The 70,060-nt window shown below is 52.7% G+C and overlaps 2 protein-coding genes across 2 annotated transcripts; both read right to left on the bottom strand.

Moving 5' to 3' along the window:
- Positions 1–18,623: 18,623 nt before the first annotated feature.
- Positions 18,624–44,791, bottom strand: XKR5 (XK related 5). Its single transcript, XM_044387481.3, has 7 exons — positions 44,727–44,791; positions 42,870–43,053; positions 35,150–35,334; positions 33,971–34,180; positions 31,643–31,812; positions 26,436–26,547; positions 18,624–24,268 (listed from the first exon to the last, which is right to left on the bottom strand). Exons 1-7 carry the CDS (start codon positions 44,782–44,784, stop codon positions 23,184–23,186), a joined length of 2,004 nt encoding a protein of 667 aa, XP_044243416.3. The 5' UTR covers positions 44,785–44,791; the 3' UTR covers positions 18,624–23,183.
- A 14,064-nt stretch (positions 44,792–58,855) lies between these two features.
- Positions 58,856–68,802, bottom strand: DEFB1 (defensin beta 1). Its single transcript, XM_026508491.4, has 2 exons — positions 68,615–68,802; positions 58,856–59,102 (listed from the first exon to the last, which is right to left on the bottom strand). Exons 1-2 carry the CDS (start codon positions 68,670–68,672, stop codon positions 58,954–58,956), a joined length of 207 nt encoding a protein of 68 aa, XP_026364276.1. The 5' UTR covers positions 68,673–68,802; the 3' UTR covers positions 58,856–58,953.
- Positions 68,803–70,060: the final 1,258 nt, after the last annotated feature.

The raw sequence follows: 70,060 nt of genomic DNA, 5'->3' as shown, positions 1-70,060 counted from the left end.
CCGAAGTCCTTCGTCTTTTAACACAGTGTAAGGGGAGGGAATAGGAAAATAATCCCCCAGTTTGTATCCCAGCTTCCATCCTATCCAGCCATGCATGTAAAAGCATTTGTGTGCAAATTTGCATGTAAAAAAAGCATGTGTTAGTAGGACGGGCTAGGAAAGACCACACAGATGCCGGGCAGGGTTGGACTGGAGCTGGCATCCGCTGTGGAGAGCTGAAAGCTGCCTGTGCACGTTTCTTCCCAATGCCTTGGTCGGTGACGCCGTGGTGGAAGCTGGGGCGGGTGTGAACACCACGCTAACTGGCAGAGGCTGCAAGTCAGGGCTCCCCACACCCGTGCCTGAGAGCCACGAGCACTCCACTGGACCAGATTTGGATCATCGCCCTGCCACCTGCTGGCTACGTGACTCTTAATCACTGACCATGCCCAGCCTCACCGTTCTCTGCTGTATTCGTTTGCTGGGGCTGTTGTAACAGACTGGGGTTTGCAGCACGGTTCTGGAGGCTGGACGTGTGAAAGCGAGGTGTCAGCGTGGTTGGTTCCTTCTGAGGGCTGGGAGGAAGGCTCTGTCGCAGGCCCCTCTCACTGGCTCATAGAGGGCCGTTTCCTCTCCATAGTTCTTCACAGCCTTCCCTGTCTGTGTGTCGGTCTCCGTGCTCCACGTCCCCCTTTTCATCAGGACAGCGGTGTTAGAGACTAAAGGTCTGTGTCCCTACAAAGTTCACATGGTGAAGCCCCAAGCCCCGGTGTGACTGTATGTGGAGATGGGTCCTCTAAGAAAGCAATTAAAGTTCAATGGCGCCAGAGGGCTGGGTCCTGATCCAATAGGATTAGTGTCCTATTGAGAAGGGACACCAGAGAGCGCACTTCCTCTCTGTGTCTCTCGCACGCACACGCGTGCATGCACACAGAGGAAAGGCCATGTGAGCACACAGCAAGGGGGCAGCCATCTGCAAGCCGGGAAGACAGCCTGACGAGAAACCACATCGGCCAGAACCTTTATCCAATGCTTGCAGCTCCCGGAACTGAGAAACACACTGCTGTGGTTTAAGCCCCAGCCTCGGGCCTGGTATTTTGTCACAGCAGGTCCTGGGAAACAATAGGACACGTCACCCCGGATTCGGGTGGACTCCAATGACCCTGTTTTAACTTGAGCACCTCTGCAAAGACTCTTTCTCCAAATCAGGTCACATTCTGAGGGCCCAGAGGTCGGGACTTCCACATATGAATTTTTGGGGAAACAGTTCAGCCTGTAACCTAATATGGGGGCTAAGCATACTTACCTCCAGGCTTGTTTTGAATATGAAACATGCACTGAGAGCCCCTGACACGCAGTAGGCCCTCAGTGGCACTGGCTTTTATGATGGTAACTGCCCATTGACGTCCAGCGGGTACCGTTCCTAAAGCTCCCGGTACCCTGGTCTTGCGGCATCACCTGGTGGGAGGGTGGGCGCGGAGCATCAGAGGGTCTGCCCGCCCCGGAGGAGGCGCGGCCCCCAGGACATCCAGGGTGTGGTGCGTGTCGAACCCAAGCAGTGGGCACCGTGTTGAGCCTGGCACGGGCTGCTGCCCTTGATAAATGCTCCCGGGATGTTGGCCTCCCCAAAGACCACTTAGAACAGCGCACCTCTCTTTCTTTTCTTATTTACTTTTATAATGATAGTAAAAAAATGCACATCATAAATTTCCCATTTTCACTATTTTTAAGCGTACCATTCAATGGCATTAAGTGCATTCTCATTTTTGGTCAGCCATCACCGCCATCCACCGCCAGAACTTTTTCATTTTCCCAAACGGAAATTCTGTCCCCATTAACCACTAACACTGCGTTCCCCCTCCGCCAGCCCCTGGAAAGCTCCGCTCGGTTTTCCGTCCCTAAAACTTGGCTACTCCAGGGACCTCTTGTAAGTGTCATCACACAGCACATATCCTGACAGAACTGGCTTCTTTCAGCAAGTGTCATGTCCTCGAGGCCCATCCATGCGGCAGGTGTCGGGATCGCTTTCCTTTCCAAGGCTCATTCATATTCCGTTGTATGGTGACCCCACATCCTGTTTATCCCTCCATCCTGGACGCACACTTGGGGTGTTTCTACCTCTTGGCTGTTGTTACCTTTTCAAGACCTCACTGACCCCCAGGCCCGCGTGCCGTCGGGCATTTCCTCCGCATTAATCTTCATGTCTCGTCACTAGAGTTGTCCTTTGTAATCAGTGTTTTTTCCCTAAAATTACTTCAGCTCATGGGACTGGAAAAAGACCAAAAAACAAAGGAAGGATAAGCATGCCATTCGGAAGCAGAGGTATGTGGTGGGGGCGGAAGGATGGGTACAGGTGGGAGGTGAGGACCAGCTCTCGGGGGAAGCACGGTCTCCCTGGGATCCCTGTGTCCTTCTTTATATATCAAATACAAGAGCTTAGATATGGGAAAGTTTCCTCCAGCCCTAGTAGTTTTCCACGTTGGCATTGAGGCAAAAGGCAAGTGGTAGGAATTACTGACTGACTTGGCTGAGGTTTGCCTCGTTTTGTTTCAGGAAATGACCCTGTTTTTTTTCAAGAGGCAAACAGCCACCCACCCCATGCCCGCTGGCAGGCGGGAGGTGAGCCGGGCAGACCATGGGGACTCCCCTTGCAGGCCTCTGTGATCCAGGCTCAGGGTGCGGCCCACAGGTGGGGACCCCAGGGTCATTGTCTAGTCCACCAGTGCTGGCGAAGTGGCCCTGGGGCTCTCGAGTGGCTACTGCCCTGAGCACCTGCTGGGCCCGGGAGCCCCCTCGGTCCCAGCCCTCCCTCGGGCATTCTAGGCCTCCCGGGGAGAAGTGCCCCCTCCAGGCTCCTGGGCCACGTTGTCCAGCGCTTCCCTCCTGGTGCAGCCCAAGGAGGGCAGCTCTGGAGACCAGAGACAGCGCCCCAAGTCTGTGGTGGGATGCGATGGGGAAGTCTTCCGGACGGTGAGGCCGCATTTCCCCTTCCTTAATTACATCCCTTACTCCCACTTGCATCTCCGCGTGCCAGGCAAAATAACTCCCTTTCCTGCTGTTTAGACCTCTCGGATGTTTGCGGGCTTTGATCACGTTCCCTTCCCTCTTGGTCCTGATTTAGGGAAATTCTACTCAGTTCGCTGGCCCTGCATTTCTTCACCAGTCAGTCCCTCCCGCTCCCTCACCACTGGCTGTCTTCTGACCTGTCCCCATGGTCACACTCACAGGTGCACAGCGAACACACACTCAAACACACCCCTCACACCTGAACACATGCACACACGCACGTGAGCTCCCTCTCACACTCAACACCGACAGGGGCCTGCCCGTCCCTTCTCTCTCCCTCGATCACACACACTTCCGTCTGTGATTCTGTCTGTTCGCCTGTGCCTGACTCCACGCAGACCCCACAGGCCAGGGAGTCGGTGCGGTGACCCCCCAGCTGGAGCTCGTCTCGTCAGCCAGAGAGGTGGTTAAAACCAGCTTCCTCCCGGGTGTCTTCACTCCTGAATGCTAACAGAGGCCGTTGTCACCAGGATCGAATAACTGCTCTTCCCACGGGTGTATGGGAGGAGAGCTAACCACGGGGACCCTGGGATTGCCTGGGAAGCCGCTGCCTCCACCCCATCTGACTGGTTTAACCCAACTTCATTCACTCAGTCAACGACCACTTCTGTGCCCCAGAAGCCCTGCTCGTTTACTGTGCATCAGACAGCCGGGTCCCTGCCCTCGGGGAGCTCAGTCTCCTTGAAACCGGGTAAAGGAGCGCGTGCGTGAAGCCTACACTGTCGGCCACCGCAGGGAGTGCTCCTGGGAGAGCATCTCTGGCCGGCCCCTCACTCCTTTCTTCTGGGTGGCGTCCGCCTTCCTACTCGGCCATTCGTGCCCGTCACACCCGTGGCCTTGTTACTCCAACAGGCGCCGCCCGTCCAGATCCCAGCGTCCAGCACTGCACACTTCCCTCCGGCTCGCTCCCTCTCGAGCCCCCTTCAGCCGTCCCCACCCTCCGATCCGGCACTGCAGGGCCTTCCCCCGACCCTCGGCCCCTTGACTTCCCCCCACCACCCAGCGTGGATGCTCCGCTGGTCACCGCGGTGGCGGCCTGGGAGGCACCTCCAGCTCCCCGGCCACTCTCGGCTTTGTCCCTCCCGGCAAAGTCCCCGCCCCGCGTCCATGCAGCTTGGCCTTGGCTCCAGGAAACCGCCTTGCTTGCGACCGTCCTCCTCGGGGTCGTGGTCACGCTCCTCAGACGCCCGAAGGCTGCCCAGCACTGTGTTCTGTGGTGTCCTGCGAAGCGGCTGTCAGGACGCCCCAGTGGCTGCCCTCCGCCCCCGCTCAGAGGTGTGCTAACCACGGGACCACGAGACCAGCCAGGAGACTGGACGCAGAGACAGGTGATGTCAATGGATACGCAGGTGCTGGCCTTTCTTTATGATTGAATCACGTATGGTTCTTACCTGATTTATGTGGACTGGTGTGAAAGCTCCACCGGTGCCTTGACCAAGTCTTCATTTTTATTTATTTATTTATTTATTTATTTATTTATTTAGCATCCTATCCTTGTTGTTTCAATGGGCAGAATTTCTTCTTTTCGATGGCTGAATAGTATTTGGACAAATACGCAGAGGTGGGGTTGCTGGAACACAGAGCACGTGCATCTATGGTTGTTTGTGGAGCCTCCACACTGCTCTCCACGGTGGCTGCACCAGCCGGCATGCCCACCACGGCGCACGAGCTCCCCTGTCTCCGCGGCCTCTCCAACACCTGCTGTGTCTCGTGTGTTTGATCCCAGCCATCTGACAGGTGGGAGGTGACGGCTCCTGTGGTTCGATGTGCATGTCCCAGCTGATAAGGGGCGTGGAGCATCTTTCCATCTACCTCTTGCCCAGCTATCGGTCTTCTTCGGAAAACTGTCCATTCAGATCTTCTGCCCATTTTTAAATCAGGTTTTTCCTTGTGTGGAGTTGTAGGAGCTCCCGTTGAGCCGTGTGTCCGCACAGAGTTCAGTGGCATCAAGCACATTCACATCGTTCTGCATCGACATCACTATCCATTTCCAGAACTTGTCCCCCTTTAAGAGCTGTGTTAGGCTCCCAGCAACATAGAGCAGAGGGTACTAAGATTCCCAGGAACCCCTGCGCTCCCACACGCACGGCCTCCCTCGTTATCAGCAGCTCCGCAGGGTGGGACCTTCGTGAGGACTGATGAGCCTACAGGGACACGCCGTCATCCCCGGAGTCCCCGGTTGCACTGGGGCTCCCTCGCGCTGTTGCAGACTCCGTGGGTTTGAACGAGTGCCTGACGGCAGGGACCCATCACTACGGCATCATACGGAGGGCTCTCCATGGATGAGAACTCCCACCAGCGCATCCCGCCTCATACCCCGGCAACTTCTGATCTTTCTACTATCTCCACGGTTCTGCTTTTTCCAGAAAGTCGAACAGTTGGGATCAGTCAGTACGTAGCCTTTCAGACTGGCTTCTTTCACTTGGTGATATGCATTTAGGGTACCTTGAAAACCCTCTCCAGAAGCTTTTCACCATCTGAAATTGAAAATCTGTAAGGCTTGTATATCTCAGTTGACATAACTCTGATCTTGCTGGCCGGGGCTGCATTGAGACGTACACTACGGTAATGACAACAAACATGAAAGTATGAGGACTTATGACACAAAGTGTTTTTCTTGCTCAGGCTGCCTGTCTGGCAGAGTTGGCAGGTGTCCCTGCGTTTGGGAATCCCACAGGGGTCCGGGCATATGGGAGCCCCACCAGAACACATGCTCCCTTGATCGCTGTGGCAGGAAAGGGGATGCAGCCACAGACCCGGTAACCTAAAATCTCGTCCAGAAGTGACACACACCCTCTGCTCTCAGTTTCGCCGGCCAAAGCCCATACTTGGCCACACTTTACCTCGGAAGGGGCGTCACTCCGAGCGACCTGAAGGAGAGGAGAATGGGAACAGCTGTACAAACCCTGATGACGATCACAATGAGAACGGATTCCATTAAATCCACTTCGCGTATAGACCTTTTTTTGGATGCAGATAATCAAATCTTTGTCTAAAATCTCAGTTCTCCGATTTCCCAAATATTTAACCATCTAACCCAGCCTTTGTCTGAAACGTAGCCTGGCAACATGCTGGGTCTATGTACACTCTTTCCGGGCATGGAGGGGCCGCGTCTCCAGCCAAGGCTCGCAGGTGAGCTGGTGATGTGAGGCGGCCTGGTGGCTCCAGCCCCGGCTGGGGGGATCCCTCAGAGGGTTTTCAAGAATCCGTACAGCACGTATGTAAAGCCGAGGGGAGGTGCAGGTGACCTCGGGCGGAAGACGTGAATGTGCACACCCTCCGCGTTGTGGACGGTGAGTGGGTCCGGGAAGGGTGGGCGACCGTCGGGGGCCGTGAGGAGACGCTGGGGGTTGGTGAGGAAAGAGGCAAATGGTCAGAGAGAGCCGGGCTCTGGTCCTGATTCTGCCAACTGCCAGCTCGGACATTGGGTGAATCCCTTGGTTTCCCTAAACAGCCGTTTCGTTATCTGTAAAATGAGGCTAGTAGGGCCCATTCGAGGATTAAGTTGGGATGACGCGCGTGTGTCCCGAGCATGGTGCCCGGGTCACTAAACTACAGCCACGATTATGACTGAATGGGATAGACGTGACCTGATTCTAGGTGCGTATAGTCGCCTGTGGACGTTAGCAGAGCCCCCGCCCTCCCACCGCCGCCAAAAACCCCATAACTGAGCGAGAAGTTTTGACTGTTCCACTCTCCTCCTCCCCTCCCCCAGGAGCTTCATGGACGCCCCCCTTGAATTCAAGCCAAGAGCCGCCCCCAGCCTGACCTCGTGAGGTTGCTCCTTGCACACCAGTCCCACGCGTGAACAGGGGCCACGTGGTGGGGTTTCACTCCTCCGGTGTTCCACTTTCCAGGCCAAGCTGATTTGCCAGAACTCCCGAGACACTTCGCAGAAGGGGCAGCCGCGCAGTGCTGCACCCGAGAGCTCTGGTGGGCAGAGGACAGGACGGCCGTGGAGGGGCTGAGCAGGGCCGGGGCGGGGGTCTCTGCCCCCGCACTAACACCAGCTCGCGATGCCTCCTGTGTCCGCAGGGTCAGAGGAAGTGTTTCCCGGCCACTCTTGCTGACTGTTTCGGGCAGGCCCTGTGACAGCCCCGTCCAGGTCTCCCAGCTGATGCCGCCCTTCCCAAGATCGGCCCTCGTGCCAGCTCGTGTGTTCCAGCCGACACCCGGACCTCGGCCAGGGGGACGTTTTGGTTAGACTTTGTGAGAATTCCAAGCTCCATTCGTGTGGGTATCTGGAAAAGGGCCCAGGCCCCATGGAGGCTTTGAAATTGGGGGCCCAAGGGAAATGAAGCCCTCCGTGCACAGAGTGAGACCAGCCAATTGGAGGACTGAGTGTACAAATCAGCACGTCCTCGAACCTTCTAGTTTGCGATGAGGCGGGCGCCGGGCACAGCCGTGGGAGGGGTGTTTTGCGGGAGGCAGGCCAGCTGAGGGGACAGGGGGACCTAAGCCAACCCCGATGGCAAAGCCTTTTCTTGACCTGTATGGGGGGGGGGTGAGAGACGGTGGTGGGGGGAACCAGAGGGGCCATGCCGATGAGTGAAGCACAGATGACCCACAGAAGGGAAGGAACCAATGTCCGGCTTGAGGTTTATCACTAACATATTTCAATCGCGTTGTTTTCGTGAATATTTATCGTGATTCTAATACTCCAAACACCATGGTAGGAGCTTTGCTTATGTGATCTCAGCATTGCTGACACCCTCACCGCAGGGCAGGTGTTAGAGGAGGCCCACTTTCTGGGTGGGGAGACGGAGGCCCAAGGCAGGTGTGTGGGCCACAGCCGTCAGCAGCCCTGCTTGACCCCAGAGCTGGGAACTTTCCTATGCATTTGTCTGCTTCCCGCCGCCCCCTCCCCCTCCATGGAGGTCTCTGCTGCTCATTGATGTATTTTATTTTCTGCCCTGCATTTATAAATACTATGCAAATTTTCAAATAAAAATGGATCTTTTTGTGAGATGGCTAAAGTAGAAGAAAGTTGTGTAAATTTTGAAGTGTTAGAAGACGGTATGGCCAAGGACATCATTACACATTATCACAAGGCTTATGGTTTCTGTGATTGGGACGCAGTAAACATGTCCTAGAGCTGGTGTTTTCCTTCTTTTTCTGCATAAGGACTGACTTGGGATAGGACAGAAAGGAGAGGAAGAAAGGCTTTCTCTGACCGGTGGTCCAGACGGAGGCTATCCAAGGTGTATGCAGCAGGCACCCGCCCTCCATCCAGACAGAAGTCAACCGAACTGGAATAGAACTTGCTAAACAAATCAATGAGAAATGAATGACTGAAAAGGTGCAGCTGACCAGAGTAATTGTTTCTGTAAGAATCTTGACGCCCATTGTCAGTTAGACGCTATCGCATCTGTTAACCTTTTCCACGGGAGAAACCTAGAGGACGCCTTCAACTCGAGACTCGGAAGGTGCTAGAAGAATTTGATGAGGATTCCTGAACCTGCCCTCCGCAAGGAGAACTGCATGGGGTTCAAAGGAAATTATGAAAATATTCACATGCAACAAACCCATAACTGGATAGGAAATTATTGTAAAACCTATTTTGCCTCACCCCTTTTCCCCACGGTTTGAGTAACACCCGGGGCCATATGTTTATACCACTTTCCTAATTCCTACAGAAGTGGGACAAGATGGGAAGGACTCCCCTTTCAAGGGCAAAGCCTACAGGAGTGAAAGCAGAGAGCCCGCACCGTGCATCGCGTTGTGGGAGACAAGGGGTAACAGCATCACGTCCCATGCGCAAAGCGTCCGGGTCAGAAGCACCGACCAAGGGCAGCTTCGGGGGAGTGAAAGATTGTCCGTGTGCAGAGGACAGCATCTTGGGCCCGTGGGCAAACCCAGCCCGAGTGGGAGCAGTCCGAATGGCAGGAAGAGGACTGAGTTGTGGGCGAGGGAGTGAGCATGTTGCCTTTGGGGGTCCTGGGATGGGGAAGCCATGTGGGAGTGGGGAACATGGAATGGGAAAGGGGGTCAGGGCTCTGATCCCAAGCCCACCTTAACTCCTGTGACTTTGGGCTGGAGTGTCACCTCCGTTCATTTTTCAGCTTAGAAGGGAGAGTGTTGGATTGGGTCACTTCAGATATTGCGTGTGTGACTCAGGCTGGCCCGCGGTGGCCTGGATAGGGGGCAGGGGTGCTGGGCAGCACATGCTGCACCCCCGAGCCTGGAGCCCCGGGCTGGGCTGCCAGCATACGGGGCCCTTCAGTCAGCGACAGGGACAGGCCTTTCTCCTCGGGCTCTGGAGGCGTTCCTCACGTTGGGCTCATCATCGAAGAGCGGAATAGCTTAGGTCTCTTTGTGATTTCATTGCAGAGTCAAAGGCATTACAAAAACCACTTAAGGGACGCCTGGGTGGCTCAGTTGGTTAAGAATCTTCCTTCAGCTCAGGTCATGATCCTGGAGTCCCAGGGTTGAACCCCATGTCAGGCTCCCTGCTCAGTGGGGATCTGCTTCTCCTCTCCCTCCTCCCGCTCCCTCCCTTCCTCCCTCTCTCTCTCTCAAATAAATAAAATATTTTAAAAACAATCACTTTCTTCAGTAAACTTGTATGGAGTGCCCAGGGTATTCCAGGCATGATTGTAAGCCCTGGGGATGCAGGAGAGCTGGACCGACAAGGTCCCTGGCTGCCAGAAGCTTCTGGGGAGAGGGAATCCCATGATGGTCACCTGTGGAGGAAAACAGCTCATGGGAAGCAGAACCTTCATGGATGCTTCTTTTTTTTTTTTAAGATTTTATTTATTTATTTATGTGACAGAGAGACAGCCAGCGAGAGAGGGAACACAGCAGGGGGAGTGGGAGAGGAAGAAGCAGGCTCCCAGCGGAGGAGCCCAATGTGAGACTCGATCCCAGAATGCCGGGATCACGCCCTGAGCTGAAGGCAGACGCTTAACGACTGCGACTGCGCTACCCAGGCGCCCCCTTCGTGGATGCTTCTTAAACTTGCTGCTCTAAGTGCCCAACCCTGGCTCCTTGTGGGGCAGGAACAGATGGAAGGAGTCAGCTTGATTTCCAGCGGAAGCGCTTCATCCCCAGCTGGGCTCTGGCCAGTGTTTCTGTTCTCAGTGAGGAAGCTGTTTTCTGTTTGATGGGAATCAGTCAGGTGCAATGGCTTTGACCCCTGTCTTACTTTCAGCTCAGCCTTCTGGATGAAAAGGGCAGATACAGGTGGGATCATCGCTGTCTGGGAGAAACCGGCCATCCAAGGGTGAGTCAGCACCTTTTGTAGAAGACAACACTTGACCATTGCTCAACCCCTAAATCCTTTGGCCTCTTGCTGAGTCAGAGCCTTTTCAAATGTTCCAGAACTTTCTCAAGGCAGGAAGAATGTCCCTGCAGCCCTCACCATGCCAGCCCCCAGCAGGACAATTGGTTGAAAGCAGGAGACAGTGGAAAGTGGGTCACCTTCCTGGCCCAGGTTGCAACAGGGGCCTTGGGGACCCTCTGCAGTGAGGATCCCCATGGGGAGCCTGGTTGGATCTCAGATGTGATGCCTGTGTCCTTTGTTCCTCCCCCGGCTGGGTGTGAGGAGGCTGGGGCAGAGTCAGAGCCACGTGGCTTACCACGTTGTCCTCTGACCCCACTGTAGTGCTCTGTCCCTGGACCACCTCTGATCTGGGGGGTGCACTCTCTGGAGCTCTTCCTGGGGGCTGAAGTTTCTCCTGGGGCTGGAGGACTTCCCTCAACGTGTGGCGCTGGAAACGTCCCATGTCCCAGCAGAGGGGGGAAGAAGGCCCTTCCTGCACCTGGTCACCCTTCCTGACAGTCCTGCAAAGGCCGACGTCTGTCACTCTGGGCCCTCAGACCTCTGAGGAAGGAGCAGGAGACCCTGATTCTGTGGCTGCTTGCTAAAGACAGATTGTTGCCTGCAGGACTTTCCTGGGCGTGTTCTGGGAGACTGGTTTGTATTCCGTGGGGATTTTCCTTGGCGCATCACCAAACACAGCTTGCCTGGAGTTCGAGCAAACCAACTGGTTAACAATTCTCCTAACTAGAGGCCAGGGGAGGGGAGGGGTAAGAATCTAGAGGCAAAATCTCAAAAACCACAGTCTGAGTGAGAGGCTCTGGTCAAGGCTCTGGTCCAGGCCCTGCCTTTGTCTCCTTGTCTGGCCATGAGTCAAACACACCCTCTGGCCCTTCCAGACCTCCTCCACCAGGCAGTCCTCCTGTTGTTCTCCACCTTATTACCAGCACTCACTGATATGTCCTGCATATCAATGAGCCAGGTTTGTTATTTTGATACGTTTTTATGTTTCTTGATATGGTACAACCTTGTTTCAAAGTGCCTTGCTTCCAAGCCACGGGAGTGAACATTTCCTAAAGTCAAGGACATTCTTGTTTCCTTGTTTTGTTTTTTTAAGAGAGTTAATTTTTAAGAGCAATTAGAGGTTCATAGCAAAATTGAATGGAAGATGCAGAGATTTCCCACATATCCCCACCCCCGTCCACAGCCTCCCCCACTACCCACACCCTGAACCACTCGGTGCGTTTGCTATAATCAATGAACCTCCATGGACACGTCATCATCACCCAGAGTCTGTGGTTTACAAGATGAGTCACTCTTGCTCTTGCATGTTCTATGGGATTGCGCAAATGTGTTTCCACCACGATGATATCATCCAGAGCATATTCATGGCCCTAAAACCCCTCTGTGCTCTATTCATTCCTCCCTGCCCCCAACCCCGGGCAACCTCTGATCTCTTTACTGTCTCCATAGTGTGGCGTTTCTGGAATGTCACAGAGTTGGAATCACACTGGCTTCCTTCACTTAGTGACACACATTTAAGTTTCCTCCCTGTCTTCTCCTGGCCCGACGCTCATCTCCTTGCAGCACTAATACTCTTCCCCTGTCTGGATGGACCATGCATGTGTCCCTCACCTCCTGAAGAACATTTCGTTGCATCCAAGTCCGGGCAATTATGAATAAAGCCCCTATGAATATCCACGTGCAGATTATTGCGTGGACGTAAATTTTCAACTCCTTTGGGTAAATTCCAAGGAGCGCAATTGCGGGATCGTATGGTGAGACGATGTTGACTTTGTAAGACACTGCCAAACTGTCTCCAAAGAGGCTGCGCCTTCTGCCTTCCCCCAGCAACGGATGAGCGTTCCCATTGCTCCCCACCCTCTCCAGGATTTCATGTTGTCAGTGCTTCCAGATTTGGGCCATTCTCACAGGTGTGCAGGGGTTTTACTCGGCATTTCCCCGATGACATACAATGTGGAGCGTCTTTTCTTGTGCTCATTTGCCATCTGGGCACCCTTTCCCCCCACACGGAGGCAGACGCAATGACAGAGTCACCTTGGGCCATCACCGGGATCTGAGTGTTGCCTATGTTTTCAAGTTCTCTATTCCTGAAATTAGAACAAGAGCTTCCTGAAGGCAGAGATTGTATCTCCGGTCTGCTCCCCCCAATGCCTAGGTAGCAGCGTGGGCCCGAATATTCTGGGCCCCTCAGGGTAAGAACCATGTCTGCTTGTGGGATCACAGAGAGACTGCTTCACCAGCCTGAGCCTCAAACTCTTCATCTGGGAAATGGGAGAATAATAGGACCTCCTTCAGCGAGCTTCCAGAGGTAAATGTGCTAATAGATACAATGTAGCTCAGAGCCTGGCATCGGGCAACACTCAGAAAAGATGAGCTAATGGCAACCAGGATTATTTGCTTTTTGGAAGGACAACTACGGTCCATTGGTTCAAAGAAGAGCTGAGCCGGGCAGGGTGGCTGATATCATTCTCTGATACCAAGAAACGTGAAGCCAGCAAGCAGGTGACTTCTTGCATTGTTTCCTTTTATTTTCTAGGTGCCTAGGAGCTTTGGGGTCACGGGTGCATAGAAAAGGTTAAAACAAAGTAACCACGCCACCGTGACAGCGCAATAAATTCTAACTCCCAAAGCAAGTGTCTGCGGGAAACACGCAGTTCTGACTTAAGAATCAAATTCAGAGGGGCGCCTGCGTGGCTCAGTCAGTGAGGCATCTGCCTTCAGCTCAGGTCATGATCCCAGGGTCCTGGGATCGAGTCCCACATCGGGCTCCCTGCTTGGTGAGTCTGCTTCTCCCTCTCCCACTGCTCCTGCTCTCTCTCTCTGACAAATAAGTAAATAAAATCTTTTTCAAAAAAAAAAAAGAATTAAATTTAGAGATTAAGAGAAATTAGCTAATTTGGGGACTTCACCCCAGGAGTCGGGCTCCAATGTCGGCAAAGGGGTCAGCTGGTTAAGGGAAGCCCAGTTCCTGTGTCACTCACTCACTTTCTTGACTCTGCTCAAGGCCAGTCCCCGCCTGGCCTCCTTCCTCACACCATTAACGCCACAATTAATGGAGAGCTGGAACAGGCCCAGACGAAACACTTGCTTAGAACACTTCCTCTCCACTTCACCGGCACAAACATCTATTCTGGGTTTGGGCTATTTTCCAAGTTGGGTTACATGATGATAAACAAGTTGTTTTTTTGTTTTGTTTTGTTTTTTTGGTAAGTGAAATTTTAACTGGGTACTTCGCAAAACACAATTTAAAAAAAGTTATTTAAAGAAACTATTGAGCGGAAAAGTTAGAGACGTCAAGAATTGCCAGTGGTTATAAAAATGTTTTCCACTAAGCTCTGTTTCTTCCTTGGCATTTGAAAAGACCTGCTTGGACACATTTCTGACCAGCAATATGCATTTCCCACAGATGTGGGGGCTTGCTTATACAGACCATCAATAATTATCTATCTTCTTTTAAGGATAAAAATGGAAAGTGAAAAGTTCAAGAAATCAATTAGCTGGCTTGAATCTGCTGAGAAATTCAGAACAACGTTCATGGCTGAAATTTACAAAGTAAATCAACATAATATGAAGAAGTAAATTAACCCAGAATGACACAATGAAAGGATAGTTCCCATGTAACCTCATAAATTTCCTGCTTGATGGATTTCAAGTCTCTGATTTCTAATAAAATTCTCATGAGAACATAGTACTGCTCCATAAAAACTCCTGAACTCTCCCCATGAGAAACGGCTGGTTTATAAGGGCACATGGGTTCATGGCTGTGGTTTATTTATTAAAAATTTCTCAGTAAATATATCACAGTCCAGCGCATAGCGCCCCGAGATTGTGGGGGGGCTGTGTATCATTTCTGCTGTCCCCAAGTATGAAGGAAAACAGGAAGAAGCATGTCAGGAACTCTCTAAACAGGAAAAAAAAAAACAAAAACAAAAAACCAGTAACCTTTCTTTCTTTCCAGGAGAAAGTTCTATGAGAGCTGATCCTTGACTTTACCTTGGGCCCAAAAAGACCCCATAGGATTTTCACATTGGCCTTAGGAAAGTCTGAACACACCTGCCAGATGGTTGACAGTGAACCCTGCAAGACCCAGCTTGGTGTCATCTCGGTCCCTATCGTGGGGCATGTCCTCCCGGCGAGGCCAGGGCAGACAAAAGCTGCCACATGAGTCTTGCAAACATCTCAGAGAAAAGTTATGTAATTTCATGTAGTCACAAAGATAATGACTTCGTGGCTTGCCCACCTCTCTTCACAGGGCTGCCACCTGGGAAAATAATCTTCACTAAATGCTGTGTTTTTAATCCATGCCAAACCCTTGGCTAAAAGCATTTTGGGTCTTACCCTACTTGATTCGACACACAGTCCTAATATGCAGGCTGTTACTGTCACCCTTGCCTTAGAGAGAGGGACACTTTATGCAGAGAGATGAAGTCACTGACCTCACAAGGAAGGGAGCAGGGATTCACAGCCAGGGAGGCTGACTGAATGTGGAGGCACTAACCACCTGACCAGACTTCCATGGAGATGTCCCCCTGACCCCCAAGGACGGTGGTGTGAATCCTGAGGGCCTTTCAAGATTGTATCCTACTCACCAGGGATTCTCGTCAACAATCCAGAGGTTCCACGCTGAAATCAGCAAAGCACCTGTAATGACTGAACGGAACCTATCCTGCCTCCCCTGTGACTGTCTTCTGCTGGGCTCCGGTCCCAAGAGCTGGACCTCTGTTTCCAGCACTGGACACTGACAGGTGCTTGAGTAAATGTTTGATAAGAATTAAGTTTTGGTCCATTGCTGAGAAGAGAGCATAATCAAGAAGGTTTTAAAAAAATAGACTATTTTTTAGAGCAGTTTTATATTCACAGCAAAACTGAAGGGACAGTACGGAGATTCCCCACGTCCCGCACCCTGACACGTGCACTGCCGCCCTCACTGTCCACACCCCCACCGCTGGTGCAAGGTTACGGTGATGAACATACAGCCGGCCATCATTATCGGCCAGCGTCCACAGTTGTCCCTCATTGTCCCTCTCGGTGTTGTGCATTCTACGGGTTTAGACAAGCGTATAATGACGCGTATCCACCATACGGTATCACACAGAACAGTTTCACCGCCCTAAAAACTCCTCTCTGCTCGGCCCATTACTCCCTCCCCACCCAGTGTCTGGCAACCACTCTCTGTCTCCATACTTTCGCCTTTTCTAGAACGTCATGTCGTTGGAATCATACAGTGTGTAGGCTTTTCAGACCAGCTTCTTACACTTACTGATATGCTCTTACTGATATGCTCTTAAGGTTCCTCCATGTCTACTCATGGCTTCATAGGTCATTTCTCTTTAGTACTAATATTCCTTTGTCTCAGAAGAGCATAATTCTCATCTTGTAGAAATGAAAAGCCCTCTCTCGATCCATGGAATTTAGACGGAAACTGGGAGCCGGAAACACCATAGGATTCCTGGCACATTCCGGAATCCACCGTCCTTAAAGAGACACAGAAAAGGACTTTTTTCTTCCGTAATGGCAATAGTAATGGTCCCCATGATAAAAATCAGCCGGGTGGGCCCTGTCATCCGAAATGCAGGCTAGGTATTATGTATGTCCAGCCTCAAGAATGAGCTTTGTGGATAAGACGCTGGATATTTCACAAACGCTGACTTCCAATTTAAGGGCAGCTGCTGCTGAAATTGGAAATTCGTCATATTCCTGTAATGGGAAATGAATAACCGCATTTGAACGCCTAATGATCTCAACCAGCCCTTCAGCACATGATTTCAACAGGGATAGGTCATCGGCTTGCTGAGAAAAGACAGAGGCACCGTGTGTCGAGGCCTCACAAGCCCGTGGTTCAGTCCCCGCGGGGTGTTTGGGTGTGTGGCTGAAGGTGTCACAAGCTTGCACGGGGAAGGACGCTGGACGGAGGAGCAGGCCGACCGGGCTCCGCCGCCGCCGCCGCTGCAGAGGCAACAGCGCCACCTGCTGAGCCCGCGCGGCCCTGCGAGCGCAGGGGGCCCAGGGGCCGCTCCAGGCGCAGCGAGGGGCGCTCCGCTCTGCCCGGCCGGCCGGGCACAAGGCCAGCTTTCCCCGGCATTCCGTCTTAAAGTAAAACAGGAGTGTGAAGTGTGCTTAACTCGCCATATCCGCCCCTGCAATCGCCCCGCGGAGTGTGTCCATCAGCAGGGGCAGCCCGGGCCACGGCCACACCGCACGTTCCCCTCTCCCCGCGCTGCTGGTTCCTACACAGAACTCGTGCTTACGGCGGAACATGATCATGAGTTCGGTGAGAGAGGAGGGCATTGGCCATTTATTCCAAACCCAAGTCGAAACTAAGCCCGACTGACCTTTTGCTGACAGGTATTTAAAACAAAGGATTCAAAATCCTGAACGATTCCATAACCCTACAAAATTCGACTTGGACCCTTGTCCACCCTCCATTCCCCAGATTAATGACGTTATTTCCTGACTGCTGGTAGAACGTATTCTGGCCTCCAAATTCTTCAGACATTGGAGAGTGGGAAGCGGGATCCGAGCACGTGAGGAAAACACCGTTCACTTTACGGTGGCTGTCATTTAAAGCAGACTGATACACGGCCGCCCGGTACACTCGATTCCCTTCACGAGCCCCAGAACTTCTGGAGACGAGAGGGAACACAGGGATCGGACACTTCTGGGATTCCCAAGGTGTGTGCTGGTCACCCTGTGAGCCCACGAGGCCCGAGAAGGGTCTCTGCCCCACCCTTTAACCATGGATGAGGTTTTTGGCTCTCATGCCAAACAAGGTCCTGAGGCCAAAGCAAGATGCCCCCAAACAACTGTATGGCTCTGGAGCAGTTACTGTGAAACGTTTCAGTGAAAACAAGCTTAATTCTTCAACAGGACCCAGCATGCATTTGCTTTGGGAGAAGTCAATCTCCGTGACAGGTAGTGGAGGCCTCCCGGGTTCCGTGGCCTCAGGCAACAGTGGACCCCTAGCCACACAGGACGCCTATCAGACTGCAGCTCTCTAGAGGCTGCCAGCATGAGGGATGGACAGGAAGAGAAGGGCAAGTCAGTTCACCCAGTGCCGTGGTGGGCCTGGGTAGGAATCCTATGACCCAGCCAGGCCGACGTAGAGTACCCCTTCCTTACAGGAGAGGAACCGCAGGCTCCGGAAGATGGACAGGCTTCCGGACAGTCAGGGAATTAGCTAGAGAAGAGTCCAGAGAGAGTCCAGGTCGAATCTTCCACGCGGTCTCCCCATCACAATGCTTCCCTCAAGGCACAGACAGCCCAAAGCTCACATCTGTGGCTGACTAAACTTAAGGTATAAGGAGAAGAAAAAAAGCAAATCTCTGTACTTTTATCAACGATTCAGTTTTTTAAAGTAAGTTAAAGACCAAGTGTTGCCTTTAAATCCAGAATTATCAGATCTACATGACATCCTTAACTGACCTTGGTTGGTTGCTGTTTGTGTTTTCTTAATTTCAGTTGAAAGAACACAGAACAAAAGTCCATACTGTTTATTCCTTTCCCAGCCTCAGCTTCCCCCTCTTTCCCTCCTCCCCCACCCCCAGCCTTGCCAATTTGTAAACAAATCAGAAAAATCCCCAATGGGCTGAAAACCTGTCCGTGGTTTACTCCAGCTGGAAAGAATTGCGCTCCACCAAGATTCAGACCCCGTTTATAATGGAAACCCTGACGGGCAGTGTTGTGATTATAGCCTTGCCATAATGCATGTATCTGTGTGGTCAAAGTCATGGATTTTTCCATGGTATTTTTCCATGGGAGATTTCCTCCCTGAGAGATGTTAACTTAAAATCTGGATTATAGCTTTGACTTTAGAGCAGGATAGCTTGAAGTTGGTGATTATATTGACTTTGGTAGGCCTGACTGGTAAGGGGGAGATTAGTCAAATTGATTTTTTGCAAGATTGACAAGGGCAGGGGATAGGGATCTGGTGGTATAGAAATTTATGTCAGGAAACGTGTACAATCCCAAAGACTTTTAACTGGGGAGTACGTTCTCTCCTCTTCTGGGCTGGTGGCTACATTAAAGGGCAAAAATCGAATAGGGCGAACAGGTATCAGGGTGGCCAGCCGTCCCAATTGGCCTGGGACTATTTGGTGTTAGCCCTAAAATCTTGCAAGCCAGAAAACCCTCCAGCCCAAAGGAAACCAGGATAGTTGGTCATCCTAAATAGTATGGAAAACTGAATTAAATTCAGGAGGACAGAAAAGTAATAGCCTTATTTTAAAGAGAACAACCAGACTGAGGTTTACAGTAAAATTCTTTCTTGATGCTTAAAATACCTAAGTATAATCAGCATTTAGCTTCGGAACATATTCAGGAAACAGCACAAAAAGAATGTACAAAACTCATGGTTGGCACAGCAGAATGTAACGTGAAAAACCAAACAAACCACGATTCTGGCTAACAATTTCAGAGGTTAACCTCTCCTCTGGTCTTTTGGAGGCGTAAGCAGAACAAGGCATCGCACGGGGGTTTAGGTCCCCCCCAGGAGGCTGCTGCCAAGGGTCCCAGCACCTCGATCCTTTCCACGGTATCTTGGCTGCTCGGCAAACACCCCTTCTCTCTGCTGGAAGAAGAAAAGGATGCAGGAGAGAAGGAAGTCAGAGGCCCATCTGGGGAGCCGGGGTTCCCTACCTGAGCCCCCGCATAATGCCCTACAAGGGTCTCCCTTTCAGGATCTTCTCTCAGGTTTGCTCTGGTTGCCTTTCGAGGGCTGGGAAAGCCGCCGTGAAGAACTGGTATGCTGCCTGGGGTCAAGAAAAAGGAAGGAATACAGAATCAAAACTAAGGCAAACATGGCCAACGCCAGAGCCAAAATCATTGGTCCAGGAGCCCCCGACAAGGCTGTGGAGTGTTGAGAAGAAATGTATATCAGACCTCCTTTTTGATGTCTAAAAAGATACATCAGGACATGAATACTGAACCTGTCTCTGGAGTCATCAGCACCGATATGTCCGGAATCTGTCTTTGGATTTGTAAGTTCAGAGCCTTGTTAGATGAACATGAACTCGGCCACGAAGTCCAGGACCCGGGGCAAGAGAAATGGGGCGCGAGGGAAGTGCGGGCAGTGGCCCGCGGTGCTGGACTCTACCCCTCTCTCCACGGAAGTCGGGCTCGGCCACAGGACTCGTCGAGGCCACAGAGTGTGGGCAGGATGGGCACCGTCGCCTGTTGCCCCCCGGTCCTGGGGGAATTCCTGGCCCGCGTGTCCACTGCTGCTCCCCCGGGATGTGGAGCCCAGGTCACTCTGACTGGCAGCGTGAGCCAGAGCCCCGCGGAGGGCCTGCAGACCCAAGAGGGAGATAGACGTGCTCGTTGCTATATGCCACTGTCGTGTTTGTGTCGTATCCACACTCACACGGGCCCCCTGCCTTTAACGGGGAACGTAACTCGTCTCGTCAGATCTGATTCTGTCTCAGCTGTGCTGTGCCTCGCCTGTCCTTAAGCCGCTGTGACACGGCGTTCAAGAGTGCTCTTCGTTCTGGGATCCCTGCTGACTTCGTGGGAGCGCAGAAGACCTAAAACCTCCCTTCTCGTTTTTCCGCTTTCTCAAACTCGAGGTATGACTGACATACATGATGTTAGTTTCAGGTGTACATCCTGACGACGTGATGTTTGTATGGATTACAGAACGATCGCGTCTGTCACCACTTGTTTTTCTGCCTCTTCATAGAAGTACCTGCAGTGAATTATGTCCTTGGGCCAGCAAAGGTCACAGAAAGCGATTCACCATCAGTCCAGAATCTAGTAACTCGGTGGAGAGAAACAAGCTGTTGTATTCTCCTCTTGCATGAGGGAGGGGCGCAGAAGACAACGAAAAGCAGATGCATCTTTGCAACGGCCACAGCCTGGGGGCCGGTCTGCAGGAGGCAAGTGTCAGGGGGGATGGTGGTGGTGTTCTGCTCCCCCAGACGGGGCTGCGGGAGCCCACTTCTGGAGACTGTTCAGTCCCCGGCCTCAGGCATAGGTCTGGCCAGGGTGGGAGTGGAAGGACAGCGGGTCCCCACGGGCTGGCTGCATCCTTACTGGCAGCACGGAGCGGGTCAGTCTGCCTGCTGTAGCCAGAGTGCTCTCTGGGGTCTGACGGCCTCCTCCCCCTGCCCCAAGGGCAGAAGCAGCCAGCCGGGGCGCTCTGCCATACCTCCCCGGTTTCTGGAACTCAGTCCCCCAACCCTGCAAGCAGCCCCTTTGTCAGACTTCCGATTACCCGACGGGAGCAGAAGAGTGGCTGTCTTGTTCTGCCACAAAGGCAGGGGGTCTGTAACAGTTTTACAAACACCCACTTCCAAAACGGCTTGCTCAGTGGGCGCCTGGCTGGCTCAGCTGGTGGAGCGTGCCTCTCTTGTTCTCGGGGTCCTGAGTTTGAGCCCCACGTTGGGTGTAGCGATTACTTTAAAAAGTAAAATAAAAAAAAAAAATGGCTCTTCAGAAGCGTTGCTTATGGAAGTACAATCCTTGGACATCTGGAAAAACCCAGAAATTCAATTCCACTTACCGGCTGTTGACGGAGCGCTTGCCACGAGCCACCATCGGCTTTCTTGCTCCCCAGGGCAAACAGCTGGAGAAGCGGCCGGCCGCGAGCAGCATTCAACCGCTGTAGAAATACGGGAATGGACCCTAATTCCCCGGAGGTTCTGGAGAGCCCGGGGTTCCCTGCTTTTGAGAAACGGCATGCGGGCAGTACCTGTCTGGTCTGTAGTGCTTAAGGGTACTGGTAGTCCCTCCTTGCATCCAACGTGGCTTCGTGGGTAAGACGGAGTGAAGTAGCCTTCGAGAAATCCAGAAAGCCACATGGGCAGGTGCGACAGCAGACGTAAGATAAATACCTCGGAGCCGAGACGTTGGGAGCGACACCCCCGCTTTGAAGCTGTGGGCAACAGTCGCTTGTGGAGGCAGTCACGGCCATCGAGTGGACCCGGTATAGAGCGCTGAGCTTTGCAAGCAGCTGTTAAGCTGCTCCTAATATTCCAGGGAGAGAAGCAGTGGCCTCTGACGTCTGGGAGCTGGTCTGCTGCCCACGCTCCTCTGAGCCCTTTCTCCCACCTCTCACTGAGCCGCCCCCATGGGCCGCACTCCCTCTGGCTGTGAGGGGTCACGAACCCAGCTGGCTCAAGTCCAGGTGGCCCCTGGTGCTCTTGACCTGAAGGGCTTTGGCCTTTCCTTCTAAAAATGTCATACTTGTGCCCCGCACATCCTGACCACAAAGATGAAGACAAGTGGTGCAGGGAAGTGGACCCCTCTGTCCAGTAAGTCTTTCTTCAAGGGCGCGAGGGCATTTGGTCCCTGGTGAGCCTTTGGCACGGGAGGGGGAAGGCCAGACATTGTGGCTCAGAGAAGCGCCTTCTGCTGGCCTGGGCAGACCACCAATGCCCCACCCACACCTCCCTACAAAGAGCCTCCCCTTGACCAAACCCCACTCAGGTTCCCCTGAACTTTTCAACGAGGTCTCTTTTCACGTTCCCCTCTGCTTTGTCCAGTTGTAGCAAGAATCCTGCTGAGTTAATATTAACAGAATCCTCCATGCTCATGGTCTCATCACCTGTATCTGGTCAAATTCTCCAGACCCCACAGGCCCCAGGACAGGTCGGACCACCTGGCCTGCCTTCAGCGGGAGTCCTGTTAGGTTGGGTTAGCTGGAGTCTTCCCTTTACTCCTCAGGCTTCCTCTCCGTCCATTTCCATCCACTGACCCCCACTCTGCTCCTTGCCCGTCAGTTCCCACGTGTCCGTGCTGTATCCACAATGGAGTACAGGTGTAGATTTTTCTCCTAACCACTACTGCAGTGGTCTTTGATACCATGTTTTTACTGCTTCCGCTGCTCTCCAGCTCTGGTTTGTCTCTGACGCTCCTTCCTCTAGGCAGCGGCCTGGGGGCTCTTATAGGTCCCTGTTGTACCAGAGTTTGGAGCCTCTGCCTGCTATCTGCCATTGGTGTCTGTGGCCAGCAACAGGGACAATGACAGCCTGACCGCTCACTGTGTGGTCACACTCACTTCCTCTCTGGGTCCTATCGTCCCTGAACCCAGTGTCTGGTAAAGGTAGAAAGGACCGCCCGCAAACAGCGCCCAGCTCTCCATGCGGGCTCCGCCTTCTGCCTCTGTGCTTTCTGACCACACTTTTTTAACCAGCTCTGAAGGAAGGCTTCCAGAGATGATGGAAATGCCTGTGCACAAACAGCCCATTTTGGGGAAAGCTTAGATCACAGGTAGCGGCTCACACGGAACGGAGGAGGGAGCGCAGTAATGAAGTGTGAGGTCAGGGGTGGAGAGGGACCACCTGACTCAGAGCTGCTGGGCTGCGGGGAGGACTGAGTATCTAGCAAAAAAAAATATTTTTTTTCTGCCAGAAGATTCTCAGGATGACATTTGCATTTTCAGTTATGTCGACGATTGGAAGCACAGCTTTCTCATCGGCTTCCAGAAACGGCATGCTTCACCTTCCCACAAGGTTTCATAAATTATGCAGGAAGAATACATTTTCCAAAGATTAATAACCCCTCAGTGTCAGCAGACGCCAACTGTCACAAGAGCCCAGAATCAAAGAGAACTCTGGCCTTCACCGCTGAGTTTCCTAGAAGCCATAGCAACAAAAATAAAGTAAAATAAAATAAAATAGGGACCCTACCGTTCATAAAAGGAAGCCGGCACTTTTGACTGGAAGCCCTGCGCCCTCCCCCACACCATGATGGGAAAGCGTGTCCTACACATACGTGTGCATGTGCTGTTCGCAGGGGAGCTCAGAAATAATCCGCTGCAGTTCCCTCAGGCTTCGGGTGTGCAAACCGAGGTCCAGACAGGGGTGACTGGGGGTGCGGGTGTCCCGGAGCCCAGGGATCAGCTTGCATTGCCAGCCTGCGGTCAGATGAAGATGGTCAGCTTGGTCCTCAGCCGGGCTGTCCAGCTGCAGTCCCCGCGGGCAGCCTCACACTTGGGAGTGGACGTGAGGAAAGGCTGGTCTGCAGGCCGCAGGCTCGCCTTTGGCAATGATGTCCGCGTCCCAGCAGTGGCAGGAAGGTTCCGGTCCCTCATCGGCTCCTGCTGCTCCCCACGCTCTGAGCTGCCCCAGGCCCTGCCCACGAGGCCTGCAGGGTGGCGGAAGCTTCCGGCAGGGCCCGGGCCTAGGATGGGGCTGATGTCGGCCATGGTGGCAGGGAAGGGCCGTGTGGCCGGCCGGGGTGAGGACTCTGCCCTCGTCTCAGAGTGGGGTGTCTGCAGAGTTGCCTGCCTGCCTTCCTGGGGTGAGGATGGGGCCCCCTCGGCCATGGCACTGAAGTACAGCGTGGAGCTCTCCTGCCCTTCACCTCCTCTCCGCCCACCCGCACCCCTGCTCTGCAGTGGAGAGACAGCTCCGGCTCCTTCCCTCGGGCTACGCTCCCTCGGTGCGGCTGACTGCCTCTGGGCAGGAGCTGGGTGGTGACCGTCGCTGGCAAAAGAGACGAAACTGGAGGTTTCCAACAGGTCCACTTCTGAGTTCGGGACACCTTGAAACTCAGAGCCTTTCTCTGAGGACAGGGGGCCCTGGGGGGACAGTGGGAGCTCTTGCTGGGAAAACAGGGGCATCCTCTGCTGGGTGTAGTGCTGGTTCCAGCCCCACGCAGGGGGGCGGAAGCCGCCAGGACTGTCTTCTCCAAAGGCTGCATTGATCTTAGACACATTTCCTGTTTTTAGGGCAAGTTTCACCAACAGCCAGTGATGATGACCGAGGAAAGAATCCTCCTGAGCAGTCTGGCTTTCCAGCCTGGCCTCTGCCGGTCCCCACAGTGGGCTAGGGGCCTTCCCCAGACCGGAGAACTCGTGACTTTCCTCCTGGCATGTGCCCGGGCTGCCCGGCCTCTCCGCCGCAGGACCCGCTGCGATGGCACAGGACTGCCAGCTGCAGCCGCGCCAGATGTCGGGGGACCTCGGGTGCAGCAGGCTGTAATAGGTTACCAGCGACGCACTGCCTGGAAAAGAGGAAACACAAGAGCACGCGGTTATGTTCTCTGAAGTCCTGCATCCTCCCTGGGCCTGAGAACCCCAGAGTCTGGAATTCTGCATAGGGGCATGTAGTTGGGGTCCAGACAGGACTGTTGTCGGAGTATCAGAGCTGGGTGCTCGCAGGAAGTTAAGGGGGCTCCAGCTTCCACAGGCTGCAAATGTTTCCAAACTGAAAAATGTCATGAAAATGTTTAATCCTACTGATACTACGACTTCTTTCTCGAGGGCAGCTCTCACTGAGCACTCTGGGTGTGTGTGTGTGTGTGTGTGTGTGTGTGTATGCATGTGTTTGTGTGTATCCGCGCATGTGTGTGCACATGCATGTGCTTACATGTGTGTGCATGTGTATGCATGTGTTTGCGTGTATGCACGCATGTGTGTGCGTGTGTGCATATGCATGTGTTCACACGTGTGTGCATATGCATGTGTGTATGCATGTGTTTGCATGTGTGTGCGCGCGCATGTGTGTGCGTATGTGCATATGTATGTGTTTACACGTGTGTGCATATGCATGTGTGTATGCATGTACGCACATGTGTGTGCGTGTGTGTGTGCATGTGTGCATATGCATGTGTTTACACGTGTGTGTGTGTGTGTGTGTGTGTGTGTGTGTGTGTGTGTGAGGTCCGGTAGAAATGCTAATTTTGCTTTCAAATAACTGGATCAAATGCTCAGAATGCAGCTGTCCCCACGCCAGCTGACGGACTCCAAACCTAGGGGAGGGGAGGCAAGGAAAAACCTCAAAAACTAGACCCGAGTAAAGGTTAAACATATCCATCAAAAACCCCATATCAAGGAATTTCCATGAGCAACAACACTTCCTTTGTGCATAAACATCTTAATCACATTGTTGTCAGTTTAATTTATTTTGATCAGAAGTGTTGGCCGTGGCAATAATTTCCTTAACAGAGCATTCCAGTGCCTCCCACGGTATTTCCAGCTTCCTGTTGTACTAGATCAAGTGCCTGGTTTCAAGGCGCCCGTCATAAACAGCAAGAAAGCTGAAAGAGACGTGGGGGAAGCACCCGAGGGGCGGGCAGACTGCATTGCGGCGGAGCTGGGGGCGGGAGCGGGACAAATGATCCCTGGGATCCTCTCCGACTACTCTTGGAGGATGAGGCGTGGGGGGTCCCGAAGTGGGCCTCCCGCGGGGGAGTGGAGACAGCATTCCTGTGGGATGAGTGATGGCTCTGCGGTGGGCACCCCTCAAGCCCCTCCTACACATTATTCTGAATTCTCACCGTGATGTCACCCGTCTTTGATAATGAGCCCCCCAAGGTCTAAAAGGGGACCTAACCCCCCCCTCCTCAGGCAAGTCCAAAGTACATGCCTTTAATGAGTAACATTTCCATGGGGCCAAATCATTCATAAGGTTCTGGGTTGCAAACCCAAGCTGGCATGCAATAGGTACTCAATAAATGTTGGTCAAGGGAGCTCAAGATGTCAGCCAGAGCGGTCTGCTCTAAAGCTTGTGTGCCTTTGACGATAGCTCACCCACCATCTTCTTGCCGAGGACTCCCTCCAGGGCCACTTGGGAATCAGGAGTTTGGGCAGCTCCAGAAAGAGGGGGAGAAGGATCGGCAGGTGGCTCTGAGCCCCTCAGGCTGTCTGAGCCCCAGAGCTGACCCTTGTCCCTGGCTCCCGGCTCACCGTGCCCTGGGTCACTGAGAATGAAAACATCTCTCCTCCCCCGCTTTCATTTTTATTTCCCAGGTGTAGACAGGAACTCCCTTTCAAGCTGACATCCATCTGTTGAACCAGGTTAACACGAAGCTAATTAAGGAAAACTGCCAGGCACTGTCCTAGATGCCAGAGTGGAGCGGGGCGCAAATCCCAGCTCCGCCACCTACAGAATGTCTGGTCCTATGGGATATTACCTGACTTCCTCTGTGCCACCTTCCTCAGCTCTGAACTGGGGGTAACTCAGCACCCACGTCCCAGGGTTCTTGTTGGTATATAGGACCTGGTGTCACGTCTGGGGGTCCCTGCTCTGCTCCGGCAGTCCAGTGAGCTCCATTCCTTGCTCTCTGCCTAACCGCTCCTGAGAAGATTCCTGCTCTTAGAGTTAGGGCAATGTAAAGAGACAAGTTGGGGTGGGGAGGGAGGGAACAAGAAGGCGACATTGGGCCTTACCAATCAGAAATCCGAACAGGACTCCAGCTACGGTCCACAGGCTGGTCTGGGAGGCCCCCTGGAGAAAGTCAGTGGCTAACAGCAAAAGAATGATGTTCTCCAACAGCATAATCTATGGGACCAAAAGGAGAGTCACCACCCCTGGTCAGGTGCACATGGCCTGGGGGACACCCCCATCCTAAATTCTGCAGCAGCGTCCGTCAGTGTTGGAGGCTCTGTCCTCAACGCCCACTGGGGTGCCCACGGCTGACCGGGCCCCCTAGGGGCAGGGTCAAGGTCTGAAAGAGCTTCTCTGGCAAAAGGGATTCTCCCCGTTCTCAGTGCAGTTCATTAAAATGCCTGCAGAATCATAAACGCACAGGGAATGGAAGGGCATAGCCCACGAGGAGACTTTTATTTCCAACTTTTTGTATATCATGTCCTCATGTTAACTGCACGTGTGTGTTAGTTTCATGATGCAATAATTCAAAGTATCTGCAGGGCTCAGAGCGCCACTGAATTCCAGTGTCACAACTAGCGTCACAAACTTTTATAACAACTTTAGTATGATTGTTTTGATTTACCTCTTTAAAGGTAAATTTGGCCCTTGGCCTGAGGTCATAGCGCTCCTACTGGCTGAGCACGGGGCCTTCCTCTGCGGTCCAAGATGGCGGCAGCCATACAGAAGGTTGTACCCCTCACCCAGGCGGGCTTCTTAACTTTGATTTAGTTTTTTGGGTATTTTTTTTTTTTTTAGGATTTATTTATTTATTTATTTATTTGAGAAAGAGAGAGCAGGAGGGAGAGGGAGAGAGAATCTGAAGCAGTCTCCATGCTGAGTGCAGAGCCCAACGCAGGGCTCCATCCCACGACCGAAAGATCATGACCTGAGCCGAAACCCAAGAGTTGGATGCCTAACCCATGGAGCCACCCAGGTGCCCCTGGTTTCCAGTTTTTATGTACAAAAATGTATTTCTTAGGCTAAGTAAACAAACTGGAATAATTAGAAGATGGTATATTTAAATACTGTGCATAAGGCATGAAGAAAAACTAAATTGTAATACTGTTGGGCCAAAAGTCTTAGAAAGCTTTGCCGTGGTCATTCACAGGCACGATTTTAACTCCAGGAAAGTTAAAGAAGGAGAGAACTGACAGCGTTATGAAAAGCTACTTAGCCATCCTGAGAATGCCCACGCTCCCCAGGCCTTCAGGCTCTGGGTGGCCCTGTTTCAAAGGTCCAGCAGGCATTATTTCAGGACTGAGTGCCACTGCCCATCGGCCCAGTCCACAAAACTTGGAGTTTCTCTCGCTCCTCAAATTAACTGCATCTCATCAACCATCTGGTCCTGCTGAGTCAAATTCTTAAGTCTGTCTCAAATCCATTGCTTCTTTCTGTTCTTACTGCCATTTTCATGGTTCTGATCCCACTGCTTCCTGTCTGGGTGCTACGATTTCCTCTGTCTTCATTCCCTGTCCATGGTCTCTCCTCCACACCACTGCCCGGTGATCTGTTTCACGGGCAGATCAGACTTTGTCATCCCTCCCTAACACACCTGGAACTAACCCCCTCTCACCTGAGGGTTGTCACAACCCCACTCCTTGACAACGCGGGCAGGCCTGTTTACAATACGTCCCCAGTCTTCCTTTCCAGAGTCATCTTCCAACCCACTGCTCCCACAGTGAGTGTGCTGGCTTCTGGGATGGGCCAACCTGCCTGGCTAAGGGATGCCTGGGTGCTGGTAAAACATTATTTTGGGGTGTGTCTGTGGTTTCCAGAAGAGGTTAGCATTTGAATCAGCAGACTGAGGAAAGAACATGACCCTTACTCCCTCACCAGGGCAGGTGGGCCTCGTCCAATCTACTGAGGGTCTGAATAGAGCAAAAAAGTGGAGAAAGGGCAAATTCTCTCTCTTCTTGAGCTGAGACACCCATCTCCTCCTGTCTTTGGACATCCGAGCTCCTAGTCCTCAGTCTTTTGGACTCGGACTGAATTACACCACATTTTTCTGGTTCTCTGGCTTGCAGAAGGCCTACTGTGGCCTACGTCAGCCTCCAAAACTGTGTGAGCCCATTCCCATAATTAATCTCCTCTTGTGTATCTCTATATATTCTTATTGGTTCTGTTTCCCTGAGAACCTTGACCGACACAAGGACATTCCACTGACAAAGATGGTCTCCTTGACCAAACCTGACATGATAGGTGTCTCTAAGCCCTCTTGCCTCGGCCTCAAGCCTGGCCTGTAAAAACTGTAGACACGTAGCACAAATGTCTTTGTCTACCAGTCCTCCCCACACACACTAAGAGACTTGAACAAACACTCACACAGCTCCTACCAACTCAGGGCTGCACCCTAGGGTGACGAGCTGGCCCCAGTGCAGTTTCTGCCTTTGAAAGCTAACATTGTCAGAAGATTTACTCTCCGTTTCAGCCGAAATCTAGTGAAAGGCAGCGAGGCCGTGAACCCCCTTAGACTAGCTACTTTGCAAACCTGCACGTCCAAGTCCCTTCTGCCTCTGCATCTCTGAGGTGTAAACCCTCTGCCACCCGGCACCGCCTCCTCCAGGACCTCGAGCTGTGTCTCTGCAGCACAAATGTTCCAGATAACCCTCCCGGCGGGGGGCGGCAGCCTGCTCTAACTTGCAGGAACACTGCCCCCTGTCATCACGATGTGAGAAGTGAGCTCCTCGTCCCCATAAACGCCAACCCACGAACCAGACGGCAGAGTCACCTTAACCACCCCCTTTCCCACTTCTGATAAAATTCCATCTCCCTGACCCGGCTCCGACGTCCGACGTCCCCCCCAGTCCACCGCCCCACAAACCAGATCAAGGTCAGTTCTTCGCTGTGGCGAGGGACTTAACAAGCTTCGTTTCATCGCCTCTAACGAGTGGTCGGGCTCTGCTCGTCTATGACGCCACCCACCCTACTTTCCCGCGGGTCCCCGGCACTCCGTGTTGCTTCGGCAGCTTTGCCCGAAATGCCCCCGCCCCCCTCACCCCCTTTTCTTCCTGCCGGCCGGGCTCATCCCCCGAGACCAGCTGTCAGCTCCTGTAAGGCCTTCTCTGACGCTCCTCACTCAGCCTCCTGTATGCCTGCAGGGTTTGCTCCGTCACCGAGCTTGCGTTTGTGGGTCTGTGTCTTTGGGGCCGCTGAGGCTCGACCCGTGCACACTCCGGCCTCTGAGTCCATTTCCAGCACACGGAGGAAGCTGTGTGTGCACACTTAGCTGAGTGAGTTGGCAACAAGTGCAAGACAGCAAACCGGGCCTTCCGGGGCATTCACAGATCAGCCAGAGGCCGCCTGCCCCCTCGGGAAGGGAAGGCGAGGCGAGGCGTTCTCCGTTAGGCTGGCCAGCACCACCTGACCCTGCCTCCAAACCACCGATTCCAGGACCCCGTCAGACCTGTTGGGCCAGAATCCCTGGCAAGGCACCTGGGAATCGACTTTGAAAAGCTCCCCGAGCGCCTCAGCCAGCCAGCCAGGCTGGGAAGTGGGGGCACAGAGGCCCCGAGGCCCTTTCAGCTCAAACCGCCCGGCCGTGTGGCTCGCTGGAGGCCTTGCAGCATGAGACCAGCTGGATCCGAATACTGCCTCTGACTAGATGCCTGACTTTTTGTCTCAGTTTCTGCATCTGTAAAATGGGTTTCGTCTCATCGAGTGCTGTGAGAAATAAGGCAGTTAATGAGCTTAGAACAGTGTCTGGCGCACGATGATCCAAATGGTAGCTGTTACTAATGATTCTATTGTCACTCCCAGGACCTGAGGACGAGACAAGAGCTTGTAGGAGCGTAGGAACAAGTCCACCACAACAACACCGCTCTCTTTGCCAATACAACAGGATTTACCCCAAAGGAGTCACTTTGTCAGGGTCAGGACTCATGTGTCTTCCAGGGAAGGTGCCCGCTGGGGACGGAGGGCTCCATGTAAGGACAGTGTGGCAGGCCTGATGTTTACGGGGTGTTTGCAGGAGGCTTGGACCAGACACCCAGGGACCAGATCACCGGCTGGCAGGTGACCCTGGACGTGGCAGGTCACCTGCGTGAGTGGAGTCCCCCGGCTCCGATAAGCAGGCTGTGCTGAGCCTGAAAGAGTCTGTAAGTCACACGGGGAGGGCCGTCCATCCTCCATCCTCCCGCACAGGCACTCTTACTCCTGGTTCTCAGGCATGGAAATCGAGGCTTGGAGAGCACGGTCTGTGGGCCCCATAGCCCGCAGGGTTGATCAGCCATTCAGGGCTCTCCTAAAAACAGGAGATGGTCATGCCACCTGCCATCTCCTGGACAGGAGCTGCCCCTCCTGCCCCTTCCGTTTGCTCATGGCTCCGTCCTGCAGGGTCTGCTCCCCTGGAAGCGTCCTCCCCTGTTCATCATCAATAATGGCCATGAGCTGTTGGTTCTTGTGAGCCAAGTTATTTATTAAATCTTCACAGGGGACCCTGAGAAGTGGGTGGATCTTATACAATCGTCACAGCCGCGCTGAGAGGCTTTGTGCTTAACGTGCGATGAAAAACAGGTGTGGAGCGTTCCAGTCCTCGGCCGAGTGGGCTGGTAACAGGGAAGGGCGAGCCACAGTCCCAAATCTGGGCCGGATCCCAGACCCCGTGCTCCGAAGTGCTGGCTGCCTTTCCTCTCCTTCGCTCTTTGCAATGCAGCGTGGCTTCCGCCTTCCGGTCCACAGCATCTCTGGTCACCCCAACAGGAAGTAATCCTCACCGTCTAGTGAGTTCAGGCCGTTCTCGTCTCCTCGTATTACCCACATTCTGCCTCATTGTTTGGTTATCTGGGTGTGGAGCTTATCCCCCCTACTGGGCCAGAAGCAGCCTGAAGACAGGCCTTCTGTCACCTTCGTGGCTTTTGCATGGTCGAGGGCCATGCCTGGAACCCAGTAACGACCGAGCTGATTAATAAAGACAGTGTGTAGGTGACATCACATAGCTGAGCTGTGATCTAGCTCTCAGACAGAGAAGTGTCTGCAAAACACAGTTCTTGCTACAGTGACCACGGGGGAACAACTGGCCGTCCCAGTAGTGTTTTCTGAGCTTGTCGTCTCTGTTTAGGACAAAAACTCCTTTTAGAATTTTTCCTAGGCCTAAGCTGTTCCTTCTTATACAGACATGTGTGCACAAGTACATACACACACACACATGCACGCACACACACGCACACACACGCACATGCACATAGAAAGTTAGTAAACTTAGGATTAAAGAAGCCATGACCCCACTTGCCACATAGAACACGGCCATCCGATGTCTGGAAGGGCTGTCCCAGAAGTTGAGGAAGCAGAGGATGTACACGGCCCCCACGAGCAGATTGAACAGCCTCCAGTGGCAGGTGCTGTCGATGATGTCACTCTGCTGTGCCACGAGCCAGAAGGTCATCGCCAACCAGTGGGCACCTGGAAGGAGGCAGGCCCAGGACGTCAGCTTCCGGGGAGCGGGGGCACAGACACGGAAACTGGGGCCTCGGAGCCGTCCTCTCTGCGCTGACCACACCTGACTTGGCATCCAGGGAGAGCGATCGAAACCCAGAGGAGATTTGAGGGGCACAGAAAACCCACCCCTTTTATCTTTGCCCGTATTGTCTCACTGGATCCTCATAAAGGGGAGGGAACCAATTTGGGGACGAGAAAACAAAGGCTAGCTTCGGTAACACCTCCCAAACATTGCTTCCCAATGGCCTGTGAGTTCAGGAGGTGTTTAAGGGGGCAGTTATGAACCCCCGGCTCCCTATGTTTTTAGTCACTGCTTCAAGGGCTGCAAGGCCCCACATCCAAAGGGAAGATCTATCTGTATGTGGTCCAGCTGTGATTTCTATTCCTATATTTGAAGATGAATAATATCTTCCTGAAGTTGGAGCTGATTTTTGTTTTTAATGAATAAAACAGCTAATCTTTCTTTAGGAGCAAAATCTCTTTCAAAAATTTCTCCTTTCTAGTTAAAAATAAAGCTACCCTATGACCCGGCAATTGCACTACTAGGTATTTACCCCAAAGATACAGACATAGTGAAGAGAAGGGCCATATGCACCCCAATGTTCATAGCAGCATTGTCCACAATAGCCAAACTGTGGAAGGAGCCGAGATGCCCTTCAACAGACGAATGGATAAAGAAGATGTGGTCCATATATACAATGGAATATTACTCAGCTATCAGAAACAACGATTACCCAACATTTGCAGCAACATGGACGGGACTGGAGGAGATTATGCTAAGTGAAATAAGTCAAGCAGAGAAAGACAATTATCATACAGTTTCACTCGTTTATGGAACATAAGAAGTAGGAAGATCGGTAGGAGAAGGAAGGGAAGAATGAAGGGGCGGTAATCAGAAGGGGGAATGAACCATGAGAGACACTGGACTCTGGGAAACAAACTGAGGGCTTCAGAGGGGAGGGGGTGGGGGATTGGGATAGGCCGGTGATGGGTAGTAAGGAGGGCACGTATTGCATGGTGCACTGGGTGTTATACGCAACTAATGAATCATGGAACACTATATCAAAAACTAAGGATGTACTGTATGGTCAGTAACATAACATAATAAAAAAGAATTTCTCCTCTCTGCCAACAAGTGTATTAATGCTGGTTCCAGGCTCAAGCCTAAATATTTCTCGATGCCTCCTGTTCTCTTAGAACATGAGTACACTGTTCCTTCTTGCCAAGTGTATTCGCTGATGGCCACAAGAGACACCTCTCCTAGGCAGTGACACCCAGGACTCCTGCAGAGTCAGGCAGACCCCATGGCCACTATTTGCATCCGTGTGAGTCTAGACCCAGAGCTGGGGGTGGGGGTTGGCTCAGTGCAGATGCCCTATTCGAAACAGGGAAGAGGCCCTCAATCCAGCCTTCAGAAGAGATGGAGAGCTTTCAGAAGCGATGCACAACATTACAGTACATATGTATCGGGCCGGGACAGGCGGGACCCTCTGCCTGTTTGTCTACAGAAGAGCTTTCAGCCTATGATACAGAACGCAGTCTCCCAAGGAGGCCCCAGCAACTGCGGCCGTGCTCCGGAGCTGGCCGGGTGCTGAGGGCTGGGCTGTCTAAGCTAAGGGAGTGTGTCTCTAAGAGAAGCGTCCTGGGCTTTCCCCTCCCTAGATGCTCACGGGGGATGGAGTCCATTCCTCCACGCTCCTGACTCTGGGCTGGCCGTGACCACTTGGACAGGCAGAATACAGCAGAAGCCACACTGACCCAAGGCCAGGCCAGTTTTAAGAGGACTGACAGCTTCCACTCGCTTACTCCCAGAATTCCCAGCTGCCGTGTCCGCAGCCCCGGCTACTCTGCTGAGGAGAAAGGACCCAGGACGTGCGCTGGGGTGCAGGCATGTGAGCAGAGACACCATCTACACGGCCAGCCCAGTGCAACCTCCTTATGAGTCCAGACACCTGCCATCCTGCTGCACCCACCTAAGATCCCCACCCTGGTGAGAACACCCCAGGTGTCCACGGAGCCCCCCAGAACCGAGGCTGATGGTTGTAAATGGTGATTTAAGGCCTTAAGGGCTGGGGTGGTTTGTTATACGGCCACTGACAGCCAGACTGTAAGCTCTGCTTACCTCCAAAAGCCAAAACCCAGACGTGGTAAGCTCTGAAGAAGAGGACCAGACTCAGGACACGGGCCCCCAACATGCCCATCCTCCAGAGCTGCTGGCAGAAGAGGGCGGCCCACGGTGTGGACAGGTGACCCGTCTTCATGGAGCCCATGCAGCAAGCATAGCACACCAGGGCCCAGGCCAGCGCGCGCCAGGAGCACAGGGCGCTCACGCCTGCGAGGGAAGCGGACAACAGCAGTGTTGGTGGGGCGTCTAACCTCTTCATTCAACCTGGCTTCCCAGAGGGCCTCCCTCCCCAAGCGCCCTAATGGGTGGATAACACAGCTCCGCGTACAGACACACACGCCTATGCCCAGGACGCAGCACGGACACGCGGGAGCTGCTTCCTCTGCGTAGGGCAGTGGGCGCTCCTCCCCAGCGAGTGAGCGGGGCTCTTCCTTCGTACGCCCTTTAGGAAAAGTGGCCAAGGCACAGCTCCTCTAAGCCCTCCCGTCGAAGTTCTGTCAGCGACGAAGCCGTTAGATGGCCGTGAACGTGAGGTTCCCTCCCAAATGTACTTTGCTGTTCAGACCCTAGGAAGGAGGTTTAGGTACAGAAATAAAACAGGAACATAAACTGTGCCAGGCCCACCATAAGGACGGACAGAAGGACAGTGCAGTCGTGACTTTCACGTATCTCATGTGAGCACACAGACACGTGGACGCTCGGGAAGAGAGAGGAGGAGGAGGATGCTGGGAGAGAATCAAGAAGTGACCGAGAGAAAACAAGACAGAGAGTGAGCCTTCGCTGTAGCAAATGCAGGCCGGACACACGTTCACGGGATCAGAGCTGCTCTCAGTCTGCACAAGGCTCTCGGGGTCAGGCCTCTGGCTGCGTCCAGTTAGACCAGCGACTGAGGACGCAGGAGAAACGGGTGCACGGATCCTACGAAGGAACAGTGTGGGGTATCTTCCCAAGGTGTTCTCAGGGTAATGTGACCCATCCACAATTTCTACTGTGAGGCCTGTCCCCCACCAAAGAAGCCAGCCCCAAACAAAAGCCAATTCGAACCATCATCTCGTGCTGGTGAGCGCAGGCCGCCCAGGGGAAATCATGGCACACCCGGCTTTACGACATCAGGCGTTCATTTCTATTCCCCTTGTGAATTCAGACAGTCCGTGCTCGGGGGTCGGCTTTTCTCACCTGGCACGATATCTGTGAAGTCCGAGGCGAGGAAAACATGCGTCTGGAGCAGCAGGTGGGGCCCCGTCTGCACGAGGGCTTCCAGGAGGCGGAGGGCAGACAGGTCGGCCTCCTGCAGCAGCAGCTGGTCTTGGCGGGAGGCTTCCCGCTCCTTCGACAGAGCAGTGGACGTGGCGTCCCAATGCCTGAGGAAGAGCAAGGGCCCGGGGGGCAGAGCCAGACCGTGACAGCTTCAACGGGATGTCCCACACCCCTTTTCCTGGCCGATCGGTGACAGACATCCAGCATTCTAGAAAACAGGCTGCCCTATCCACGCGCCAGAGCCCTGAGCTCGGGCCCCACGCTGCAGTCGTCAGATGTGACAGTGGGTGAGCCTGCCCTGCAGGGCCTGTCCTTTACCCCTGAAGAGTTGTGCAGCGATCAGGAAAATGAAAGCACTCCCCAGGCACACACACTTGGGCACCGCGGACCTCGCCTTTTCTCACGGTTCTTCCTCATGCACCCAGATCCCCCCTCGGCGTCCTCAGGAGCAGGAACAAGGGTGATTACGACACCTGCTCACGGCAGGGACCACCGTGCCTACCACGGCCATCTGGCACGGTGAACTCCTTCTTGTCCAAGTTAAGAAAAATAGGAGGGAGGTCATCTTAATTCTGCTCCTGAATCAGAAAGCAAGCTGCACCTTTCGAGTCCCTGAAAGCTCCCTCCATAAGGACCTCGCTAGGGCTCTGGCTGCGCAGAGCACAGGCCTCGCTCTGATCTCTGGCCAGCACGTCTGTGGACAGGGCAGGCGGGGGTCCTCTTTGAGGATATAAACGGGTTTATTCATGGTTTGGAGGGCCCAGGAAAGGAGCTTAAGGAGAAGTGCCTTTTTCATGATCTGGGATCCCGGAGTGAACTGATTTCTTACTGAGTCTTTGAAGCTGTGATCTCTGACACAAACATAACGTTAAGGAAAAAACCCAACAACAACAGAGAAGGTCAGGACTGTAAACACCAGGGGGTGTCGCTTTGCTTTCAGTCCCGAATCATCTGTTCTCCTGACGGGAGGCTCCCTCTTCGTACCCTCCCTGAAGCCTTCGCTAGTTCAAGGTGCATTTTCATGGGTTTTTGCCACCTGCTGGAGACAGAAGGCTCCAGAAATGATTTTCTCCACAAGCCCAGGGCTCAGCTGGGGACAGAAATGTCCATGAAAAGTCTCAGCTATGTCCATGAAAAGTCTAAGCAGGAAGAAAATCGTGTCAAATTGAGCTGTGGATCGTGATGGAACGAGTCTGGGGCCTGACGACAGCGTGGTCAGGAGGGCTCCCAGCAACAAAGGGGCACACGCACCTGGGACAGACAGATGGGAGCAAGGCCTAAGGGAGCACGTGTGGGGCCGGCGGGGCAGGAAGAGGCCGCTGAAATGGTGGGTCTGTAGTGGGGACAGTGACGTAGGGGCCGGACAGCAGGAGCCTCTTCCAGTCTAGCTGAGGGTTTGGGGCTCGTTTTTAAGAAATAGAGCCAGGGGGAATGCAATCCACCTGGTTTTGTGAACGGGATGTCTGGATCCCGTGGCAGAGGGAGGAACTCAGGCTGACATCACTGGAAACTGCTGGGGGCGCCCGGATCACAGCTGAGGCAAGGGCGGGGGGTGGCCGTGGGAAGGGAGAGGACTGGCCACTAGCTCCTGTCAAATTCCATCCCTGGGGTGGATGCTTCATTCTGGGTCCCCGTCGGCTCCCGCCCAGATTTCTGGCTGCCTGGCCCTGGTCTCTCCCCACTGTGCCCCATCGCCTCTACTGTCCCCACCACCATCTCCCTAAGGGCCTCATTTGACTGTGTTATTCCTTTGCTTAAACCTCATAAGGAATAACATGGACGATCATAGGGTCAGAGAGGGAAAACTGAAGGGGGGGAATCAGAGGGGGAGATGAACCACGAGAGACTCTGAACTCCGGGAAACAAACTGAGGGCTTCAGAGGGGAGGGGGGTGGGGGATGGGATAGACCGGTGATGGGTATTAAGGAGGGCACGTATTGCATGGAGCGCTGGGTGCTACACGCAAACAATGAATCGTGGAACACTGTATTAAAAACTAATGACGTACTGTACAGCGGCTAACTGAACATCTTCACCACCATCATCATCAAAACCTTTCCACTGGGTCTCCAATGCCTGGGGGGTAAAAGCCAAATTGCTCCCCTGGTGGCAAGTCCAGGCCTAATCTGTCTCTGGCCACACTCCTCCCATCTAGAAGATTCTCACTCTGCTCACCAAGCACACCATGTCCATGAGCCTTTCTGCCTCTGCAGCGGGAGGCTGTTTGCTGGGGGGGCCATGCCTCCCATGCTCAGGCATGTTGGGTCCCCCGCCTCCTCAGCCCTGACCCTAGCGCTCCCGTGCCAGCGCCCGGGTTCCCAGACGTGAGCTTTGGAACTCACGTCCCGGAGGCCTATTTAAGTCCGGTTGCTGGGCCCCAGGCCCAGAATTTCTGGTCAAGTAGATGCATGTGGAGAATCACGGGAAGTCTGCTGTGATGTGATGTGGGTGCGGGTGCACCTTGCAGTCTTGCATTTTTGAGGAGTTCCCGGTGGTGATGATCCATGGCTGGTCCCTGAGCCCTCCAGCCTCTCCCCCAGCACAGCGAATGCCTTCTCTCTGTTCTCTGAGGTCCCTGCCTACAGCTGCAGCCCCCATCAGGCTTCAGCGCCCACATCACCATGCGCGTCCACACACGTCTCGAAGTGCGAACAAATGTGCACCGAGCATATCGCGTGGTGTGGATGCGGGTGTAAGATTTCCAGATGCATTAGGAACAAACGCTCCAAGAGGACTTTGGAAACACAGTAGTTAACCCAACTTCGGAATGAAATTTCCCAGCAAGCTCTGATCTGTCCTCACTGGCAGCTTAAGGAAGAAGCCATACATACCCACTTCATCTAGAAATCTAGAACCGTCTATCACAGGCCCGCAGCTTGAAGAGGACGCGTGCGGCCCTCCGTCTTCACGCCTTTTGGCGAAGTTGAACCTGAGATAGTGAACAGCTCGAGGTTTGGGCTACGGCTGTTCCTTTTGTTAATTTCTTTCTTTTTTATCGTGGTAAAATACAGATAACCTAAAATTTGCCATCTGAACCATTTTAAATGTACAGTTCAGTGGTATTGATAATTTATTAACATAATTTAAACTAACGCTACAATTTAGTAGACTATTAATAATTTGTAGTAATTTATAATGGTGTGCAACTATCCCCAGCACCCATCTCAGAACTCTTCTTACCTCGTAAAACCGACACTCTGCCACCATTAAACATTGAGTCCCACTGCTGTGCTTTCTGTCTCGGTGAGGTTGACCAGAAGTACGTCGTGTAAGTGCATTATATGGTATTTGCCCTTTTGGGACCGGCTCATTTTACCTAGCATAAAGTCCTCAAGCCTCACCCGTGTTGTAGAACTCCCTTCCTCTTAAAGACTAAATCATACTCTGCTGTGTGCACAGACCACATTCTGCTCGTCCAGTCATCTGCTGATTTGCTTTGCTTCATTTCAGCTCTTGTGAACCATGCTGCATGGACACAGGTGCACAACTCTCTTGCCCAGACCTTGCTTCCGAAGCCTTAGGTGCACACCCAGGAGCGGGATTGCAGGATCATAGGGTAGTTCTGTTTAATTTTTTGAGGAACCTCCATACAGTTTTCCGGAGTGGCTGCGCCAGCTTGCATTCCCACCAACGGTGTGAGAGGGCTCCCCTTTCTCTGCATCCTGCCAACACCTGTTGTTTCTTGTGTTTTGATTTTAGCCATTCTGACAGGCGTGCAGGGATAGCTCGTGGTGGTTTTGCTTTGTACTTCCCTGATGATCAGTGATGTGGAGCCTGGTGAAAGGATTTTACATACTTTTAAATATTAAATTTTTACCTATCTGTGTTGAGCTTGCCTTCCTTACATATCCTTAAAGTTCACCTCAACTTTCTTTTTAAGAACTTAGAGCTTCCACTAAAGAAAAAATGTCTAAACCAAGACAGGCCCTAAGTGTGGGATGAGTTAGGCATTCCTTGATCACTTCATGCTGAGGTTCCAATGAATTTATAGGCTTAAACATTTTTTTTAAAGATTTTGGCAACCTGTAGCATTATACTGGAAATATAAAAACTAAATGGAGAAAAGTAACTGACTTCGTTTAAACAAGTGATCACTAAAGCCAGGGTCACCTGAATAGAGTCAGACTTAACAATGAGAGGCGTTTGGAATAAAAAATACATATATGTTTTATGTGTTTACACTTTTCATAAGCTACTTTGCCTCAAGAGATTCGTGTTTCGTCAGTTTTTCTGTCAGCAGTAGATGTTTCCGCATTAGCTTATAAAGTCACCTAAAGTGATCCAGTCTTCAGGGTCAGTCAGGATTCCGCAAAATGCGGTTGTTTGGCTCCTCCTACCGGTGCTTTCACAAAACTGCACTTTCTGAAACTTCCTCGCAGGCCACACAGAAAGTCTCGCAAAATTCAGCTGTTTAAGGGCTGCTCATCACCCAGTTCTCTTTATGGGAACCCAGCCGGCCGGTTCCCGGTTCCGGGATGAGGAGCAGATCGGCTGCTTTCTATTTCAACTTTCAAAGCTTTCTTCTAAGGAAGTGGATTTCTGTTTGTGTGTTTGGTTTACTTTAAAAATTTCAGAAACACTGCAAACCACGTAGCTTCTTACGCCTGCTGGGCTGTTTATAAAACTTAGAGCCATGTTTTATTTTTCCCTCTCCTCCCCTATGATCCTCTGTTTTGTTTCTTAAATTCCATATGATCAGTGAGATCATATGATACTTAACTTTCTCTGATTGACTTATTTCATTCAGCATAATACCCTCTAGTTCCATCTACATCGTCGCAAATGGCAAGATTTCATTTTTTTTGATGGCTGAGCAGTATTCCACTGTGTGTGTGTGTGTGTGTGTGTGTGTGTGTGTGTACCACATCTTTATCCATTTATCTGTCGATGGACAGCTGGGCTCCCTCCACAGTTTGGCTATTGTGGACATTGCTGCTATGAACATTGGGGTGCAGGTGCCCCTTCGGATTGCTACGTCTGTATCTTTGGGGTAAATACCCAGTAGTGCAATTGCTGGGTCATAGGGTAGCTCTATTTTTAACTTTTTGAGGAACCTCCATGCTGTTTTCCAGAGTGGCTGTACCAGCTTGCATTCCCACTAGCAGTGTAAGAGGGTTCCCCTTTCTCCACAACCTCTCCAACACCTGTTGTGTCTTGTGGTTTTTTTTTGTTTTTTTTTTGTTTTTTTTTTTTTAAAGATTTTATTTATTTATTTGACAGACATAGAGACAGCCAGTGAGAGAGGGAACACAAGCAGGGGGAGTGGGAGAGGAAGAAGCAGGCTCATAGCAGAGGAGCCTGATGTGGGGCTCGATCCCATAACGCCGGGATCACGCCCTGAGCCGAAGGCAGACGCTTAACCGCTGTGCCACCCAGGCGCCCCTTGTGTCTTGTGTTTTTTATTTTAGCCATTCTGACAGGTGTGAGGTGATATTTCATGGTGGTTTTGATTTGCATTTCCCTGATGATCACTGATGTGGAGCATTTTTCATGTGTTTGTTGGCCATCTGTATGTCTTCTTTGGAGAAATGTCTGTTCATGTCTTCTGCCCATTTCTTGACTGGATTATTCGTTTTTGGGTGTTGAGTTTGATAAGTTCTTTATAGATCTTGGATACTAGCCCTTTATCTGATAAGACATTTGCAAATATCTTCTCCCATTCTGTAGGTTGTCTTTTGGTTTCGTAGACTGTTTCCTTTGCTGTGCTTTGGGGCTGGGGTAACTGGGTGATGGGTATTAAGGAGGGCATGTGACACGGTGAGCACTGGGTGTTGTATGCAACTGATGAAGCACTAAACTCTACCTCCGATGCTAATAACACACTATATGTTAATTAATGGAATTAAAAAAAAAAACTTAAAGCCAAATTCATGGCTCTCCATGAACAACTACGTTTTCACTTTATCCTGCTTTCTGACCTATTGTTCCTCTTCCTGACTTTCTCATATCTTTTTCTTCCTTTTAAATTATGTGGGTTATTTTAAATTCCCCTTATTTTTTAAAAGAGAAAGAAATACAGCCGACTAGTTGTTCTTCCTGAGGCCTAATTTTCCTGACTCTCCTCCTTTATCCATCTTAGTATTAATACTTACAAGAAACTCACAGCACCGCTTACAAAACTTTGAGGGAGCATGGAGAAGCAAAGAATGTGGGGTCCCGGGTGGACCCCACAGCACAAACACAGACCATCGTGGGCCTGACACAGCCCCATCCCTGCAGAAGGCACTGGACTGGATGGGCCTGAGGGTCTTCACACAGCCCCAGAAGGCAAACTTATTGGGTGGTTGTTCTGGAAGCTTCTCTCAAGTGACTGGCATTCACTGAACTCTCCTTCTGAGTCATCAAATGTTTGGTTATCCGTCCTCAAGGTCATATACAGGGCACCCCAGCCCTTCGTGGGTTTCCTACTCGGCTGGGCTGAGGGAAGGGGCTGACATCTCTACTATGGTAGTTGGTGCCCAGGAGGGCCTCGAATCCTTGGTAAGTCTGAGGAAAAAACCATCTTTGCTCTCCTCCCACGAGTAAGAGGAACCACCCTGCCTGAACACAAAGGCCAGGCTTTGGGTAGAATTGTTGTGGTTGCAAATGTGCGCTGGTGCCTTCAGAGGGGGAGGGCTCCAGCTCTGAGGGGCCCAGTGAACTCTGGGGTGGTTGCCTGATGTCTTCATTGGAAGCAGCCTCTACACTGGGTGGAGAGGAATCATTCCTTTCTGAAACTGATTCTGAATGAGGAATCATTCCTTGTTCAAAGTCAGCTAAGAAACCCGAAAACTTACCTCAGCTCCTCCAGAGAAAGCCCTGGGGTTGGGCTGAAGGCAGAAACCTCCCAGAACAGCCAGCAGCACAGTCTGAGATCTCAAACTTGCGCTGACTTCCCGAACACCCTTCCAATCCTTGGCATCTAGGACTTAAACACCTGAGCTGCACGGCTTCCCTGATACGATCCCCAAACGTGTCTCCCTTTTTCTTTTTTTATTCCTGGCAACTATGGGGTTATGAGGTGGCTAAGAGCTGAAATTTTCCATTTACATAAACTCACTGACAGATGTCTCCCGACACTCCAGGTATCCAGGTACTCCCAGGGTAAAACAGTATCTGGCCTGCGGAGGTGAGCCACAGGTCAGGCTCCTGGGCACCGGGCCCATCGAGGCTGCTTTGTTTATGGGAAAAAACCGGGCCTGGCTCTCAAATGGCTTCGTTCTGAAATAAAGCCTCGATGCAAATCTCACCAGGCCAGCTGCACGGCCTAGTGTGTGGCTAAATCCATGTCACCGTCTTCAACTAAGGTACTAGGGGTTTAAATGCAACTGCCGTAAGTGAGGCACTTTCTGTGGCTCCAAAGCCTTGACCTACAAATTGAAACAAGAGCAAGACAGAATTCGGCCAAAGACCAAAAAACCCAAAAAACAAAAAAGCTTTTGAAGGGTCACAGCTGCCTCTGGAAGGAGCTTCCTGATGACAGAGATTCTCAAGGACGTGCAGGCTGGAACAGGGAATGCCTATCAGAGCAGGGTTCAAAGTGGTGGCTTGGAGCATTCTTCCAACCCCGAATTTCATGACCCTAAGGATGGAATGCACAGCCTCCCACCGCACTTATGAAATCCCGCCCCAGAGGTGAAAGGAGGCTGCTTGTTCTTACCGCTTCCACACGCCAAGCTGAAGGAGATGCAGCACGACCGACAAGCACTGACCTTGCTGTCCATCCGCCCGGAACCACACATAGCTCACGCCCTGGACCAGGAAGCCAGGCAGCAGCACAGAAAGGGCCAGCCACCCCCAGAGCAGCTGTCCTGAGCTGAAGTAGTAGAACACGGAGCAGAGGCCTGCAGCATGGAAGAGGAAAGACGAGAGGGTAAGTGGAAGGCCGGAGGGGAGAGTGAGCGGCCCTCCAGCACTGTGTCTCCAGCACGGGTGGGGCTCTCTGCTAGACCCAGCCCAGGCACAGCCGCGGCCAGCGGCATTCTAGACAGGTGTGCAGGGGGATGAAGGTGCCAGGGCTTTCCGGGGGACCCAAAACATCAGACAGCATGGTCACAGAGGGCTGTTGGACCACACAGGATAGCACCCACAGAAAATACCTGGCACCTGGTATGTGCGTTGAAAAAATCCCCTCCTTTCTGGGGATTGGTTTTTTTAATTTTTGAGGATGCTCAGGAAGAGACAAATCTAGGGAGGATCTGTACTCTCAATCAGCAGCAATGGGGGAGGGGTGCTTGTGTCTGTCCAACACTGGCAGGTGCAAAAATTCACTGTAATCGTTAGGATTGTTGCTTGGGTTTTCCAGTGTTAAAGTTTAAAATGGATTTATGGGCACATAGAGCTGCAAATTATAGTGGAAACACAGCATTGCTCTGGGTCCAGGTAGGAAGCCTGCAGGTCTGGACCGAGGGAGGAGTGGCCAGGAGGAATGGCCAGGCTCTGTTGGGAGCTTGTAGCCCCCTGGGGTTCCTGCTCCCCACCCTCTCAACCCGCCAAGGCAAACCAGGGTCTCCAGCACAAGACGTCTTTGGAGGAGTCACCACCCTGCCTAGGCCAAACAATGCTAAGGCCCTCGTTGGTTCCCTGGTGAGAGGGAATGTGGCCACAACGTCTGCGGGAGCACCTCTGGTGGATACTGACGGGGGGTGGGGGGGGTGTCCTGTGTTGCCTGAGGCCTTCTTGTCTGGGCACTGGACCTGGGAGATTTGGAGCCGACCTCACTCGGCCTCCTCCTGGGTGAAGGTCCGACCCAGGGAGCCCTTGAAACTGCGCTGTGGGGACGCCCCAGGGGAACCCACAGGGCAGTGTTACAAACTGAAGACCCCGCCAACCCTGAGGCAACAAGTTGCCCCCATGGGTAAAGTTGCGAGAGGGCGCCTGCCGGGGTCCCCAAGTAAGTGCGTGCTGGGAGGGGCGCAGGGCCCTGGAGGTCTCAAGACTGGGCGCTCATTAAACTCCCACCCCTACCAGGGAACCCCTCAGCAGGAAGCCGGGCAGAAGTGGGGGGAGGCCTCCTCCTGGCACAGGAGTTACAGGTTCAAAGGAGAAAGGCGCTAAACAGTGTTGCCATCTTGCTGGGCCAGGACGCGCTCCCCCAGCAAGCGGTCTGGCCGCGTCCTGAAGCCCGCCACGGATAACAGTCCTCCTGGGCCACGCGGCCGCCTCCCCCGCCGCCGAGGCCCCCTGGCCGGCCGGGGAGGGGGGGAGGGCGGGGAGCGCACGGCGCACTCAGGCCCGCGGCCCCGCGGCTGCGTCCAGGAGGCCTTTCCGGAGGGAGCGGCGGGAATACACGTGCCCAGGCTCCAGGAGAGGGCGGTGAACCCGTGGGGACCCACCGGGGACGGGGAGGGCGGGCGGCGTGCCACCGTGCGCGCACGTGCGCACAGAGCTGTGCGCCGGCCCGGGCAGGCTGCCTGCTGAGGCAGGGGTGGCCCGTGCGTCCCCGGGCGTCCGGATGGGTCGGGGGGCTGGAGGGGTGAGCGGGGCAGGCGCCCAGTTGGGGCCGCCGGGCACTCACGCGCGCTCTGCTCGGCCGCCTGCAGCAGGGCGGACAGCCCCAGGGCCCCCGCGTGCATCCTCCGCGCAGCCGCCCGCCGGACCCGCCTCCTCGCCCCCGCCCCTTCCCCTGCCTGCCGCCCGGTGTCGGCAAGGCTTCCGGCCCCAGAACCCACTACGGGAGCCGTGGGGGCGCGGAGTCCCAGTCGGGGACAGAGCAGGGCAGCCCTGAGTCTTCTGGTCCCTCGGTGGTTAAGTACAAATCAGATCAGGCCCCTTGACGTGGCCAGAAGTTTCTCTGCCGTTCCCCAACCTTATAAGGCGCCCTGGAGAAGTACTGCCTGATGGTTGTGACTGCAGGTGGGCTGGTCACCAGGCGGTTAAACTGGTCACCGCCTCTGGAGCCGCTGAAAGACAGCCCAGTGAACCACTAGTTAGTGCACTGGGATGGAAGGACCTGGATCGGAAGCGCTAATTGGTCTTTTCGAAATTTCACAAGGGATGTTAGCTGGCCTCTGCATCTCACCCTCAAACCCATCCGGATCTCTGTCCTCGCAGAAGCTTTTTCCGAAAGGGTTTGAGGGTTAACTGAGATTGCAGTGTGCGGGAAATAAAGCTGCACACTGGAAAACTTTCAGGATACATCTATCTACGTCTATCTATAGACCGTATACAGTGTAACTTCAGCAAGAAGTGGCTTTCAGTCATGGTGATGGTGGCGATGAATTTGGGGTCTGTAACTCCTAAAACGATTAACCACACCATTCCTTCTTTTTATTTGAGGGGAGTTTCCAGCCGCCATCCTTGAGTCAAGGGCATTTGCCACTTCCTGTAGGATCTTGCTGTAGGGCTCACGCGGGTTTAATTAGATAGACTACTGCCCCCTTCCCTACAAAAGCCCTGTAATAGAAAAAGCCACAGTTGAAGAACTTACCGTCTTGAAGGGGAAAAATAGTTGGACCACCCAGTGAACCTATAAAGCAAGCAAACGTGCAAAACTCTTGTGATTATTTTCCTTTTACCAAAATACAGCCACAAATTCAGACATCTTCAGTTCTTCCCCTGTGATGTTTATAAAATGCTTTGTTTCGTTGAAGATAATGCTTGCCTGACCTAAGAGGCTCCCCACCCTACCATGACCATATTTCCACTCACTTTTCAGTGTGTTTCTAGTTTTCTCATCAGAACTACAAATTCTGCTCTTCTCAGTCTCTCCCCCCTTCAGAGATCAGCTGCACTGCTGGGGATCAAAGCCTCCTGAACACCTCTCGACTCTCTGCCCTCTACGCCGATTCGAGGGTGCACTTGTAAAGTCTGGGTTTTCATTCCTTCAGTTTCATTTTAACCAAAACCTCATTGACCAAAGTCCTGTTCCCTTTTCTCTACTACAGCCTTTCTTTTTATTAACTTTCGGTCCCCAGATGCTCCTTTCTCTAGTTTTCTTGCAAAGGGAGTGTGTCCCAATTTGTACACATTGGAAGCAGCACTGTCATCCCCCTAGAAAAGGAATATAAAGTTGAAATCGGGTATAGAAATTAGGATTGGGGTAGAGGATGTTTATGGTGGGGGAGGGATCATTGTGGTATTTCATACTTTGCTCAACATTTCAAGTTTTAGGAAAAAAATGTTTCTTCTAATTCCCAGGTATTATTTGAAGCATATACATGGATCCCATATTTTGTATGTTACAAAAAGAATTCAATGATTTAGAAGTTTGAAAGAGGGCATTTCTCTTGGGACAGTAGCAGTTTGAATAAGAGCTATCATTAATGTCAGCTGCCTTGAAGCTTTGGGAGGGTATTGAAAGGAAAAGTAGAAAACATCATGGAAAAAGGAGCTTATTGTCCCTGGAAACTAACTTTAAGTCAGAAAATAGTGGTTCTCATCCCAAATCATAGCCGTGGGATGTCAGATGGTGAGTGAGTTGTGCAGAAATCTCAGAAGCTAGAGACTCGTGTATTGCTAATGTATAAACACCCGACCTCGTCCAACCCTTTTGTGTTAGACTGGACAAAAGAATCACAGATTCTCTACCTCTCCCCCCCCCCCCCCAGCCCCGTGCCCACGGCTCTGCCATGTGACTTTGCTACTTCTCCCAGGAAGAAGTCAAGCGTTGTCTTCACTCCCTTGAATTTGGCTGATCTGTGATTTGTTTTGACCAAAAGAATGTGCAAGAAGTTAGGTTGTAGGATTTCCAAGAGGTCCTGCACCTCCTTCTCTCTTTCTCTTTCTGTCTGTCCGTGCATCTCTCTGTCTCTGTCTTGGTCTCTCTCTGTGCACCCTGAGCCCGTCCTGTGAGGAAGCTTGGGCCGGCCTCTGACCAAGGCAGACTTGACATCTATTACTTGAGAACATTTGTCACTGTAAATTTTTTCTCTGTCCCTTTGAGATGTATATAAATCTTTTTTTTTTTTAAGATTTATTTATTGATTTTAGAGGGAAAGAGAGCATGAGCGGGCGGAGGGGCAGAGAGAGGGGGAGACAAGCAGACTCCCTGCTGAGCGGGGAGCCCCATGCAGGGTTCCATCCCAGGACTCTGAGATCGTGACCTGAGCTGAAACCAAGAGTCCTACTCTTAACCTAGGTGCTCCAGATATATGTAAATCTTTCTTTAAAAGCCTTTGCCAGTTTTGAGGCACCTGGGTGGCTCAGTTGGTTAAGTATCTGCCTTTGGCTCAGGTCATGACCTCAGGGTCCTGGGATCGAGTCCTGCATCGGGCTCCCTGCTCAGCGGGGGTCTGCTTCTCCCTCTCCCTCTGCCTGCTGCTCCCCCTGCTTGTGCTCTCTCTGTCTCTCTGTCAAATAAATAAATAAATAAAATCTTTTAAAAAAAAAGCCTTTGCCAGTTTTATAATCCAAGACTTTCCCAAGGATAACCATTGAGGGAGATATTACCCCCGTGTCCCTGTGTCTGTGGGAGGGTAGGAGCCTGACTTTGGAGATCTCTGGGAGACAGAGCCCCCCTCCAGATGTGAGCAAGGCCAGCTGAGACTGCCCCGTGCAGGCCCAGTGCCATCCGATGCATACGACCTGTGCTAGCAGAGCTCACCCAAACCTCTGGCCCCCAGAATGAGGAACAAGTAAGATCGCCGCTGTGAGCCACATCAGCGTGGCTGGTGATGCAGCGGTGGGTACAAACACACTTCTGGGCCGTGATTGGGGTGCCTGGATGGGGGCTTGCCTTGGCTCCGTGGGCCAGACCGCCGGGAAGAGGAGCTGGTATCTCTGAGCTCGATTCTTCAAGCCCCGACAGTGAGGCCCGGGTTGAGATGCAGCAAGGCATGCTTCTCCTTTACCAGCCACCTCCCTCGGTTCTGCTGCCAGGAGCCGTGGGCAAGGAGGAAAGAGCCGCCGCCCTGCCTGCTTCTCACTCCTGCTCCGCCCCAGAAGCCGTGTCCTCCCCGCCTGCGGCTTCCCGAGCGCCCAGAAGCAACACAGGGGCTGCAGGGGCCCCCAGAGCAGGCCCAGGCTAGCTGCGTGGGGCTCCTCATAGGTTAAGCCCAGAGTCCTCTCTCTGCTCTCCCAGGCTTTTGGGTGGGAGCTGATGTTCCTTTCTCGCTTTGACATTTCTCCCGCCTCATTTAACCAGTTCCCCACATTGAGTTCTCTTTGTTGAAATACCTAGCGTGGATTCTGTCGACCCCGTGGTATAACTCTAGGGGCACCAGGACCGCTCCTAGGCTGGACGTTGCATTGAACTTTATAAATATTCATAGGAAAGTAACCCCATCTCCCTTGCTCCTGAGGGACTTCTTCCTAGGATCCATGGACAGGAGAGTCTGGATTGCAGATTCTTAGAAAATCTGATTGTGTGATCATAGTGGGGGAGACCATGAAACGCCTCAAACCTAAGAGGAGGAAGTAAATCCTGAGAACTTTGCATAGTTTCCGTCTTTCTCCACATCACACAGTTTTGCTTACAGTCTTTCCTCCTGTGCCTGGAGCAACCCACGTCCCATAATAGGCGGGCATGATGGGTGGAACTGAGGTGAGCCTGGAGAAAAGCCACCTTTGTCCTAAAGGAAGGAGGAAGGGGTGGCAATGGGCTTTCTCTTCTGTGATCCTATCTTCCTCTGGTATTGGTGGCTATTCATGACCTCAGACGCCACTAGGAGCAGAGAAAAATGACCCAGACCGATCCTGGTGCACCTGTCATCCTGGTTGCCACAGAATTGCCATCAATTCAAACAAAAGGAAGGGGGACTCTGCAGTGTCCACCGATTTCAGACCTCAGTCCTCTCCAGCTGTGTGTCTCCCTTTTAAAGACTTGCTCAGACTCCCCCTCCTTTGTCTACCTGGCCCTCATCTGAAGTTGGCTGGAGCAGGAGATCAGGAGCCAGGCGGGGGCGGGGGGAGGGGCTGCTGCCAACACGAGGGGCGTGTGTTGCCAAGGGGCATATTCACTGCCACAGAGGAGCGAGAGGTCAGGGAGACCAGGCCCAAACTCACAGGCGTGCTTTGCTGCGGATGAATTTGGAAACATCCCCCTTGTGGAGCTGCAGGGCCAGGGGTGCATTGGGGGCCACGGCCGTGCCCCCACCGCCCCTCCTTCACGGACCAGGCCACGGCCCCCAGGGGGAAGCAGGTGTATTCTCTGATGCAGCAAGGTTCACAAGACTTAGGAGGAGTGAGAGATGCGTGCTGGGCTCGCTCACTGCCCCCGAGGAGTCTGTAGATGGGTGATTCCCTCACTGGTTTCTGCTTCAGTGGCCTGAACACGTCACTACGGTCTGCTTCTTTGTAAGAGCTCATAAGGAAGGTGGTGGAATTTGCTGGTACAGTTTCTATTGAACGTGTTGGGAACAAACTCACATGATTAACAATGGGGAAAAAAAGCCAGAGTTTTGCTTGGCTTCTCCAGGCCTTGTGTTTGCCAAGAGTCCCTTTTGGAGGCACATGCTTCACCTTGCATCACCGAGGGGAGTCAAACGCTGTCTGCACCCACAGCGTGGGCCCGGATACCACCCTGATTCGAAGGGCACGGTGGTCATGAGGGTTACTGCTTGCTCCAAAATACGGTGAACTGATAGAACATTTGAGATACACTAAAGCCAGATCAGCAGCCAGTCACCATTGAAAGGACAGTTTGTTCTCACTGGTTCCAAGAGGAGGGGCGCCCCAGGCAGGGGGGCGTCCGGGGAGGTAGCGGGGCCAGTCCCGAGGTAGAGGGAGCAGGAGACTGTGGGCAAGGGCCTTAACTGTGGTTTCCATAGCGAGGCAGGGGAAGTGGGTTTAGGACTGGCTCGTCAAAGTACCCTCAGCGGTTGCCCACTACCTGCCCCTGGGTGACTAGGGCGGGTGCAGAGGGGCCCGAGCATGAGAGCCCGATAGAGGAGGCGGTCAGGGTGTGTGCTGTGGACTGGTTGCTTTGCACTGGAAAAGCCCCTGGGCAGTTGTTTGCTGTCTCTAGGAACTGACCAGCCGTGGGACGGGAGTCTCTCCAGGGTGATCGAGGCCCCAGCGTCAAGGCCTCTGAATATGGAAGGTGACAATCATGGCTAATACGCTGCTCTAACATGTCGTCTCCTTGCCATGCTTCGCCGTGCCTCTCGGTAGCTGACGCTTACACCCCCACCTGCCGACTCAGGGCCCGACCGGTCCACAGGACGCCCAGCTCAGCCCCTCAGCATTCAGCTTCCAGAGGCGGCCGCGGCCCGTGGCGCGTGCGTCCCGGATGAGTGATAACGTGCAACCAGCCCACAGCCGGAGCAGACACACCTCTGGGTGAGAAAGCTCAAGACACTGAGATTTGGGGGTGTTATTGCAGCAAAGGTGATCAGCGCAGAGACTCGAAATTGTTGAGGGACGGGAATCTCTGAGAGCTGACTGGTCCCCATCCCCGGGAGGTTTCTGGATCTGTTTTGGAGACACCCTACCTGGATTATCTCTGTCTTCTTCCCAGTTGCTTAGTTTCACTGTGAAACTTTTAGTTGTACCTTGTCTTCCCCGTATCGGTTCCGCTACCACAGTTTCCCCCAGTCTCTGCTTCACCTCTCCTTCAGGGCCCTGCACTCGATGGCACGTGAGGCTGCCCTTGATGAAGTTCCTGCCCTCCGTTTCACAGGTCAGGCCTGCATCTGCTCTGCACAGGTTCCCACTGCTGTCCTTGCACCAGTGTCTGTCCTAACACCCTGTCCCCCCAGTCCCGGTGTCTGACCTGCCACCCCACCCCCATCCTAGTGCCTGACCTGTCACCCCACCCCCACGGTAGTGTCTGACCTGTCACCCCACCCCCATCCTAGTGCCTGACCTGTCACCCCACCCCCATCCTAGGGCTGACCTGTGACCCCCAACCCCCTAGTCGCACTCTTGTTCTCCTTCACATCTTGTGGTGAAAGGGCTCTGTTGATTGTTTGAGACAATTTAAAGTTGTGCAACAGCACATAATTAGGAAACGTCTATTCAGCGAATTGGTTTTGGAAAATCAGATGATGGAGAAGTGGTTATTCAGAGCTTTGGCTGTGAGGCGGTGAGAAAACCCAGCCAGGACCCTGCTGTTGGCCAGTGGAGCCCGTGTTCCCCTTGTTTGCCACTAGATGGTGCCCGAGAGGGAAAGGTTCTCATCCGGGCTCCTGGCTCCTTTGCAGAAGGACCTGAACCTGAGGTTTCAGGTGTTGACTCGGAGATGCGGGGGCTGGCTCCGAGTTGCACAATGAGTTAATAGGCGGAACTTAAGGCCTAGGGCTTTCTCCTTCCAAAATGTGATGTAAAAACGAATTGCAAATGCGGTTTACTAAGGGTAGTCACGGGGAAGGTTCTGCTTGGGGGGTGTTGGGGGAGCCGCTGCAGATGCCCAGCGGCCGGCGGGTCAGGAGCGGCCGTGATGTCCAGCCTCGCTGGGTGTTTACATCTGCTGCCTACCTTGGTCAACTGGTAGGAGGGCTATTCGTTGGCGAGTAGAGAGAAAGGATCCTCATCCTAGCAACACAGGAACGATTTACCTTTGTGCAGCAGGTTTGAATTCAGATATTTTAAGAGCCTCACTTGGTAAGTTGTCCTGTGGAACGAAAGCAAAGTTGATGCTGCTGTGTGTGGACATGCATTCCTGCTCACCCGCAGTGTGAACCCTCCCAGACCTGGGGTAGAGCCCCCGCACTCTGGAAGGATTCAGGGCTCAGAACTGTGGCAGGATTTCAAGGATGTTTATGGCCCTGTAGATTAAGGGGCTTCTAAGGTCCTCTCAGTTTTCTTTGTTGTGGCAAATGCCCAGTCATGTTGTTTATTAAAAAAAAAAAGAAAAGAATAATCATTGTGGAAATGATAGGACTTGGGTCTAAAATCCATGCCTGTTCTCTCTTCCTTCCTCTGTCCCTTTCTTTTTTCTTTTTCCCTCAAAATGACTTGCTTGTTTCTTCCTCATGTGTTACAACATTTTTTCTTCTTTTTAAGAGTTTTTATTTAAATTCCAGTTAGTTAACATACAGTATTAATTTCGGGTGTACAATATAGTGATTCTGCAGTTTCATACATCACCCCGTGCTCATCACGACAGGTGCACTCCTCAATCCCCATCACCTGTTCCCCCCATCCCCCCATCCCCTCCCCTCTGGTCACCATCAGTTTGTTCTCTGTAGTTAAGAGTCTGTTTCTTGGTTTGCCTCTCTCTCTCTTTTTTCCTCTTTGCTCATTTGTTTCCTAAATTCCACATATGAGTGAACTCATATGGTATTTGTCTTTCTCTGACTTATTTTGCTTAGTATTTTGCTTGCTAGCTCCATCCATGTTGTTGCAAATGGCAAGATTTCATTTGTTTTATGTCTGAATAATATCCCATTGTGTATATATACCACATCTTCTTTATCCATTCATCTGTCAAAAAACCAAATAATCCAATTAAAAAATGGGCAGAAGACATGAACAGACATTGCTCCAAAGAAGACACACAGATGGCCAACAGACGCATGAAAGGATGCTCAACATCACTCAGCATCAGGGAAACGCAAATCAAAACCACAATGAGATACCACCTCACACCTGTCAGATTGGCTAAAGTCAACAACACAAGAAACAACAGGGGTTGGCGAGGATGCAGAGAAGGGGGAACCCTCTTGCACTGTCGGTGGGAATGCAGGCTGGTGCAGCCACTCTGGAAAACAGTAAAAGACTAAAAATAGAGCTACTCCACGATCTAGCAATTGCACTGTTAGGTATTCACCCAAAGATACAAAAACCCGAATTCAAAGGGATACACGCACCCCAGTGTTTACAGCAGCGTTGTCTGCAACAGCCAAACTATGGACACAGCCCGCGTGTTACAATATCTCAATGAAGCACATCTGGTTTTTAATATCATGTCAGTCCAAATTGCTTCATACACAATCACTCTTTCCCGTCAGATTCTCCTTTTCCTGTGTTGCCACTGACTGCTGTGTTTTTAGGAAATTCGGCATCTTGCTATCTTCGCGACGTGCCCAGGGTCAGCCCTCTGCAGAGCTGCACTATAGAACCCTGTCCTCCCCTGGTGGGCAGCACACACGTCCAGTGTGTCCTTCTCCCCGCTTCTGCAAGTGTGGGCCGAGTGACGGGTGACGTCGTCGGGTGCAGCCATCAGTGAGTTATGACTGGAGAGGGCACACATTCCACTGGGGCACGGAGCAGGCACATGGAAGAACGGAAAGACGAGACAGCTTGGTGCTGCGCTGGCTGGGCACTCCAGATAATGACCGTTTGCATTCAAGGGTCTCGATGTTTCTGGCAGGGACGCTGGGAATGGCTGGACTTAGGTCACCTCATTGCTTGTCGATATCGGGCCACCTATTGGGTGATAAGATACCAAAAGACGAGGACCCAAGGCTGTTGCCTCGGATGGAAGCTGGTGGGGGGAGTCCGAGCCTGAACCGGTGTCCCAGGCCAGGGGTGGAGAGGGGAAGCTCACTGGGGCCCTCTGGAGAACCGGCCAATGCAGCCCACAAGACAGTTAGGGAAGCATCGATCAGCAGCCTAATAGAGCAGAAATCTTGCTAATCGAGTAAAGTGTGTTCTTCTGGAAGAGCCAATGTTATGCACCGCCCCCCATCCAAAGGACTAAGTAAGAGGAAGAAAGAGGCTGAGGTCGGACCCCCTTCCCGGCCCTCACACACGCCCCACCTCAGGGGCAGGAACATCCCATAGGATGTGAGACTGAAGTTTAAAAATAGGCAAGCCTACATCTTCATAACCAAAGGAGATTCTTTAATAACTCAAAGTTTCCAAATATTATGCAGTTGGACTGAGATACCATTGGTGCTTTTGGTTTGTGACCTGATGAGTTGATTCAAAGCAGTGATAGTTTACTGAGTGAATTCTCATCAACATGTCATGGCTTGATAAAAATGTTGGCATGATTTTAGGGGAGGAGAAGTCAGGGTCCAGGAGGCGGTGGAGCGGGGCTGAGACCGGGGTCTCCTTCCATTCCCCACCACGAGTGGCTTGCAAGGTCTTGTTCGCGCTCGGCTGTGCTGGTTCCAGCTCTGTGATCTTCTGAGTCTCCGACAACAGGTAACTTTTCTCTTCTCGCGTATATGTTCTGATTCAGCGCTGAGTCAGACCCTGCCGGTCACGGATGGAGGCTCTCCAACCCACAGAGGCAGAAAAACCAGCTTGCTAGTGACCCAGGCAGATGAGTGGTGGAGGGCCATGTGCAGATGGCTGGCCAGGCTCCTGACCACCAACCGCTGGACAAGACGACAGGTCCCCCTCCTCATGGCTACACCACCAGGAGCAGGGCGGAGAAGAGGAAAGGGAGCGGCCCTTCCTGTCGTTGCCGCGTGTCAGGGCACTATACATAAGTCACCTCCTTGAACGCTCCTGTCAACCCTGGGGGTGCGTTTATTCAGCTAGGAAAACCCCTCAGGTACTTTAGGGGGCACGGGATGAATTATCCCTTCTCCTGTCCCTTTTTTATTAAATGCTGAGCCACCGTCTCCAGGGACCCAGGACACCGCATGAGGTTGGGGGACCAAGAGCAACAGCAACAAGACACACAGAAGAGAAGGGCTTGCCCGCGGCATCGACCCTCCTGGGGCGCCGTGGCGGGCTTCCCTTGAAGGAGTGCCCCTCGCTGGTTAGGGAGAACCCGGGGAAGGTGAACGTGGACGAGGACGCCCCCCGTAGCCCTGTGCTGCTCATCGCCATCAGCATTTTCACGGTCACCCAGCCCTCATCAGGGAGCCGGCCACGGGGAGAACACGTTTCTACCCTCCCTCCGTGGGGGCCTCCATGATCTCTGTAGCCTGTGATGCCAGCCCCCTGGGGAGGGCTGCCGGACCTCTTCTTCTCTCGCTGAGCCCAGGCTGGCCGCAAGTGGGATCTGAGCGCTAGGAGGAGGACATCCCTGATTTCTAGTCAGAAGCCTTGGCAACGTAAAGCAGAGCAATGCCCAGAACGCCAACAGCCACCGAATCTTCCCGGAAGGTAGAGCCCAATGGGAAAGCCAGCCAGCCAGACCAGTAGGGGACATCTCCTAAGTCCCCTCTGGGCTGTGACTAGATGTGCCGTTCTTGATGCCAGGTGTTCTCTCTTCTTCCCTTTGAGTCAGTCAGGTGTAGCCACATGGACACTGGGGAGAGGCTCAAGGAAATAGAATATATTACACTCACGGTTCTCGAGACGGGAGGCCCAGACACCATGCAGGGGCACAGGGAGATGCAGGGTATGGGAGGGAGGGAGAGAGGACTGAGGCCACTGCTCTCACTGGAGTCTCTGAGGGGAGGCAAAGCAGGGCAGGATTCACAGTTTGGGACCGGCTTGTTTGAATTGTTTTAAGAAGGCTTGAGGCTAGAGGGGTAGCCTCTAGCAGGCTGGTACCTCACCCTGGGATGACTAAGTTGCACCTTCCTGGGGTGCACGGGCCAGACGGAGGAGTGTGGCTCTGGCTGGGTTAGTTTACACATGGAAGGCAGGCTCCTGGCTGGAGCTTTGCTCTAAGAATCAGCTAGCCCTGGGAGGGGCAGTCTCTCCCCAGCCAGGAAGGGTTTCTGTTTGTTTGTTTGCTTGCTTGTTGGTTTTGTTTTTCATTTTTTTAGATATCAAAACATAATAAGCAGACAATAACATATGTACAACACAACTTTTAAATCAGTGGACTTTGAGTGTAGCAGACTGCCTTCCATAATGCGGGTGGGCCTCATCCAATCAGTTGAAGGCCTTCCTAGCACACTGCCCTCCCCCAAGAAAGAGGGCACTCTCCCAGCAAACGGCCTCTGGACGTGAACTGCTACTCTTTGCTACATCGCCAGCCTGTTGGCTCACCTCCATTAGCTTGTGGACTCACCAAGTCTCCATAATTGTGTGAGCCAATTCCTCAGAATGAATCCTGCTCGATATATGAACGCACACGCATCCCGTTGGTTCTGTTTCTCTGCAGACCGCTGACGGACACAGATGCCTTAACTCTGAAGACCACCACTGTGCGCCAGGAGCTTCTGTTCCCTCCCGTTCCTTCATCTTTTTTGGAGGGAAGCTTGGAGACTCTTGGGGGAGACCCCTGTCAGGGAAACCCGACGAAATCATGCACAGCTAGCACGTAGGAGTGCCCATCAGAACAAGAATGCTGTGGCTCCCAGCCCCTGCATCACAGAGCTCTCTGCTGGGTTGGGCGTCAGGCCCTGGGGGCCCCGAGCTACGGACATCGGGATGGTGTGCTGTCTCCGTATGAGGCCATGTGATTTTCCTATGAAAAGCTGAAGCAATGCAAGGGTGTATTTTATTTTTAAAGATTTCATTTATTTATTTATGTATTTGAGAGAGAGATAGACAAAGAGCAGGAGAGGAGCAGAGGAAGAAGGACAAGCAGACTCCACGCTGAGCGCAGAACCTGGCCTGCAGTTGATCCCAGAACCCTGAGATCACGACCTGAGCTGAAATCCAGAGTCGGAGGTTTAACCGACAGAGCCCCCAGGCGCCCCTAGGATGTGGTGTATGACATCCCGCCTTCCTCCGAGATACATCTGCGGCCAGGGTGGGCGCTGGCAGGTAGCTGATGGAGCTCCTGTAGCCGTGCCGGCCGACAGCAAGCCCGAGCGGCCACACATGGCGCCCTTTCCTGGGGATTTGGATGACAGTGTCTGGCGTGGCTGACTCGCTGCAGAGATGGTAAAGGTGCTCACCGGTTATTTTGCGCTGACGGGCAAGTCCTGTCTGAGCACAGTGCGTCCTGCATTGTCACGACAGGCTCGCGGGCAGACGCACTGAGGGCAGGCCGGCCTTCCGTCAGCCACCCTAACGGGCACCAGCAGTCAGGAGGTGGGAGACGCTCCCCAGAAAGGTAACCGTGCAAAACCAGTCTGCTTCGGTGGCCGCCTCACTCGGGGCAGTCAGCATGTTGACCAGCTCTAAAGGACGTGACTCATTCATTCCTTAGGGACAGCCACAGCGGTAAAGCTGGACCCCAGACTGTGTGTGGAGCTTACTCAAATCAGTACTTGCTTTTCTTCTATGCAGAGGCCATCAGAGGAGCCAGAAATCGGCCCTTGCCGCTGCTCCGAAGTGAAGTGGATTGTAGACCGCAGCAACCACGGCCCCAACCCCGGGACCATCTTCCCTCCTCGGTGGCTCGGGCAATCTTGTCCGCATTCCCGTGTGAGCTAAGTGGGCGCTGAAAAGGGGGGAGTCGTGGGGAGAAGGGAGATGAATGTGCATCACGGGGGAAGTGGAGAAGGGGGCTAGCTGGGCTGGGCCCGCTCAGGTGCAGAAGCGAGCGGCAGCAAGGGCCTCATCGCAGGAGGATGGGCTTTGGGTGGTACCGGCCGGTCCATAAGCTGCAAGCCTGCAGATGCCCTGGGCAGGGGGGGCAGGGGAATGCAAAGGCTCAGAGGAGTTTGGATGGAGAGGGCAGGGCATGACATTGGGAGGGTGTGGCAAGAGCAGATGAGAATGTGATCAGGGGCAGACCCTTAAAATGGTCAGTTAAGCGCCATCCCCCTAGTAATGGGAGCCCTGGGACCAAATGTCCTGGCGGGGAGGGGCTGCAAGAATCGTGCTCGTCTTTCTGGTTCCGTGCCTGCTGTTTCCAGTGATGGTGCTGTGATGGCATAGCACCCTCTTGCCTCTTTGTGGCCGGGGATCTGTGAGCATTGGCTTGCGGTCGCTTGAAGAGTTCCTTGCTGGGCAGGGAAAATCACCACAACCTTGTAAACCGAAGAACGTGAGATAAACACAGAATGAGGGTGGTATTTTTGGGGTTTTTTTTTCCTGCCGGAGGAACTGGGTCTTGGGAAACCCAAACCTTGGCTTATCTGGGAATCTGTCTTTGATTAACATCCAAAGGAATGCTGCCAGGGAGGACTTCCGTATCCTGAGGAGGGAAGCTGACCGCAGGCCTGAGGTTTCTTTTCAAATAGAACGCTCCTGGATTATTTCTTTGCTTTTCTGGGGAAGGGAGAGGCCTGGATGCCCTGGAATTAACCATCTGTGGTGTCCTGGTGGTTAACATCCGTGACACAAATCAGCCTCCCCTCCCTCCATGTCCCCCCCCAACAAAACAGGGCTGTTAATGACGGAACCTGCCACTGGGGGAGGGGAGCAAAAGTCTTCACAGTGTTTGATTTTCATTTGTGCTTGTGATGTATCGACGTGGAGTATGAAATCATCGTTGCCACACTGAGGAGACGACAGAACCGTGTGTATCATTGGGAGTTGTAAAAATTTTATCAGAGAAAAGGGCAAGGGACCCATTGTCCCTCACCAACAGGGGTCTACGGCCAAGAAGTGACATGAGAAGGAGAGAGGCTTCCGTCTCGGACCCGCGGCGAGGTTGCGTGACTGGGGAGCAGGAACCCAGACACCAGGCCTGGAGAACGAAGTTACGGGAGGAGTTCTGTGGCCATAAGGGAGGTGCTCCAATGCTAAGGTGAAGCACCCCATGGCCCCCGGCCCCGGAAGGAGAAAAGGCAGCTGCTCTGAGCTCTGCAGCCGGGCTGTTTCACGGAACAGGCCGGGGGAGGCTTCATCTGCCTGGTCCCCGCCTCGCGTGTCCTTGGTCCCCCAGGGACCCTCCGCATCGCCCACACCTTGGTTTGGTAATGACACGCAGTGAAGGTGACGTGGCAGAAGCCTGGTCAGCATCCCCCACCCCTGTGCAGGGTGGGCCCTGCAGCCCGGCCCGTCTCTGCTCCTAACCCCCATACGCTCTCGACCTCTTCCAAAAGGAAACAAGATTTACTTTGGTCTGAAAGAGGTATGCTTAAAAAAAGATTTTCTTTTATTAAAACAGTGGTTACAAATACTTCATTGGACTTCCCCATCCTTTCTCCATCGCGCTGGGCTCAGAGTCAACGCATGCAGCACTTGGCCTTCCCGCCGTAACAGGTGCCGTCCACCCTGGTGAAGAGCGGGCACGGGGAAAAGTTACAGGTGCCTCCTCTCCTGGCACAGACATAGTGGTCTGACCTCTGGCCGAAACCTGTAAGGTAGCCAGCACCTGTAAGAAGGGAAAGAAAACACTTCAGACTCACGCTTGCGGCCACAGTGATGTTAGAACACTTGATAAGGTGACTCTTTGCAAAGCACTGCAAGGAGTTTTCTCGCTCAGACTTTGCACAGTCCGAGGTCTATGCCAGCCGTGGCCAAACGGGAGACGACGATGAGCAACAGGCTTCTGAGCGCGGTTTCCTTCTGCCCAGAGAGCTTTAAGGTACACGGTGAGTTCACGTTAGTCCCCAAATGAGTCTTCTATCCCATCGCACTGTTGCCCAAACACAACCCCTGTGCCTTAGTGACACTGAAGTGCATTCCTGACTCCCTGAGCGTTCTAAGCTCCCCCCACTCCCATGCTGCCTGGTTGCACCATCCCCTCCGCCAGGAATCCCTGCTCCCCTGTCCCTCCTACCACCATCTTCCCTGAAATCCTTTCAGGGCAGGTAGAAAGTATGGCTATGCTATAATGCTTCCACTGTTTTGTCCACTTGGACTTTATTCTGCCTTCTTCCCAGCATCCCAGAATCTCACAATCAGAAGATTTCCAGACTGGTCTTCTACTCTATCCAATAGCCGCCCTACGATATCCCCGGTAAGTGACTACCAAGCCACTGTTTTGCTTGCCTCCACTGATAGGTCTTATGGCCTGAATGGTGTCCCCTCCACTGTGTGTGTTGATGTCCTCACTAGCCAGTGCCTCACAATGTGACCATATTTGGAGGTAGGGCCTTTGAAGGGGTGGTTAAGGCTAGATGAGGTCATAAAAGTAGTCTGTAATCCAATAGGACTGGGATCCTTATACGAAGAGGACATTTGGACATGTAGAGCGAAGTCTACGCACAGGGGAAAGGCCATATGAGGACAGGAGAGCAGGCGGCTATCTGCGAGCCGAAGAGAGAGGCCTCGGGAGAAACCTAACTCACTGACACATTGACCTTGAACTTCTATCCTCCAGAACTGGGAGAGGATTAATTTCTGTTGTCGAAGGAGACCACCTGGTGCTCTTTTGTTCTGGCCCGTCCAGCTGACCAACACAGCAGGCCATGGCCGCCAACAGTCCACTCTAATGTCACGTGTCTCTGCGTATTGGAAAGATGGTTCTCATACCGATTGAAATTGTCCTCTTATTTAATCTGCATCCCGGTTACGGCTGCCTCATCTGACCTAGAACTGTGGGTGTCTGGTGCCTGGATATTTGGCAATGTTTGGGGACATTGGGGGTTGTCACAACTCTGGAGTATGCAGGGCGGATGTTATAGGTGTCCAGTGGGTGGAGGCCAGAGGTGCTGCCAGAGACTGGCGATATACAGAGCAGCCCTCGTAACAGAGAATTACCTGGCCCCAAATGTCAGCAGCACAAGGTTGAGAAATCGTGGTGTAGACCAGTGGTTCTCCACGCTGCATACACAGTCAGTCAGCTGGGATCCTCTTAAAAATATAGACTGAATTGTTCTAGGGTGGAGTTCAGGTACTGGCATAAAAACAAAAAAACCCTCCTTAGATGCATCTAATGTTCAATAAACAATCGAGAATTGCTGGACCACGGGTTTTCAAATTTTAGTCAGAACTCACAGTAAGGAATTCCCTTGTCAAGACCGAGAGCAGACAGGAAGGAAGGCAAGGAGAGTACCTTCTATTATTATAAAAAATTAAAATAATTCGGCATTTAAAAACTTGAATAGTTCATGGAAATAGAAAAATTGGAAATATTTTTCTATTTGTATATTCATATAGAAAAAATGGAACAATCACTTAAACTTAAAAATTCAGTTGAGATAAAAAAATTCTTAGAGGGGCGCCTGGGTGGCACAGCGGTTAGGCGTCTGCCTTCGGCTCAGGGCGTGATCCCGGCGTTATGGGATCAAGCCCCACATCAGGCTCCTCCGCTATGAGCCTGCTTCTTCCTCTCCCACTCCCCCTGCTTGTGTTCCCTCTCTCGCTGGCTGTCTCTGTCAAATAAATAAATAAAATCTTTAAAAAAAAATTCTTAGAAAAATATAATTCACTAGAGTTTACTCAGAATAACGAGGGAGAGAACACTCACCAGTTGTGGTGGGGATGCCAACGTGGCCTTAATAACACCATCTAAAAAGATCCGCAATGCAAGGGAAGTAAAGGAAAACTACAGCTCACCCCCCTGACCCCCAGAGAGGCAAAGAGCCCATATGAAATATCAGCAAACAGAATAAAAGCAGGGTCTGTTTATTTCACAAATTCAAGCTTTCATTTAACATTTGAAGATCAGTTAATGCCTATTAGCAGTTAAAGGGGAAAAAAATCATATGAGCATCCCAACAGGTGCAGAAAAACGTTGGAAAAATTCAACACTGATTAATGATAAATTTTTAACCAATAAGAAACTGGAGAGAACTTCCGTGACCTCATAAAGAAAATCTACAGAACCCATAACCAGCAGTACACTTCATGCTCAAACACTGAAAACTTTTCGTTTGAGATCACCAACCAGACCAGCATAACGGCTACCATGAATTTCATTGAACGTTTTACTAGAGGTAGCAGCCAGGGGAGTAACAGAAGGTAGAAAAATAGTATACGTTTGAAAAGGAAGAGATAAAATTGTCACTATTTGCAGGCATTATATGCAGACAGTCCAAAAGGAATTAATAAAAAAATTTAACTATTTTGCTGTACATTAGATCAATATAAAAAAATCAATTTTACTTCTGTGTATTAGCAACCAACAGATAAAATAAAACCAAAATAAGTCACCTATCGAAATATCAAATGCCTAGTTATAAATCTAAGAAAATGCAGTACTCCTGTATATAAGGAATACAATATTCTTTGATAAGCCAAAGAAGAACAAAATAAGTGGAAATGCTATGTTTAAGCACTGGAAGATTAATTATTTTTCAAATGTTAACTTCCCCCCAAATTAATCTCCAGATTTAACTCTATACCATGAAAATATCAAGAGATTCTTGCAGTAAAACTTGACAAGCTTATTCTAAAATTTATATGGGAATTCAAAGGACCAAGAATAGCCAAGACACTCTTGGAGACGAAGGTAGGAGGACTTGCTTTACTGGATTTCGAGACTAATTATAGATCACTGTAATTAGACTGTTCGGTAAAGAGGCAAGGACAGACCCACAAATAGAACAAAATAAAGAGTGCAGAAAGGGACCCCGACACGCGTGGAGAATCGATGCAGACTAGCGAGCTACTCAGGAGAAGAGTGGGGTCGGGCAGGGAAACGCTCTCCCTAGAGCTGGTTCTGGGACCATTGGATAGTCATGTTGGAAACAAACAGACTTTACCCTTAACTCACACATTAAAAACCACTGCCAGATGGATTAAGTCTAAATGAAAAAGGAAACATGAGTCATCAGAAGACAATGTTGTAGACTTTCTTCATGTTTTGGGGGTAAAGAAAGCTTTCTATTATTCAGCGTGAGTGTTTAACCTGGTGGAAGTCTAAGAAATACAGGAAGTCATTACCATAGAAGTCAAGGGGTGATTACCCCTGGGGGAAGGCGTGAGGGGTGGGTGACCGAGTAGCCTGGAGGGATATTTCCTAGGTGCTGGCCAAGTCCTACTACTTTTTGTTTGTTTTTTTTTTAAGATTCTATGTATTTATTTGACAGAGATAGCACAAATAAGAGGAGTGGCAGGCAGAGGGAGAAGCAGGCTCCCCACTGAGCAAGGAGCCCAATAATAGGGTCACTGACTGAGCCCCCAGGCATCCCCCAAGTCCTACTTCTTGACCTAAAGCCTGGTCACAGGCTACTTGTTTTACAATTCATTAAGTTGTACATTCCCATTTATGCACTTTTCTGGGTGCATGTTATATTTTGCAGTTCAAGAAGGGGAAAAGTAAGAGTTGCTTCTGAAAAGGTCATCTGCATATTCCCAGAGCTGTGCACGTCCTGCACCGTGTGCTGCCATCAGCGGCTGCCCCTGTCCCACTTCCGTCCCCGTGTGTGCCCTCCCTGCGCGTGTGCTCCGTGGGTAACTCGCACCTGCTCTTCTCTTCCCCTTTCCCAAGGGCAACAACATTTCCCTGTACTTGGTGCTTATTCCTGTCTGGGTGCTCGGGTAGCTGGCCTGAGATACGCGATCCAACACATTCCATGGCCGCCACAAACCAGAGGAATGTGGAAAAGAGAAAACTCGCTTCTAGGTAATAATGAGGGGTGAGAAGGAGCAGAGGCAGGCCTGCTGGGAAAGCAGGTTTGTGCCAGTTTCTATGCTTGCAGCGAACATAGGGACTCTTCCAAAAGTACATTTCTTGAGCCAGTTACAGCTGGATTGCCCTAATCCCACCACAATGCAGCTGCAAGCCAAAGGTCATGGGCTGGGGGGGGGCGGGTAACAGGTGCTGGTTGAATGAAGGACGGTTGGGTTCAGTGGCAGGAAACTCAGTAAGAAATGGGTGCCGGGGGTCTACACAGAAGCAAACAGGAGCGGGGAAGGAATGGTTCTGGGCAGAGAGCCACAGGAGAGGCTGAACTTTTAGGGTCATCAGAAAATAAATCGGCATAAAGCAGGGACCACAGCTTTCCCTGCTACCGACAGGGCCTGTGACCCGCACCGGCCGGTGCTGGTGGCTTGGGGAAGAGGGGCTGAAGTGGCATAAGGAAGACCAGCACAGAGGGAGATCTTTAGACTTTGCATAGAGGGGCCACGGAAAGAAAATGCCTTAGCGTTTCAGAGAATGGGGGACAGGGACAGAGAATGGGGGACAGAAGCCAGGAATGCGAGTGTGGTATCAGGTTGCTAAGGGAGCTGGTTCTCTGTCATTCTGCTCAGCAGCGTGGGCGCCAAGGGTCCCTTTGTATCATCCAATCAGCTACAAGTGAGGTTTTGGAACAACGTTGCAAGATAAAACTGGAGAGCTGTTGACTAAAATTGTAAATTTCTTGGGCTAAAAAAACCACCAGGCTGAGGCGAGAGTGAATTGCCAAAATGATAAGGGTTTTTGGAAAAGATAGGAGGCCCAAACTCACCCCCAGCCAGGACCCACGCCCCCTTTCCTGCCCAAGAACCTGCCGCAGAAAGGTCAGGGGGCAGAACACCACCTGCGGGACCAGTCAGTCCGAGGGGCGTGAGGAGCAAATGCACCCATACACGGAGCCTAAGAACGCGGTCCCGATTGTCGCCCCGCTGGCCGCAGAGCCCCTCCTGCGGTGAGGACAGGGACACGGTGCTGGGAAGCGGCAGGAGCCTGGTCGTAGGTGCAGAATCGGGTGATCGGAGCCCTCTGGGTCTCAGCGAGTCAGCTAAGGCTCTGTCCCTGCTCAGCACAAAGTGGTGGATGGCAGTTATGCCAGGGGAAGGGCTCCCTGCGAGCAAGGGGGTTCCCTGCTGCTGGGGCATCGAAACAGAGGCTGCCTGTCCGCTTAGGAGAGCTGCTGCTGTTCAAGCCATCCGTGCCGGCCAGGGAGAATCTGACTTCCTCTCTATGAATCTTCTTTCTCTTTCCTTTTTAAAAGATTTTATTTATTTATTTTAGAGGGAGGGGGAGCACAGGGAGAGGGAGAGAGAAAAGCAGACTCCCCACTAAGTGCGAGCCCGACACAACCCTGAGATCATGACCTGAGCCGAAATCAGGAGTCGGGCACTTAACCGACCCAGCCACCCAGGCTCCCCTCTATGAATCTTCTAAACTATCTGGGGAAAAAATCAAATACACAGGCCACTCCTGCAAAACAAGTAAGGAAATTCCAAACTGAACTGGAGTAAAGCTGAAGCCCGAGGCCCTCTTCTGCAGGCACGGAGCCCGTGGGGTCCCTGCTCGCCAATTCCTGCTGTGAAAATCAGCAACGCCTCTTCGAAGCTTCTGAGAGTTTTAATTCAGTTCCTGTCTAGATTGTTCCTAAGATCTGGTGTGCCTGGTGTGTGCCTGGTGATACACCCAGAGGTCTGGGGAAGCATGTGGGAAGAATACGGGATTTGGAACCAGAGCTGGAATCAAGTTCTTGTTATTTGCAGGCTGGGTATTTGAAAGTCAACTTTTCTGAGATTCACTGCCAGAAAAAGTCTGTAAAGTGGGAATGATAGTTGCTCGTGCTTGACAGAGATGCCGGGACATTCAGTGAGATGATTCTCGTAGACCTGTGTTGTTCGGCTGTCAAGTTTCACGTGTGGTATTCTGTGAGCACAGCTCAGTTTCCCGTGTGACGCCGACCAGGTGCCTCTGAGAGGCCTGGTTTGGTGGCCGTGGGGCCCTTGTGTCTGAGGCAAGAGGGAGCATGTTTTTCTCGATGGGACCCAGAGGCCACAGCAGACACATTCCTGCTGGCGGTTGCTAGAGGTCAGACAGGTGGAAGGAATTCGGGCAAGCAGGTTGGGGTGGGGACCACAGAGTGAGACACTTAGGTGTGGACAAGGCAGGGCAGACTCTGAGGGTCACAGAATGTGCGAGCGGGGAGTCCTTTTGCCCAAACCTTCATTTTAAAGGTGGGGAAACTGAGGCCCAGAGGCCCAGGAGTGCCCATGCTGTCCCGGAAGGAAGGGAAGGAAGGATACTGAGGACGGGCCCGTGCCTCTCTCCGCGGGTTTGGGTAGTTTTGCTATAGGGAAGTGCCAACCCCCTGGGAAAAGGTGTAGCTGAAATAGAGCGTCCTCCCCATGTCCCTGCGTCCCTGCTCTCCCCGATCAGCCTCCGCGCTGCAAATACAGTCTCTAAAAAAGCCATTCCTGATTCTGTCCCTCTCCCAGTTTAAAAACCTTTGGGGCCCACACACACCTGGATGGCTTCCTGCCACAGAAGACCCCACTCAGCGAGGCCCGAGCCTCCTGCCCCCATGACCCCTCTGTCCGCACACTCGGTCCCGGAGGGCAGCGGCACCGGCGTCTGAGGATGGCCTGGGTTTGAGTCCCCACTCTGCGTGTTAGCTGTCCTGTGAGTTCGGCCAAGTTATTCATCCACAAAACGAGGATAATGGTTCTTCCTTCCCCATGTGGGCCTGGGGAGGGGGGGGCTAAGGTAAAAGTGAGAGCTTTGGGGTTTTATTTCCCTTCCTCTCTGGGCTTTCACACCTGATATCCTTTCTGTCTGGTTTGTCTTCGCGCCCACCTGCCCTTTGTCCTCTCACTGGTTTATTTAACTCAGGGCCGCAAATCCGCAGGCCCACAGCAGCCAGGCAGATAGGGAAAGTCGGCGAAGTGGCAGAGCGACAGGGGGCGGTGGGGTCTGTGGTGACTGTCGGGGGGGGGGCAGCTGCTACAGCTCACTGCTGCTGTGCCCAGAGTGTGTCTTCATCTTTTGTGTTCTTAAGAGAAGATAAAAATAGGAATTTTATGTGACACATCCTGAGTCTTTAATGTCAAGATGGAAGTAAAAAAAAAATTTTTTTTTTAAATATCATAAACACCAGAATGACTTCCATCTTCCCTTCGCTTCTCCGCTTCCTTAAGAAACCTCCCTGGCCCCTCGAGACCGGGTCGGTCCCCTGGTCACGCGTTCCCTTAGCACCCTGTACTGAATGGCATTTCACAGCACAGTGGTAATTAGATAATTAATTACAAAGTTGGGTTTCTTGTCATGCTCTGATTCTAGAACGTCAGGTCATGCTCTCGAGAGCTGTGTTTTCCCGGCTCTTCCCCAGGGCAGTGCCTGCACGCAGCAGCTGTTAACTAAATGTTTGTGCAATCAGTGAGTGAACAGCCCAAACGATCCTGATTTCCAGACCCCTCGGCTGGCTTCTCGTCCCGCTGGTGCAGGGGACCTGAGCTGCCTCGTCAATTGGACATCATTCTGTGTTCACAGAAATAAGATTTGTATAAGATAAAAGGGGGGCAACCCCCCTCTGCTTTTTGATAGAGATGAAAACTGCTAAAAGAGAACGTCCAGTCATGGTTTCCTGCAGTGACCACACAACTGTCATTCACCTCAGGGCATGTGGGCCTCGGTTTCCCCATGGGTGAGCAGACGAGCCCTAATGGCTTTTCCAGAAGAGGGAGTGAACTGATCCCATGGGAAGGCTCAGGGTGAGTCACAGTGTGAGGCTGGGACCCAAGCAGCACCTTCTAGAAGCAGTGCTCTGCTCCCTTCTTACAGTGAACTTCATCCCGTCCCATCTGCAGACTGAGGATCGGTGCTGTGCAGACAGGCCGTGTGTGTTGTCGGAGGACAGCGCAGGGCAGCTTCTCCCGGCAGCGTCCGAGCGAGTCCCGCATACACTCGGTGTTCTACCAGGTTAGCTGGTATTTCTATGCGGGATGATCCGTAAGTTGGGCTGTTCCAGGAACACGTTCGCGTTCCCTGCTTCTAATGAGAGGCTTCTAGTCCTATGTCGAGGTGACAGACTGCACGTCACATCAATCCCGTGGCTCTCAGCTTTTCTGAGCTTGAACCGAACTGCAGTCAGTCGGACAGGTTGCCAGGCCCGTCGGGACGAATGCACACGTCCACGCACGCAGCTGAGGTCAGAGTGTGACAAAACGGCGGTGCGACCGCAGTGTGGCAAGCACTCGTATTTTCGGTTCTTTTGAAAAAACACGGTGACGACTCACTAGGCTGACTGCTCCAGCCCTCGAATGGGCCCCAGCTGGAAAGCTCAAACTCTGCGTCAGAAACTGTCCTGGCCAGTTTCCGGTTGGGGGGTGCAGTCGTGCTTGTGGAGGAGACGCGGCAGATCTGTATGATGCGCGAAAGCACGGCGCTTCGTGCGCTACGTGCCCCCCGCCCCGGCCCCCTTGTTCTGCAGACGACACAGCAGAGGCCCAGGATGCAGGATTTGCTCGAGGCCACGACAGAACCTGTCCCCCAGTTGGTTCCACCTGCAGCGTCCCACCTCCTCTTACACTGCTGTTCTGACCCAGAGGGCTGGCACCTTGCGGCCTGACAGAGCACTCCCCCCTGTGCCCTGGGGAGATTGCCCACTCCGCAGAACACGCGAGCATTTCCCAAGGAAGACCGAAGACCCCCTGAGCACCCCTGATCGCCTGCGCGTGAAGTGAGTCAAAGGTGCAGGGTGAGCTGGCTTTGTGGGAGGGGCAGGTGCCACCTGCTTACAGCAGGCCACCTGGGAGGCCCCACCCAGTGACTGGGGTGAGCCCGGGCCAGCAGCCTACACCTCTCGCCATGGATGGGAAGCTGGCCTCTCAGTGCGGGGGCCATGTTGCAGGTGGAGTAAGGGGTCTCCTTCCACACGGGACGATTTCTAGATGTCTGAGACAAAGACAGAGACAGGGGATGTTGGAGGTTCCTGAGATTGGCCCGGCGTCCCTGCCAAGCCCTGAGGGCATGGAGCCCCGAGCACAGTCCCAGAGGGAGACCTGAGTCTGTCTCTCCTGCAGCTGGGCTGCCCTGCAGGCGGGAGAGTCCACCTGGGGTGCTCCCAGCAGGCTGGTCCTGGGGGGTCCGGGGATAGCCCCAGCCAGGCCCCAGGCTCAGCAGGCATGCCCCTAGCAGTCTGCCCAAGCCAGCCACTCAACCTCAGGGATGCTTTCCTGCCGTCCCCCAGGACACAAGAGGCAGCTGTCCTCAAACTCAGCCCGAGTTCCTGGCCCGGGGCGAGGGTGCCAGAGCAGGGTCTCACAGCTCACCTGGGGCCAGGTGGGAGAAGAGCACGCCCAGAATCAGCAGGAAGGAGAGAACCCTCATGGCGGCTGGCAGGCTGGGCCGGGATGCCCGGTGTAGGCAGAGAGGCTCCTCGGAGGCCGAGCTGACAGAGGCTTCCCGAGGCAGGAGTGTCTCTGCATTTATAGGGCAGAGCTTGCACAATCGCAGAGGTGATCTCAAGGGTGGTGTCGCAATCCGGAGTGAAATTCTAATAAATAACCCCTCGTGCCGTTTTGCCCTGAGCAGTCTCCGAGTCACGTGCACACACTTTTCTCTGTCTAGCTGCGACTGGATTCAGCCATCAGCCTGGAAACTGGAGTTGGCTCCTCCAACCAGTTCTGTTTGGTTTCTGACGCTGGGCCATGCTGGTGGGCTTCCTGAAGAAGGCAGCCCAGGCGAGCCAGCCCGCGGCGCAGCGGCTCAGAGAGCCCGAGGACCTGGCCTCAGGGGAGCACCGAGACAGGTGGCTGCCCAGCCCCCAGCCGGTGCCAGGCTCTGTCGCAGAGCTGGGTTCCTGGTGCGATGGCCCCGGACGGCACCGTCTTCCCTGACAAAAGCCCAGCCACTTGCTTTCACTTAACCTGCAGGGGTGGACTTTCCCACAGGCCGAGGCTCTTTCTCAAAATTCTCTGCTTCTACGGTGCATGTTCTTGACTAACCAATGCCAGCCCTTCTTTCCTTCCTTCCTTCCTCCCTTCCTCCCTTCCCCCATCCCTCCTTCCTTCCTTCCTGCCTTCCTGCCTTCCTCCCCTCCTCCCTTCCCCCCTTTTCCCCTTCCTTTCTCCCTTCCTGCCTTCCTCCCTTCCTCCTTCTTTCCTTCCTTCCTTCCTTCCTTCCTTCCTTCCTTCCTTCCTTCCTTCTCTCCTTTCGCCCTTCCTCCCTTCCCTCATTCCCCCCTTCCCCCCTTCCTCTCCTCCTCCCTTCCTACCTTCCCCCTTCCCTCCTTCCTTCCTTCTTTCCTCCCTTTGTCCTTCCTTCCCTCCTCCCCTCCTCCATTCCTTCCTTCCTCCCTTCCTTTTTCTTTCTAATGTGTGTGTCTCTCAAATCTTTTAATCTACCAGCCTCTTCTATCACATAAACAATTATTTTTCATCAAGACTTTAATTTTTAGAGGAGTTGTCGGTACACAGCAATATTTAGGAAAAGGTACAGAGATTTCCCATCTACTCCGTGCCCCCCAGCCTCCCCCACTATCAGCACCCCCCCCACAGAGGGTACATTTCTTACCACTGATGAACTTACACTGACACATCATTATCACCCTGAGTCCGTAGTTCGCATTAAGGTTCACACTTGGTGTTGTGAGTTCTAGGGGTGTGGACAAACGTATGATGACACGCATTCTCCATGAGAGTGTCATGCAGAGTAGTCTCTGTGCCCTAAAATTCCTCAGGGCTCCACGTCGTCATTGCTCCCTCCCCACCATCCCT

Source organism: Ursus arctos, unplaced genomic scaffold (genome assembly GCF_023065955.2).
Source record: "Ursus arctos isolate Adak ecotype North America unplaced genomic scaffold, UrsArc2.0 scaffold_27, whole genome shotgun sequence".
Taxonomy (NCBI): domain Eukaryota; kingdom Metazoa; phylum Chordata; class Mammalia; order Carnivora; family Ursidae; genus Ursus; species Ursus arctos.
The sequence above is the reverse complement of the archived record's forward strand: the minus strand, read 5'-3'. Positions and strand labels throughout refer to the sequence as shown.

What these genes read in the sequence shown, in the direction of transcription:
- XKR5 (XM_044387481.3), bottom strand. Translation starts at nt 44,784, where the DNA reads ATGCACGCGGGGGCCCTGGGGCTGTCCGCCCTGCTGCAGGCGGCCGAG. An exon ending in GGCGGCCGAGCAGAGCGCGC is followed by an intron (nt 43,054 to 44,726) that starts GTGAGTGCCCGG and finishes TCCATGCTGCAG; the next exon opens with GCCTCTGCTCCGTGTTCTAC. An exon ending in CTTCACAGATATCGTGCCAG is followed by an intron (nt 34,181 to 35,149) that starts GTGAGAAAAGCC and finishes CTTCCCTCGCAG; the next exon opens with GCGTGAGCGCCCTGTGCTCC.
- DEFB1 (XM_026508491.4), bottom strand. Translation starts at nt 68,672, where the DNA reads ATGAGGGTTCTCTCCTTCCTGCTGATTCTGGGCGTGCTCTTCTCCCAC. An exon ending in CTTCTCCCACCTGGCCCCAG is followed by an intron (nt 59,103 to 68,614) that starts GTGAGCTGTGAG and finishes CCCTTCTTACAG; the next exon opens with GTGCTGGCTACCTTACAGGT.